This window comes from Musca autumnalis, unplaced genomic scaffold (assembly GCF_047663935.1).
Source record: "Musca autumnalis isolate F117 unplaced genomic scaffold, ASM4766393v1 scaffold_5, whole genome shotgun sequence".
Classification (NCBI taxonomy): domain Eukaryota; kingdom Metazoa; phylum Arthropoda; class Insecta; order Diptera; family Muscidae; genus Musca; species Musca autumnalis.
Window position 1 is genome coordinate 93,523,785 of NW_027412088.1, and position 72,089 is coordinate 93,595,873.

At 37.1% G+C, this 72,089-nt stretch overlaps 2 protein-coding genes across 2 annotated transcripts; both read right to left on the minus strand.

Moving 5' to 3' along the window:
* Positions 1-18,752: 18,752 nt before the first annotated feature.
* Positions 18,753-30,961, minus strand: LOC141406759 (uncharacterized). The gene is made up of 4 exons (XM_073992762.1): positions 30,841-30,961; positions 30,401-30,742; positions 19,357-19,477; positions 18,753-19,290 (listed from the first exon to the last, which is right to left on the minus strand). The coding sequence occupies exons 2-4, from the start codon at positions 30,620-30,622 to the stop codon at positions 19,049-19,051; spliced, it is 585 nt and encodes a 194-aa protein (XP_073848863.1). The 5' UTR covers positions 30,623-30,742; positions 30,841-30,961; the 3' UTR covers positions 18,753-19,048.
* Positions 30,962-31,306: 345 nt separating this feature from the next.
* LOC141386691 (uncharacterized) lies at positions 31,307-43,260 on the minus strand. Its single transcript, XM_073955611.1, has 4 exons — positions 43,046-43,260; positions 42,861-42,943; positions 31,694-31,814; positions 31,307-31,629 (listed from the first exon to the last, which is right to left on the minus strand). Exons 1-4 carry the CDS (start codon positions 43,203-43,205, stop codon positions 31,307-31,309), a joined length of 687 nt encoding a protein of 228 aa, XP_073811712.1. The 5' UTR covers positions 43,206-43,260.
* Between the last annotated feature and the right edge of the window lie 28,829 nt (positions 43,261-72,089).

The following is a 72,089-nucleotide window of genomic DNA, read 5'->3' on the forward strand; positions in this document are numbered from 1 at the left end:
AACCTACTATACATCGTCGAGAAGGTGATATTTTCTACTTTCATTAGCAGGTTTTGCTTTTGCTTTTGCTTTTTTTTGCCCCTTATAGATGCGGAGATATGCGCTTTGAAATAAAACGTTGACTTTTTCTCTAAATAAGTTTTTGCCCATTCCGACCCCTTAATTATCCGACCATCAAAATCAATAGGCTTCTTCCCCTCCGGGACCCTCATCAACACCCAAAATTTGGTGACATCCGATCAAAATTGCGACCTGTAGCGTGATTACAAGGTTTAGATGGACAGACGGGCGGACGGACGGACGGACGGACATAGCCAGATCTACTCAGCTCGTCGAGACATTCATTATACCCTCAGCATTTATGCTAATGAGGGTATATACACTTTCATACGGGTAAAATGTGCCTCATCGAAATAATGGTTTTAGACCCCAAGTATGTTTGGACGAAATGTGTTTCTGACAATTTGGAGTCGATTTAGCAATGTCCGTCCGTCTGTCTGTCTGTCTGGCTGGTGCGCACTATAACTCTCGAACGGATGAACCGATTTGGTCCAAAATTAGGCTTTCGCAATATTTTGTCCAAACTTAGTTTAAGTTCGAAGATGGGTTTTATCGGTCCACTCCTTCCGGTACCTCCCCCCCAAAAGTTCGAAAATGATCGGAAAATTTGTGCGCACGATAACTCTTCAAGAGAGTAACCGATTTGGTCCATACTTTGCACATCGTGAAATTTCTACCAGACTTAGATGAGGTTCCAATATGGACTCAATCGGTCTACTCCTTCGGGTACCTCCCACACAAAATTTCGGAAAAGTTCAGTTTAGCACAAGCTCACGAATCGGTTTGATTTTTGTTGCAACAACTTGCATTCACTGCCCTCCATACGACGATACAAATTTCATCAGGGGCAAGTCCATACTTCCTGAGAAAATAGCCTGAAAGGTGCAAAAAACCCCAATGACACCGTGTGTAGTGGTCAGAGCGCAAGATAACTCTAGAATGGATTTGCCGATTCGGTCCAAAATTTGGCCTTCGTAATACTTTGTCCAAACATAGCTTAAATTCGAAGATAAGCCATATCGGTCCACTCCTTCAGATACCTCCCCCACAGAAGTTCAAAAATGTTCGGAAAAATTGTGCCCACGATAACTCTTGAAGGGAGGGACAGATGAAATCGATCCTTTGCACATACTAATATATCTACCAGATATAGATCAGGTTTGAATATGTACTATATTTGCTTACTCCTTCTGGTACCTCTCACACAAAATATCGGATAAGTTTACTTTAAGACCTGCTCTCGAATCATTTTGATGTTTGTTGAAGCGATTTGCATTCTCTACTTCCAGTACGACGGTAAAAGTTTTTTCAGGGGCAAGTCCATATTCCTTGGGAAAACAGCACGAAAGGTGTCATAAAACCCTATGTCACCATATGTAGCGGGCGGAGAGCACGATAACTCTCGAACTGTTCAACCGATTTGGTCCAACATTGGGTCTTCGCCATAGTATATCCAAACTGAGTTTCATGGGGCACTACCGGTCCACAACTTCTGGTACTTCTCCCCAATATATAAAAAATGCTATGGCGACATCACTTGTATGGGGCAACCAATTTGGTCCAAACTTTGGATCTCCTTATATTTTGTCAAAATTTAGTTTAACTTCTAAAATGGCCCATATCGGTCCTCTCTACAAAAGTTCAACATTTGTGTCTTAGTGCAGTTAATTTCTAATCCAGGTCTTAAATACGTTCGATCTGTCCGTAGGTAAAAGTTTCACTTCACATTGGCTGAGGGTATATATCAGTCGGGAAAGCCAACTGACACTTTTTTACTTGTTTTGGTATATATATATGTATAAGTATGGGTCTACGACCATTATTTCGATGCGTTACAAACTTTTTGGCCAAAACCAATTTATAATATCCTCCCCACATAGTGGTGTAGGGTATAATTAAAGCATCACAACTCGTGTTTTTCCTTAAGGTTTTGTGGGTCCTTGAGTTGACCGTGGCAGCGACTGAACTTACTTCAGCCCTAGTTAAAACCCTCGTTATATAGGGTATGAAAATATAGCAAAAACTTCAAAATACCTGAAATCGGGCGGTTCCCCTATATGGGAGCTATACCAAAGTATGGACGTATGTCTAAAATTTTTGGAAATACGTTTTGACGTCATAACTAATTCGATCTGAAAATGTAGATACTAACGTCAAAATAGCGGAAATCATGCGATAACGTAATGGGTGCGATCTCCAAAAAAAATTTCTTGACGATGCGTTAAAAATTGCGACGTTTTAAGGCCTCGACACCTAAGAAGCATGGCATTCTTGCTGAAGTCATATCTGATAAAAGACCAAAGGACAAGTTCGACCTAATAAAACGATTTCAGAATCATATTTGAATTAGGTCGAACTTGTTCTTTAGTCATTTACCAGATATGACTTAAGAAAGAATGTCATGCTTCTTATGTGTCGAGGTAGACTAAAGACATAAAGGCAGCTTTGAGCTAGTGCTGGCAAACAATCGATATTCCCAACATTAGATATTTTCGATATTTCATTTCAAAAAATCTACAGCTATCGATTGGTCTGTTCCAGTCTTGCAAGAATCCACTAATTTTTACACCCTCAGCCTTTAGTCTAAAGAGGGTATATACACTTTGATACGATGAAAATGTGCCTCATCGAAATAATGGTTTTAGACCCCAAGTATGTTTGGACGAAATGTGTTTCAGACAATTTAGAGTCGATCTAGTCATGTCCGTCCGTCTGTCTGTCTGTCCTGCTGGCTGGAGCGCACGATAACCCTCGAACGGATCAACCGATTCGGTTAAAATTTTGGCTTTCGTAATATTTTGCCCAAACTTAGTTTAAGTTCGAAGATGAGCTACATCGGTCCACTCCTTCCGGTACCTCCCACACAAAAGTTCGAAAATGTTCGGAAAATTTGTGCGCACGATAACTTTTGAAGGGAGTAACTGATTTGGTTTATACTTTCCACATCCTGAAATGTGTACCAGACTTAGATAATGTTTCAATATGGACTCAATCGGTCCACTCCTTCGGGTACCTCCCACACAAAATTTCGGAAAAGTACAGTTTAGGACCTGTTCACGAATCGCTTTGATTTTTGTTGCAGTAACTTCTATTCACTGTCCTCTATACGACAGTACAAGTTTCATCAGGGGCAAGTCCATCCTTCATGAGAAAATAGCCTGAAAGTTACGAAAAACCCCCCCAAAAAACCCGATTCGTCTCAAAATTTGGCCTTCGTAATATTTTGTCCAAACTTAGTTTAAGTTCGAAGATAAGCCATATCAGTCTACTCCTTCAGGTAGCTAAAATAGTACACGCGATATTTGTCGGTTCATACGCTTAAAATTGTCAAACCCCCTTAAATATACACGTTTTTGAAAAAAAAGTGTTTCAATTCACACAGGCAGAGGGTATATCTCTGTCGGCAAAGCCGACTGATCCTTTTTTACTTGTTACTATTTTTTTCGATAACATAAAGGAAAAAATTTTATCGTAGTAAAAAATAGTAGCTTCTTGCAGGTTCTGGAACAGAGCAGATGTTATCGTTGATTTGCGGATCCGTTCGAGAGTTATCAGGCGCTCGAGCCAACGTCGTCCAAACAATTCTTGGAGCAGGGACGTTCGCAGGGTGCCCGAGGGGACCGCCAAAATGGTTTGGTCCGATAACATTTTTTGAGCTATTTTAACAAATTATTACGTTTTTCTCTAAAATAATGTTTATTTTTGGAAATTTCAAATGAAAACTTACATATATTCAAGGCACATTTATATAAGGTAAATGCATGAATTACAACAACTTACAAATTTACAAAAACAACATTGTTGTTATTGAAAATTTAATGTCAAAGAAAATATTGAATAATAGGGTCGTTCTAAAAAATTTCTGAGGAGAAACATAAATACATTTTGAATATCCTGTAAAATAGAACACATTTGAATTAAAATGTAAGTATAAAGCATTCAGAAGTGTCGTAGGTCATTTTTATTACACGTTTAGGATGAAAAGAAGTATTTTGTTGCAGCAAATTTCAAAGTTTCAAATTCTACTCATAAACTCTATTACATTTTGGAAACCAAATTTACAAAAAAGTAAAAATACAGCTGGTTGTCATTTCTACCTTATATAAATGTGCTTGCTTATGTTGTTTTGTAGGTTATGTATTGAAAATGTACATTATCATCAATTTGTCTAAGGAATATTTACAAATTTTGTGTCTCCTTTTGAGAAAAACTTCCAGTTAAATCTGAATTACTTCTTTATGCCGTGCCATTTCATTATCAAAAAATAATGAAGGTTAGCAATGTACTTATTCTGTTTTCCAAAAATTCCTAGTTCAGTGTTGTGCGGATCAGAAGCGCATGAAATGACATGTCTATTGGACAAAATGTACGACATATCAAGGATATTCAATGGAGTATATCTCGAAAACCAATTAAAAAATAGTTTTACATCCTTAATCAAAATTTTGTATCCATTTTTATTTAAATTTGTTGCTAAATAGTAGTAGAAAATAATGAAGAAAAATTGATTGCCGAACAAAACCGTAAACGTAATCAAGCCCTCGTAATCAAGCAGTTACCTGAACATAAAAATGGATTTAACGGTTAAATCGTTTATCATCAAACATTGTTGTGATGTTGAAATTACAGAGGGTTACTAAATTTGCATCGTTTGACAATTCCTTTGTTCCATCCTTATATTTGTATGTACATACATACATATATCTTTTTAGTGGTGAAGATAATAAAAATAAGAACTAAAAATGACAAAGTCTGAGTAATCTACTTCAAAGTAAACAAGCAGTTTAAAAATAAATCCACCTCTCGCTAATCAAATATTGCACTCAACGGACCCGAAGCATGAGGACTTCTACAAACAAGTTAATCAGAACTTGGTGCATTGAGAAACAATATTTCCGATTAGGGTAGGCTAAGAAATGCGAATTTTACGTTTTAAAACCGACTTAGATATTAATTAGGACTCTTACTCACTCCCATTTCAGACCAATGTCTAGCTAATTTCCGCGGCTGACTACAATCCCTTCAATACCACAATCACAATATACAGCCGAACCTCGATTATCCGGGAATCGGTTATCTGTAAACCTCCATTATCCGGGAACGAAAAACACAAAATTGTGTGTTCATTTTACACCGATTAACCGCGAAAATCTTTATGATCCGGTATTATTATTCATTCGACCAAATTTCAATGGACAAAAACAATTCAAAAATGAATTATTTTAGAAGATTTTTAGTCTTTTAAATTCCACATTAAATTCAAAATAGCTTTTATTTATAAATACTTGCAAGAATTCATATTTTTTGATTAAAAATACATGAGAAACAGTGTCACCCTATTGTCCGACCAATACGGATAATCGAGGTTCGACTGTAATTCAATGAATTCAGATTCAACTTACCATCGAAATACCGAGAGATAGAATGAAAGCAAATATAAACATGCTTGTAATGATGATCACCAGCATGGCGGTAAATAGCTTACATGCCGCTTCAGCTGTACAAAAAGAAAACACGATTGCTAATCATTTTGGCATTACAGGAACTACTGATCCGGAGTAAACTTACCACCTGGTACACATATCGGACAAGTAAAGGAACTGTAAGTGATGTGGCAATCGAGTATCAAAAGTAAAGCAAACAACAATATTTGTATATAGGCAATAAACTTTCCAACTCTATCAAAAATATCCTTTTCGCTGTGTTCCACCTCGTCCATAGTGAAAGCAAGTCTTTGCGCGCCCGGCAGCTATACTTACGAAATACGTGCCGCTTCGAAACAAATCGGAAATAATACTAAACTCTTTTGCCAAAATTAAAACAAACAAAATACAAGTTATCCCTCAGAATGTCTGAGCTGAGCGGGATTTAAGGCGATGTTGAGAGAATAAATGACTTAAACAATAATTGGCATTTAGTCAACGAGAATGCAGTAAAAATTCACAAGCATTTGTGGTTGTGCTAATTGAAGTGCTTAAATTAAGAAAAAATAATTATTATGTATATAAAATAAAAAATCGTATTTTATTATTAATGAGAACAATACTCATGAGTTATTAATTCTACATTTTATTAAACTTTTTTGGTAAACTTTTAAAATCATCCATTGTATTTATACCCTACACCACTATGTGGAAAGGGTATTATAAGTTTGTTTTGAAAAAAAAAAATCATGTAACACCGCGAAATATTCGTCGGAGACCCCCATTGTGGTATACCAATCTTCATATCTCGGCGAGATAAAGCGATTTTGAGATGTGTGTCCGTCCGTCCGTCCATCCGTGTGTCCGTATGTCCATTATAAATTGTAATCAAACTCTAGGCCGCAATTGTGGACCGATCGTCACGAAATTTTGTATGGAGGTCGGTTTCACATCAGAATAGATCGCTATTTTAATTGGTGATGATCGTGAAATATTTAGCGGGTGAAATGGACCAAAAACATAATTTTTATCCGATTTTGTAGCTGCTCTGTAGGTCGCTATAATAGATCGATGGCCTCGAAAATTCGAACAAGGTAAGGTATATGACAAAGAAGATGCTTGCAATTTGGGATGGTGATCGGATGATGTTTAGAGGGTTAAATGGACCATAAATTTTGTGTAAAAATTGTGACAATTTTTTATATACCGGTTATATCTTTTTTCCTGGAAGACACACTCCGCCACGTAAATAATATTGGGAAGACCAACTCTTACCCTTTCCATTGATGCCAATTATATTGATTTACGCGGTCACATAACAGAGTTACAGCCTAATATATCCAATTTTTTGCTTGAAGTGTAATCATAAGCACACTAGAAGTCGCAATTATAGCTCAATAGTCACGAAATTTTGCACGTGGTAAGGGTTTAGGTCGAAGAAGATGCCTACAATCTTAGATGATGATCCGATATTATTAAGCGGGTGAAATGGACCATTACTTTTGTATGAAAAATATACAAATTTTATTTTTGGTCCATATTTTTATTCCTAGATGGCATATTCGTATACCGGCAAAGTAGCCTACATATGGAAAAATAAATACTGATATTTTCCCTGATGCAATTTGCAATAATGTATCTGATAGATAACGGGCCTACTGTCTAATATATAATGGGGTTTGTGTAGAGAACCACAATTTCCTCTCATACTACAAATTGTTTCAATGATGACAGAGAAATTTTCAGTTCAGTTGTCCAATTGAACATTTATACAAATATTGCAGCATATTTTATACCCTCAGCCTTTATGTTAACACAAAATACGACCAAAGATGTGCCCATCTAAAAAATGGCTTTAGACCCCAAGTATTTTTTGCCCAAACTTAGTTTAATTTCGAATATGGGCTATATTGGTTCACTCCTTCCGGCACCCCCCCCCCCCCCCCACAAAAGTTCAAGCGCAAAATCGATACTACAAATTGTCTCAATCCGTTCATCCGTCTCTCTTACTGTCTAGCTGGTTGGTGCGCACGATAACTCCCTAACTGATCTACCGTTTCGAACCAAATTTTGCACTTTTTTTGACCAAACTTAGTTTAATTTCGAATATGGGCTATATCGGTTCACTCCCTCGGGCATCTCCCCCACAAAAGTTCAAAATTTTTCTGAAAAATTGTATGAACGATAACTGTCGAAGTGCGAAATCGATTTGGTCCAAACTTTCCATATATTATTATTCCTTCCAGATATAGATCGGGTAACCTTCGAGTACTTCCCACACAAAATTTGGAAAAGTGAAATTTAAGAGTCCTATCGAATCGTTGTCTTTGCGGCCCCCTTTAAGATGGTACAATTGCAATGGCAAGTCCATACCTCCAGAGATTATGGCCAAAAAGGTCCAAGAAAACCTGAAATACAAGCAAGAAATCTAACTTAAATGGCAAATCCGCAAGGGGATTTTCTGATTGGTCCAAACTTTGCACATCCTATTATTTACTCCAGTAATGGAATATGGACTATATCGGACCCGTCCTTTGAGTACCTCCTACACAAAATTTGGGGAAAGTGCAGTTTGAGAACCAGCCACGGATCTATTTGAATCTTTTGAAGAAGGTTCTTTTCACGGTACCTATTGCAACGGCAATTTTTTCCGGAGTAAGTCCATACTTCCTGAGATAATTTTCAAAAATCAGAAGTTAGCTTACTACAATCGATTTGGTATAGCCTTACATCCGATACCTACAAAATACAAAATATATACATTTTTATACGGCATAATTATTGTCTTTGTTTCTTTTTTGGTAAGATGCTGAGGGTATATCACCGTAAGCGGAGCTGACTTATACTATCTTACTTGATGTGTGATTGAATATTCTATTCATTATTAGTTATTTCTATCGACTATTTTCTATCAACTATTTTCGAAATGGCTTGAAAATCATAAAACTGCGTGCATTACCAAGCATATGTGAGGACGATGGGTCTTCAATAAACCCACAATCAATGCGAATTTTCCAATTTTGGCATATTGTTTAGAAATGTATTATTTATATAATTGTTCCACAAATATCTCAGTATGGACAAGGGATGCTTATCTTATACCAATGGATTCATGTAATGTCATTGATATGTGACGTATTTTTTATCGCCGAATCCGAAAAGCATTTTTTCATGGCTGAAATACTCAGAAAATATCGGCAGCATAAAATTTGATCTGGCCAGGCGTGGGAATCATACCCGGACATTCAGCGTGCAAAGTGGTTGCACATAGCTAATTCCTATCAATATAGAATAAACACAAAATATCAGCCATTTCGGTTTGTTGTTGTGGCCACAACCTTCAAAATAATGAAAATCGGGAGTGGCCGCTCTATGGAGGCTATTTGAAGGAGTGGATCTGTACCGACAAATTTCTGGTTGTAAGTTTTAAATCCTCAACGATGAATAAATACCAAATTTCAGCACTTTTGTTGTAATGAGACCACAACCTTCAAAATACCGAAAATCAGGAGGTACCGTTCTATGGGGGCTATTTGAAGACGACAAATTTCAGGTGGAAAGTTTTACACCTCCAACGAAGCCTAAATACAAAATTTCAACCTTTTCGGGGGATATTGAGGCCACAACATGCAAAATACCGAGAATCGGGAGGTTCCGTTCTATGGGGGCTACATCCAGGCGTGGACCTACATATACCGACAAATTTAGGGAACAAAATGTGAATACCTCCAATGAAGACTAAATACCAAGTTTCGGTCGGTTATTGTGGCCACAACCTTCAAAATACCGAAAATCGGGAGGCACCGTTCTATGGTGGCTATATGAAGGCGTAGACCTATACCAACAAAATTCTGGGAGAAAGTTTTATACAACCAACGAAGACTAAGTACCAAATTTCAGACATTTCGGTTTGATTTTAGCTTCAATTAAACTTTCAAAATACCGAAAACCGGGTGGTACCGTTCTACGGGCGCTATATAAAAACGTGTACCGGCACACAATGTCGCGAGTTCATATTAACTGTGGCCAAAAATAGAAGGAGTTGTCGTAGGTGCATCAATTTTGGTACAAGTACCTATTATTGAATTAGAATCTTCAGGACAAAAAATTGGGTAGGTCGGTTCACGTTTTGATATAGCCCCCATAGAACCGTACCTCCCGATTTTCGGTATTTTGAATGTTTTAGACACAATGACCAACCGAAAGTATTCAAATTTTGTGGTTAGTCTTCGGCAGAGGTATCAAACATTCTAACAGAGAATTGTGTGCTTAGGTCCACGTTTTGATATAGCCCCATACAACGATACCTCCCGATTATCCGTATTTTGAAGATTTTAGCATCATTATTACACTGAAGTAGCTAAAACTTGGTATTTAGTCTTCGTAGGGGGCATTATACCTTCACATTGAAATTTTTCTGCATAGGTCCAGGCCTTCATATAGCCCCCATAGGACGGTAGCTCCCGATTTTCGGTATTTTGGAGGTTTTAGCCTGATTATCACACCGAAATGGCTGAAAATTGGTATTAAGTCTCCGTTGGGGGACATATAACCTTCCACCAGAAATATTTCGGTATAAGTCTTCGTCTTCCTATAGCCCCCATAGAACCGTGTTTCCTCATTTTCGGTATTTTGAGTGTTGTGGCCTCAATATCCACCCGATATGACTGAAATTTGGTGTGTAGTCTTCATATTGTTTGTGAGCATATTGAATATATCAAACTCTTGTCTTTATAAATGAGAATTTTCCTTTAAAAAAATTTTTGACCGATTAGTGGTCAAAAAACTGTCAATTTTTTGTAAAAAATCGAATTTTGATTTTCGCTGTTCACAATTTTTTTAAAAATTGATATTTTTAAATTTCTCTCGTTTTAAAGTAAGATTATTAGGTACTTAATAAGCCCACAAAAATATATTATGATCGGTTCATTCGTTTTCGCGCTATAGCCAACACCGCAAAACTGTTTGTTAAAAAAGGGGGTATCCTCTCAGTGAGGTGATCGCTGAAAAAGAGAAATGACACATTCGTCTGCAAACCTCTGCAGCTGGGACCTTTATACATTTGAAGTACTCACTTTTTACTACTCATACAGCAAAAAATATCGATATACACTTTTATACAATTTTTTTCCCACTCCACTCAATTTAAAATTTGCTTCAGAAAATTAATAAACTTAGTAATAAATGTTTGGTTTGGTAAATGTAAACACCATATGATTAATATTTACATACAAACAAAAGTATAGCCAAGTTTATTACATCCCAGGAGAACTTAGCAACCATTTTTGCAGCGACCGTTACTTTTAAATTTTAAATATTAACGCATAATATAATTTATTAATTTTAGAAAAAAACACAAAAATACGTATTAACTAAAATTGTCGGATTTAAATCCTCATATAGCAAAAACTACTTCATGTATTAGTACCAAAATTCAGATTCTTCTTAATTAATATGTTTTCTATCACTCCCCATCAATAAATTTGTTCAACGAAGTATTTAGTTTTTACCATTTTTGGCCGCGGTCGTGACACTGTGGGGCACTATTTGCAATACCAAACATCCTAGGAGTAATGGAAACTTCTATAACAATTTTCAAGGCTCTACCTTTAATATTGCGAGCTGTATCTTGATTTCAACAGACGGACGGATGGACAGACGGACATGATTATATCGACTTAGAATTTTACCCTTATCTAGAATTTATATGGGGATTTCTGAGTGATGATGAGGTTTTAGATTTCCTTTATTATACCCTACACCACCCTGTGGTAAGGGGTATTATGTCTTTGTGCATTAGTTTGTAACATGCAAAAGGAAACGAGATAGACCCATAGTTCCTTTTAGGAATATACATAGAATCACTTTCTGAGTCGATTTACGCATGTACATCTGTCTGTCCGTCTGACCGTCTGTCCATGTATTTTTGTAAACAAAGTACAGGTCGCATTTATTGTCCGATTCGCATGGAAGTTGGAGAAGATAGTTAGGACGAACGCTATTTATTTTGGTAAAAATCGGTTCAGCTTTGGATATATGCCCCATTTATATATCTTTGCCCGATTTAAGGCATTTGGTGCACGAAACACGCTATATATGTCCGATTTTAATTAAATTTAGAATGTGCGACTGTATTTAGTCTAGAAATAAGTGTGCCAAATTATATAGAAATCGGTTCAGATTTGGATATAGCTCTTATATATATTTTAGGCAGATTTGAGGTATTTGATGCATGAAACACGCTATATTTGTCCGATTTCAATGAAATTTGGAATGTGTGACGGTGGTTAGTCTAGAAATAACTGTAGCAAATCATAACGAAATCGGTTCAGATTTGGACATAGCTCCCATATATATTTTCGACCGATTTGAGGTATTTGATGCACGAAACACACTATATACGTCCAATTTTGATGAAATTTGGACTATGTGACGGAATTTGGCCTACAAATAATTGTGAAAAATTATATAAAAATTTGTTCTGATTTGGATTTAGCTCCCATATATATTTTACATATTCACAGTGGTGTAGGGTATTATATAGTCGGCCCGCCCGACTTTGATCCTTTCCTTACTGGTTTTTTGCTGTGGTGATGTTGCTCATCAGCAAACCATTTTAGAATATTTTTAGAAATTTTTTAACTAACGGTTCGAGAGATATCGCGCCTTGAAAAAGTCAGATTCTGTAAAAACTATGTGCACAGAAATACTTATAACTTTTTCAATTTTTTTTGTATTTTTGTTGTTTTGTCACCTATCTAATAAAAAATAGAAAAAATTTTGCATTCATGGAATTTTCGCGATTTAAAATTTAAAATCAATTTTTATCAATGATTGTACTCTTCGATTTTCTTGAATTTTGCTTGTATTAAACTACAATTAATTACTAAAATTTTAAGAACTATTTGGTAGTGGTATCCAAATAATTTTTATACCCTATACCACAATGTGGAAAAGGGTATAATAAGTTTGTTTTCCCAAAAATTCATGTAACGCCGCGAAATATTCGTCGTAGACCCCTCATGTGGTATACCAAACTTCATATCTCGACGAGATAAAGCGATGTGTGTCCGTCCGTCCGTCCGTCCGTCTGTCCGTCCATTAAAAATTGTAATCAAGCTAGAGGCCGCAATTATGGACCGATTGTCACGAAATTTAGTATGGAGGTCGGGTTTGGACCAGAATAGAACTGATTAGTTTTTGGCGATGATCGTGAAATGTTAAAGGGATGAAATGGACCAAAAACAAAATTTTTGCTCGATTTTGTAGCCGCTCTGTAGGTCGCAATAATAGTCCGATCGGCGCGAAATTTTAAACGTAGTTTTGGTTTGAGATGAAGAAGTAGCGTGCAAGTCAACGGTATGATCGGATAATATTTAGCGGGTTAAATTGATCAAAACTTTTGTGTGAAAATTGGTAAAATTTCTAATGCACATCTTATAACAGCTAGCCCGGAAAGCTAGTGCACAGGGATAGTGGTATAGGGTATCACATGGTCGGCCCCGTCCGACTATAGTCTGTTCTTACTTGTTTTTTTTTTAATTTTTTTTTTAAATTTGTCAGTACAATTTTTCCTTTATTCGCTCTGTTATAAAGGAAAAATTGTACTGACAAATTTAAAAAAAAAATTATTTTATATACTAAAATATACTAAATGTTATTTTAATATACCAAAATGTTTTGCTGATGAGCAGCTTCATCACAGCAAAAAATAAAGGAAATCAAAAACCTCATCTTGAAAAAAATGTCCGATTTCACTCAGAAATCCCCATATACTTTATACGGTATCCAATGAATATTTCGATGTATTACCAACGGAATGACAAATTTAATTATACCCTCCATATTTTGGTGGAGGGTATAAAAATACATACCTGACTTCGAAAGCGGAACAATTCAATGTTTTTTTTATCTCCAGACTCATATTCAATTAAGGAAATTTGGAACTAGTTTTAACTCTCGACCATTCACAAATCTGCGCCCTAAATCATTATGAAAACGGGTTTGTAACCAATTAATTTGTGGTTTGTCTTCTTTTTCCTCTCAATGCCCAATTATTATGTAAGAACGCGACAGCAATAACACAGGTATTTATTTTTACTTTGAGTAGGTCATTAGAATGATTGTGGACGTCACAGATGTTTATAAAATTTGTTATTATTTAAGTTCAGTTTAAAATAACCTACAAAGACAACTGCAGCTAAACTTTGCGTCCAAAAGAAATCAGGTTTATTTATATATGTTAAATCTATTTTATTCAGTGAATAAGTCATCACAATGGGATTGTTTGGACGATCTCGTTTGTATTTCCGATACATACCAATAATATTAAATGTCAACTATGCCGAAGGGTATAAATGAAAGCATTATGAACATGAGAAAATATTCTTCTTGGACTATCTTGGGTTATTTATTGATTTGCGCCATGTGGATTAATGGCTCTATAGATCTGCACAAGTTACATTGTCAGCAACGTGACAAAATGTTCACGCACATAAATCTGCCATAGACACATCCCAGTTGTTCTGGTAACTAGGGAATAACTAGCAATTTTGCTGGCTACTGGTAAACACCCCTAGTTACCACCCAATCTACTCGCAATGTTATAGACAGGTGAATTTAACATGGGGATGTCATAGGAAGGGGTCTATTGCCTCCTCACTGCATTACCAGTAAGGCAATTGTCTCTTCATTGCATTACCAGTAACCGCTCAATTCGATAGTCTTCGGAAAGCACTTGTACCTTCAATGCATTACCAGTAACCAGTCAATTCGGTAGTCAGAAATTATAGCCAAAATTACTAGTAATTTGAAGTCAGATAAATGGGTAAATGCGTATATGTATACATTAGCCACACTTTATTTTATTGCATGGTGTACACAAATTTTACAAATAACAATATAATCTTGTATACTTAAGGGTATTACAGGTCCATCTTGATCCTCGATACTGGAACTAGAGCGTCACTACTTGATACAGCGATTATGTTTATTTGGTCCTTGAATGTTTTTCTCGTGTGTCCTTCAGATCATTCAAAAGTTCCTGAAATAAAATGTATACACGTTTAATGAAATGACGCGATAATGTATTCCGTCAAGATAGATATCAATAATTACCACAGATATATTATAAATATTCTTCTTAAATTGTTCATCGTTTCTATGATTTAGCTCGTAAAACGTTTTTTTTGTTGCATCATAAATTTTGGCACAACAAACGTAGCAAAATACGTTTTTTAATTATGAATAAGCAATATGACAGAACATTTTTTTATATTTTGTTAAAAAAAGAAATAATGTCGAAGAGAGAATACAAGAGAGAAACATTGTCGATTACACTATCCATAGGTAGTCTATAAAATAGTCAATATATTACACGCCGCATTACCTGTAACTAGTGAATTTACATGATAGGCAGGAAAGCCCATTTCCAGTGGCAAAAGCAGGCTATAGGCTATTTTGTGTGCCATTTTTGGGTGTAAAGTAACTAGGATCAATGAGTAACTAGTTACATAACTATGCCAAAGTAGACAATTGCTATTTATTGAACAACTGGGATTATATTGCCAAGACTACACACTACCATACACCGACTATCTAATACACCACATTCAAATTAATACAGGTATATATATGGTTTTGGAAAATAAATAATTCTCATTCACCTTGTGTCACTGGTCACATAACTATTACTGCTCTTGATAACGACGCACAGTGTTGCCGCTTTCATACAAAAGTGGACAAAAACAGAAGGCGTTGACCTAGGTTGATGAATTTTTTCCAAGTACTTATGAGAGCACAGGAATAAAAAATATCATCTTTGGTCCATATCGGTTCAGATTTGGATATAGACCCCATATGTATCTTTTCCCGATTTTGCTACAACTCGTTCAATTTTGATCAAATAGCTTTCAAATTTAATATGCGTTATTTTCTTAGGCCCCTAAGTAGTTTCACCGATTTTTGTAAAAATCGGTTCTGATTTGAATATAGCTCCCATGTATGTCTTTCCCCGATTTTGCTATAAATCCCTCAATTTTTAATGAATAGCCTTCAAATTTAACATAGGATGCCCCGCCAAAAAATTTAAAATATAGAACCATATGTTGGTATGGCCCCCATATAACGATACCCATCGATTTTAGGTGTTCTGAGGAGCTTAGCTACATAAATTTGTTGACCGAACTATCTGCAATTTGAGATTTAAGCTTCCTAGCTGTCACAAAACTTCTCTATCAAAAATTGTCAACATAGGTCCATGTTTTGGTATAGCCCCTATACAACGGTACCTCCGATTTTCTAAACTTTCAGAATTCTACCTTAATTTTTTACCGAACTTCCTTTAATTTGATATTAATGTAATAAAATTTTTAATTTGAGAGTCCTGGTGGTCGCAAATATTCTACAACAACAAACATTTCCAACATAGGGCTATGATTTCGTGTAGCCCCCATATAACGGTATCTCTGAATTTTAGAACTGTACTCTAATTGTCAGCATAGGCCCATGTTCTGGTTTACCCACCATAAAACGTTATATATCTACCTATACCTGTTGGTATAGCCCCCATATATCGGTACCTCCTGATTTTACTTATTTTGAGGATTTTTGCTAATTTAACATTTGAGGTTTCCGGTGGTCAAAAAATTTCTCCAACAAAGGATAATGTCTTAACCCAGTGAGTAGTCGACGCCGTCAGAGTACGCGACTCCCCCGTAGTACCTCCAACAGCTGCATTATACGCAGCACTTAACACCAGCCCCATGTTATTCCAATCCATGAAAATGCATCATTTCTGCAGCTGTACAGGAAACCAAGCTCAACAATGAGGACGTCCCTAACAGAATTAGCGGAGAGTGCCAGTTCGCCAGACATAACCATCGTGTCACCTGGTCTGACAAATGACGTCAGCTGGCGTCATCTCCCCCTAATTTTCTGCTAATGTACCGACCGATTTCATCACCTCTGAACGTCACACTTTCATCAATAATGGGAAAGCTAATTGGCCTAGAGAGTCCACTAATCACTGCTTCAGAAATCTATCGCGGGCAGCAAAAACGAAGTTCCGAGACATCATCACTGCTGCAGCCGCTCACCATATACCTGGTGGTCGAATATCCGAAGTGAGACCAAACATCACTGCAGAGGCGACGAGATTAGCAAATGAGCGTGATGAACTTTGTCGTGCCAACATCAGTGACCCCAGAGTGAAGGAGCTGACACTGGAAGTTAATATGTTGGTAAATCGTCTAAAGAGTTGCAACATTGGAGCTGGAATAAGTAAATTGTAGGCAACGGTTAAGTCACTGTGGAACCATAGAAAGAAGGAAGATAGGACCTCAGTCGCGTTTGGCAACGTTACGCTGACTCTTCCAAAGAGGTTTGCATGCTATTTCAGTCGACAGTTTGTGTAGCACCCCGGGCGAAGAGAAGAGTACTACGCCACATTAGATCTCTTCCTGTCGAGGATGAACCACAACAATTTATGATGTTGCAAATGTCATCAAGAACGATAAACCATGCAAAGCGTTTGACCCTGATGGAATCTCCATGGTTGAAGTTGAAGCAGCAGGATGCGCCGGGAGTTGAGTATCTTACTAAAGTTCTCAACCTGTAGCTAGCAACCCACATCGTTCCCGAATTATGGAATATGGGCAGGGTGGTCCTGCAACTGAAGCCAGGCAAGGACTCCAGCAAAGGTGTCACTTTTGTCGCCCGTAGCACAGACCCTTGAGGTCTTAGTCCTCCCCAGCGTCAGAAATAGCTATCCAGTTGCCGATCATCAGCATGGCACAGACCCTTTAGGTCTTAGTCCTCCCCAGCGTCAGAAATAGCTATCCAATCATCAGCGTGGATTTCGTAAGGAGCACAGCACGACAACAGCTCTGCACGCCATCTCCACACATATTTGTCGAGGACTCAATCAGGAAAGCCGTGTGATAAAACAGTGATGGTGGCGCTTGACTCATCACAAGCAAGCATTCCACGCTGTTTAAGCACATTGAGCAGACAACCCTCCGGCTATGTCTGAAACGTTGGATAATCAGTTATATATGTGGAATCCAGTCGTACGTAGAATTCAGAAAAAGAAGTCCAAACAGAGAATTCCCCAAGGTGGGGTGATATCTACTGTACTGTTTAACATCTACCTCTCCTATATTCCGCCCCCTCCATATGGCATAGAAATCGTAACGTATATGGATAATTATACAATCCTCGCTTTAATTACCTTCCATCATGACATTATTTGACCGATCTGACCACATTTTGCCACGCGAGGAATATGCAGATATCCGCCACTAAATCTTCGGCCACCAAATGAACGGCAGAGATGACAATTGAATTAAATCTCAAGGTCGATGGTAGCAGAATTCCGAACACAAACTACCCCAAAATCCTAGGGGTCACATTTGATACACGTTTATGTAGTCCGCGCATGCCACAGCTATCTGCAATAAGCTGAGATGTAGAAACCAGGGTTTCGGAGTCGATTTGTTTTTTCGACTCAGACTCCGACTCCAGCAAAATTGCTCGACTCCCACTCGTAGACTCCGAAACCCTGGTAGAAACAATGTTCTCAAGTCCCTAGCCGGCAGCACTTGGGGTGAAGATAAAGAAACCTTGTTGACCACATCTAAGTCGATAAATCGGTCTATAGTAAAGGAGATGGAAAAATATTAAAATCTGTCAGAAAGCCGCCCTGAGAACTCCAACAGGGTGCCTCCACATGTCTTTAGTGGACCATCTACATGAGGAGAAATGTTTTCATTGCAGTACTTGCTCGGGTGTTACTGTGAGAACCATCCTAATCACAATATGGTGGAGAGAATCCACCCACCCAGGCATGTCAGGAGGTCCAACGATACAAGAGAAACCCCTATATTAACAAGCCTATCAAGCAGGTTCGACAAACCAGAGGTTGAATTCCTTTTCCTAGAGGGCAAGAATCAATGACACCGTGCAAAACATCTGTCCAGCCTGCGACACAGATTAAGCAGAAAAATGAACTTACAAACATTAAGTACAAACACTGTTACAACAACAACGGAGACGGATGTTAGGGATTGCTGTAATTTTGTCCGACTCCGCCATGAGGTATAAATTACGACTTAGACTTCACAGGCGGTCACCATTGTAAGAAGCCAAGATTGCAAAAAGAAACCCATTATTTTCTAATACCAAAAAACCAAACAAGGGTTTCTTTTAAACATTTATTTATTCACAAAAAAAAAATAAGAAACCAAATACATTAACAAAAAATACATTCAAAAAACATTATTGGTAACGAAATTAAAATCACCAGTCTTCACTTTTTCATTTCAAAAGGAATAAAATGATGTCAATTCAACAAAATTACAACACCCTTTATACGCCTAACAAAGAAATGTTTTATGGCAATAGCGGTACTGTTACCAGGGGTCTAATGTAGTCTTAACATGACAACAAATCAAATGACTTTGATTAAAACACGATCTGTGTGTGACAACAAAGACAACATAAGCCATTAAATGAAACTCTGTAATCCACAAAATTTCAATTGAAATCTTCCAAAAACGCCGGCGATATCAAATATCCAGGGTGTTTAAAGGTCTCATCTTCATGGTAATTACTTCGTCATATGATGGCGGATCCATGTTCATCATTTGCAAAGGATCGCGTATAACTTCACTGTACAGTGGCAGGGATGGTGAGGCGGTTAAGTGATACAACGGTCGAGCCTCTTCTGGTGGTTGCATTTCCAGTTCATGTTCCGAACGAAATTTTTGATAAAGCTTCAGCGAGGGATACCAGGAGAGAATAACAAGAACTGTAAGGAAGGATAAAGAAAGATAATTTTAGAAATGTTATAAAGATTTTTGAGCTTTGTACTTACACAACACCAAACTTCCCATAACCGTTAGAAATATGTTTCCGTAAATTATCAAATACATTATGATGACCATAACCGTAACTGTAGACATAATAAGCCAGGGTAGTATATATTTTGATTGACGCTGTAAGAAGAAGTATTCAATTGGTATTAATTATATACATAAATATTGTGTATTTGCCTATTTTTGTACAAAAATAATCATGAAAGAGAGGGAGGTGTTTATAGGAATAAGTCAAAAAGGCTTAAGTTCGTCCGGGCTGAAGTTTTTATACTCCACCATGAAATGTTCTGAACTTATATGGAATAATTAACTTTCCTTCTGTTACTTTAGATGGAAAATTTTTTTGACTACTAGGAACTCTAAATACCAAATACAAGCTAATTCGGTCGACTAAATACCACTGGATACCATAAATGCCAAAGGACATCCAATCTTGCCAGAAAATGTAGATAAAAACTAAAAAACAAGTAAAAAAGTGTCAGTCGGCTTTGCCGACAGAGGTATACCCTCATCCAATGTGAATTGAAACTTTCATCTACGGACAGATAGAATGTATTTAGCGTCTCTTCAGAATTTTGTGGCCCATTTTCAACATTTGAACTTGCCGACAAAAATGTAGATTAGGAATTAACACAAATGTAGAACTTTTGTGGGGGAGGACCGTTATGGGCCATTTTAGAATTTAAACTAAATTTTGACAAAATTTGACAAGTTTGGACGAAATTGGTTGCACAATTCAAGTGATATCGTCCTAACATTTTAGTGACATTTTTTTAAATATTGGGGAGAAGTATCGAAAGTTGGGGACCGGTATTGCCCATGAAATTAAGTTTGGATAAAATATGACGAAAATATGCACCAAATCGGTAGAACAGTTCGAGAGCCACATATGGTGACATAGGACTTTTTACACCTTTCGGGATGTTTTCCCAAGAAATATGGACTTGCTCCTGAAAAAATTTTAACCGTCGTAATGGAGGTAGCGAATGCAAATCGCTTCAACAAAAATCAAAGTTTTTTCAAAATAGTCTGGCTTAATCCCATTGTTGTTGTTTTATTATTTTAAAACAACTAATTTATTAGTGGAAAAAGGTTTGGCATTGTTCGCCAAGCGGTAATGCAGGGAATACTAGTTTCGATCCACGCCACCGGATCTCATCAGTTCCCTTGTTTCTTGTTTGTGGATATTCTCCACAGAAATTATTTTTCAATAACTTCTTCAACAAGAAACTTTTTATACCCAAACATCAATCGTCAGCTTGAAGTTTAAAGGTTAACAAAGAAAAAACTTTAATGAGAAGTTTTTCTTTGGCAACCTAACACAACTCCGACGAAAGTGTCTACGAAACAAACTACACCTTTTCCCACTGCTATGTGTCGTAGAATTTCTACGAATGCACATAACAAAATGTTGCTGGTAGCTAGTCGCTGCCAACCATACAAACGGTGCCAGTGTTTCTCAACACTGTTGTTTTGTTATGAGCATTCGTAGAAATTCTACGACACATAGCAGTGGGAAAAGGTTTAGTTTGTTTCGTAGACACTTTCGTCGGAGTTGTGTTAGGTTGCCAAAGAAAAACTTCTCATTGAAGTTTTTTCTTTGTTAACCTTTATACTTCGAGCTGACGATTGATGTTTGGGTATAAAAAGTTTCTTGTTGAAGAAGTTATTGAAAAATTACTTCGGTGGAGAATATCCACAAACAAGAAACAAGGGAAATGATGAGATCCAGTGGCGTGGATCGAAACTAGTATTCCCTGCCATACCCCTTGGCGAAAAATGCCAAACCTTTTTCCACTAATAAATTAGTTGTTGTAAAATAATAAAACAACAACGATGGGATTAAGCCAGACTATTTTGAAAAAACAAAATTGTATTAGCTAACCCAATAAAAACGACGCCACCAATGTTCGATAAATCAAAGTGATTCGAGAGCAGGTCTTAAAGTGATCTTATCCAAAATTGTGTGTGGGAGGTACCCAAAGGAGTGCACAAATATAGTCCATATTCGAACCTGATCTATATCTGGTAGATATATTAGCATGTGCAGAGTATGGATTACATATATCAGTCACTCCCTTCAAGAGCTATCGTGCGCATATTTTTTCCGAAGATTTTTGAATTTTTGTGAGGGAGGTACCTGGAGGAGTGGACCAACATGGTTTATCTTCGCACCTAAAATATGTTTGGACAAAATATTACTAAGGCCAAATTTTGGACCGAATTGGCAGAGCCGTTCGAGATTTATCTTGCGCTCCAACCACCACACGTGGTGTCATAGGGGTTTTTTACACCTTTCAGGCTATTTTCTCAGGAAGTATGGACTTGCCCCTTATGAAACTTGTACCGTCGTATGGGGGACAGCGAATACAAGTTGCTACAACTGAAATTTTGTGTGGGAGGTACTCGAAGGAGTGGACCGATTGATTCCATATTTAAACTTCTTCTAAGCCTGGTAGAACTTTCACGATGTACAAAGTGTGGGCGAAATCGGTTACTCCCTTCAAGTGTTATCGTGCGCACAAATTTTCCGAACATTTTCGAACTTTTGTGGGGGAGGTACCGGAAGGAGTGGACCGATATAACCCATCTTCGAACTTAAACTAAATTTGGGCAAAATATTACGAAAGCCAAATTTTGAACCGAATCGGTTGCTCCGTTCGAGAGTTGTCGTGCGCGCCAGCCAGACAGACAGACGGACAGACAGACGAACGGACATGGGTAAATCAACTCCAAATTGTCTGAAAGACATTGCGTCCAAACATACTTGGGGTCTAAAACCATTATTTCGATGAGGCACATTTTGCCCGTATGAAAGTGTATATACCCTCTTTAGCATAAATGCTGAGGCCATAAAAATAAAAAAGTATCAGTCGGCTTTGCCGACAGAGATATATAGCATTTCCAGATTAAATGAAACCTTTTCCAGCAGAAATGAAACCTTTTCCAGCAGGAAAGAAACCTTTTCCAACGGAAATTAAACCTTATCCAATTAAAATGAAACTTTTTCCAAATTATAAGAAGCCTTTACTTTTTATTAAAAGAAACATGAAACGGAAGATGTTGCGGGTTCCATTTAAACAGCTTTTGAAATATTTGTGGTGAATATATATTAGAAAAATATAGAAAACCAAGATCGGACTTTGTAAAATTGCGTATTTTTAGTAATTTTAACTTAAATTATGTAGTTAAGATAAGCCATTGGTTGCTTATATTGTATGTGAAAATACGTGAGAGGTTTACGGCTATGGTCCAGTGAAAATATAGGTGTCATATGGGCTCTCACATACACGATATGGCGTGGTCCAAAAAAAATTAACCCTATAAATTTAGATAAATGGCTATATCCTAACTGCACTTGTTATGGTCATTCAGGCTATTTATGTATATTTCTAGGGTTAATTCCGTAAATGTCACCAAAGCAGGAGTTACTCCAATCATTGTATTTTTTTTTTTTTTTTTTTTGGACCACGCCACATCGTATATGTGAGAGCCCATATGACACCTATATTTTCACTGGGCCATGGCCGTAAACCTCTCACGTATTTTCACATACAATATAAGCAACCAATTTCTTATCCTAACTACATAATTTAACTTAAAATTACTAAAAATACGCAATTTTACAAAATCCGATATGGGTTTTCTATATTTTTTTTTTTTCAAATACATATATATTAACCACAAATATTTCAAAAGCCGTTTATGTGGAACCCGCAACACCTTCCGTATGAATTCATAACGAAAAACCATCACTAAGATATTTATAGTGTCCAATCACAACGACAATCTGGATAAAATTTGTAAAATATGGCCCTAAACCCTATATCAAGAACAAGAGCTGATATGAATGTTATACTCGTATGTTATGGTTATAAATTTATTTTATTCAGAGTCTCATAGTGTAATTTGATTTGGAACATTTCTTCTTTTTTTACCATATCCCCAAAAAGTGAAGGATTTTGTTAGATTTTGATCCAGTAATTATGTAAAATTAACAGTCCAAAATTAAAACAAATAATTTCATTCTAAATTATATAAATTTGTTATCTAATTTTCTTAAAAAAATAGATATACCTAGATATATGAATTCTTCTGAAACTCATAGTGAAATTTTGTGTAGAATTTTTCTTCTTTTGACACTTTTCACCTAGAACCATATTCATATTACTTTAATGTATCAATTCGAAAAAGAAGAAAAAAATTGCCATAAAAAAAATTGGGAAATATTTTCCTGTTTTTCAGCAAAATTGATACTGAAATTTGATATATAATGTAAATAGATATTTTATTTCTTTGGTGACTCATAGTGAAATTTGACGAAGAATATTTTTGTCTTTGACTTTATCTCTCTAAAATTATGTTTTGAGGGACAATTTTCAATAAACTCAGATAAAGTCCAACTTTAACCCTAAAACGTGTTTTTCATTTTAAGTGATTCCTGGCGATTAGATAAGATTTACAGATTTGGTGTATTTTGAGACATATAGGAAAAATTTTATGGCGAACAATTTTGTAGAATATTTTTATTTGATGTGATCACATTTTGATGAACCGCATGAGGGTTACATTTTTTGACAAAAATATTCCCCACATCCTCCTCTGTAAAGTTGCCAAAGACACTGTATACATAAAATGCAAGGATTCCAATATATCTTAACTCGATTATTTCGAAAAAATTAGAAATGGGCGGAACTTGCCCCGCCTATTTTGCTTACTTTCCGATGTAAACTTTAAAAACACCGATACACGTGTCTCATATTTTTAGCTCTACTTTTATATTCTACTCAGTTTTCCTTGTCATTTTTTGTTGTCGCACATTGTTATTAATACGAAGACAAGTTGACTGCTCCTTCTATATCTTCCCCTCCTAATACATCTAAAATTTTGTAATAACCCAATCTGTTTCCTTGTCTTGAATTCCTTGGTTTGAAAGATACTGTTGCTTCCCCAACAGCAGTACTGGAAGTGTTCATGATTCATCTTCTTGATTTTAACCAGAATTAAAATGGTACATTTTTTAGACTTTTGTTTCAAAAAATTACTTCTGGATGATCTCTGCATTATGGGGTACATAAAGAAACAGTTGTAACAAAGTCTGCCTATCAAAATAGAGGTTTTTAGGCAGAATAAAATTCAAACTTATTTGTACATTATAATAGGCAAAAATCAAAATAATATGTCTGTTCCAGAACTGTCCCAGAACCCAAAGATAAATATAAAGTTTATTCACAGATACATACCAATATACGCATACTTGCTACAATTACATTACGTAGTGTTAATGTATTAATTTAAAACAACCAAAAATCAATATTTGTTTCATGCTTCTCTTAATAAATAAAAATAGGTAAAAAAACTTTTTAAGTTAAACGGTTTTATGTTAAACATACATTGCAATGTTTAAGATAAAGGTACTAAAAACCAAAAAATAATAAAATAGATACAGTCGTGGGAATTATAAACATATGCATAGACTAGACTAAAATAAAACCGTGGGGCACGTCAATTGTCTACAATCGTTGATTAAAATGTTTGTTTTGTAATGTTACACTATAATTAGGCAGTTGTTCAACCGACAACGATGGAAGTGTGATAAGTAGGGCTAGAATGTAGAAACAAGCTAGCAAGCTCGATTATAAGCGAGTTTTAGGGTTTCATAGTGGTTAGCGAGTAGTACTTTGTCGATTAAAGGCAAACTACGAGCAGTGAAACGCTTCCTCGCCAGGCAGCAGTGTGAATGTCCAACGATAAACTAGTTGAAACATCTCTTTTATTTACATGGAGTGTATAACTATTGGAATTTCCATGAGCAAGAAATAGTAAGTAATTTCCTCACCGTCTGCGGGCCAACTGCCTAACGACGAATTAAACGATTCTTCTATCGCACATTAAGTCGATAATTTGTAGACAATTGACGTGCCCCACGGTTTTATTTTAGTCTAGTCTATGCATATGTTTATAATTCCCACGACTGTATCTATTTTATTATTTTTTTGGTTTTTAGTACCTTTATCTTAAACATTGCAATGTATGTTTAACATAAAACCGTTTAACTTAAAACGTTTTTTACCTATTTTTATTTTCTAGTTTTTAGTTTTTATTTCGCATTCTGTTTAATTCGTTTAGTGCTTCATTATTGCAAGGTTTCTTGTCCGTTAGTTTATTGCAGTCCAACTCCTCTATACGTAGTCCCTGCAAAGATCTTACTCTACTAAGAGCCACGTAGGCTTGACCTTCTTCAAACAGTTTCGCACCTAAGTATACGACTGCGTGATCTACAGTGCTGCCCTGCATTTTATGTATAGTAGAAGCCCATGATAGTATTAAAGGCAACATTCTTCTTTCAGCCGTCCCGTAATTGTACTTAGCTGGAAACTGTATGGCTTTCGGGTGTATAAGATGTCCTGTATAGTGCACTGTATTATTCTTGTCAAGCTCTTTTATTTGATACCCATATTGGTGGGATTGATAAAAAATTGTTATCAGCCATTTGGTAGCGGCGGCCATCTTAGATTTCAATTTTGCATAGTAAATTGTATTCTACTTGTTGAGACCTTTCATTTGATACCCATTTTGAGGGGATTGATAAAACATAAGTTATCCGCCATTTTGTAGAGCCCGTCATCTTAGATTTTAATTTTATATAGTACATTGTATTCTACTCGTTGAGCACTTTCATTTGACACCCATATTGATGGGATTGATAAAACCTATGTTATCCGCCATTTTGTAGCTGCCGCCATCTTGGATTTAAATTTGTTATAGTATAATGTATTCTGCTTGTTGAGCCCTTTCATTTGATACCCATATTGATGGGTTTGATAAAACCTACGTTATCCGCAATTTTGTAGCGGCCGCCATCTTGGATTTAAATTTTTTATAGTATAATGTATTCTGCTTGTTGAGCCCTTTCATTTGATACCCATATTGATGGGATTGATAAAACCTACGTTATCCGCCATTTTGTAGCGGCCGCCATCTTGAATTTATAATGATAATGAATAAATATAATTGTATTGTCACCAAAATCCAAAATGTATGCAAAATTTTAGATTAATCGGTTGACAGGAAGAGGGTGAAATTTGAATTACTGAATTTGACCCAAGAATAAATAATAAATAAAACAAACGGGGTGAGCTAAATAAAACCATTTAAAAATAAAGGTTTCCTTTAATTTGGAAAAAGTTTCATTTCAATTGGAAAAGGTTTCATTTGGAATTTGGGAAAGGTTTCATTTCCGCTGGAAAAGTTTTCATTTAATCCAAAAATGTTATACCTTCAGCCTGTGAATTGAAATGTTCATCTATTGACAATATCAAATCTAATAGCGGCAATACATTTCTAAAGGATCTTCGAACAGATCCTAAACTGTACTTAAAAAAAATGTTGTGAAAGAACACCGATATGTACCATTTCTGAAGTAAAACTACATTTGGACAAAATATTAGGAGGTCAAAAGTTTGGAAGGTTGCTCCGTTCAACAGAACTACGCACTATAGTTTGATGGTGGAATTTTATAACTTTTGGGGGGGAAGGTACGGAAAGTGGCGCACCGATAGTGTGCATCTTCGCAATTAAACAAAGCTTGGGAAAATATTACGAAAGCCATATTTTGGACCGAATCGGCTGATCCGCTTGAGAGTTATCGTGCGCTTAATTCAGCCACTTAACATGGTTCCATAGGGGTTTTTATAGCTTTGGGGCTATTTTCTTCAATTTAAAAAAATGGCCTCAATAAAAAAAGGACCCAAACTATGAAATTTGGCCCCAAAAAAAATTACATTATATCCCAAACTCAGCGTCATTATAAAACCGAAACACATAAAATTTGGTAATTGGTCTTTGATGTGGTTATCAAATATTTCAAAAGAAATTAAACAGTAAAGGTCTTCGTTTTCATATAGCCACCATATAAGGGTACATCCGGTTTTCGGTATTGTGAAGGTTGTGGCCTCTATATCCAACCGAAATGAATGAAATTTAACATTGTGTCTTCGAGGGGGGTATAAAATATTCAAAAGATAATTATTATAGAATGGGTTTGGTTTCAATATCCCACCGAAATGGCTGAACTTGGGCATTTAGTTTTCGTTGGGGATAAAAAACTTTCCAAACAAAATATGTCGGTATATTCCCCGTCTTCATACCATCTGATTTATTTTGAAGGTTTCGACTTCAATATCGATGGGGGTAAATAACTTTCCACCTGAAATTTTGAAACATTCCAGAAGAGAATTAACAGTTTATGTCCCCGTTTTCATATAGCCCCCATATAAGGGTACCTCCAGATTTTGGGTATTTCTAAGATTGTGGTCTCAATATCTCACCGAAAAGGCTCAAATTTGATATTTGTTTTATTTCGTCCTCTGCTGGATTTAAACACACGAACTTCTGCGTTGTAGCCTAACACTCTACACACTCGGCCACGCTTAAGAATATTAGGGGATGTTTGAATGCGTACATGTGCACCACCAACTGTTCTTTGTTTTCTAAAAAAAGTACCCGGCCGACTGTGAGCGTTGAACACACAAACCTCGGATTTGTAGTCGGACACATAAGCTCTTTGCCACCGTACTCATTACTTACTAAGGGGTAATATAAGTAGTTATTTTTGTATACATTACTTTGTAATGGGTTACATAATGACTAACGGATAAGAATTTTTGCTGAGACGGTACGTCCCGATTTTCGGTATTTTGAAGATTGTGGGTATAAAATATTCCATAAGAGAATTATCAGTACAGGTCCACGGTTTCACATAGCCCTTTCGGTGGGGGTAAAAAAACTTTCCACCTGAAATTGTAAAACATTCCAGAAGAGAATTTACAGTGACCTCAATAGGATATTCAACTGGCTGAAATTTACTATTTAATCTTCGTTGGAAGTAAAAAACTTTCCACCCGAAATTTGTTGGTATAGGTCCACGCCTTTATATAGCCTCCACAGAACGGTCCCTACCGACTTTTGGTATTTTGAAAGTTGTAGCCAACCGAAATGACTGAAATTTGGTATTAAGTCTTCGTTAGGGGTATATAACTCCCGAACTGCCGGTATAGGTCCACGTCTTCATGCAGCGCCATAGAACTGTATTCCCCGATTTGTGGTATTTTTAAAGTTTTAGCCACTTTATTCAAGTGAAATGACTGAATTTTGGCATTAAGTCTTCGTTGGAATGACGAAACTTCCCCCCAAAATTTCTCGGTACAGGTCCTCCACTAGACTGATTTTAACTCAAAGGGAAAAAATAAGATTTTTTTATGCGGCATCCCCATAAAGTTTTTAATTTTGTTAGATTTTAAGATTGCAAAAGTTTGAACACAATCGGAATATATTAACACGTGCCACTGGGTCCTTAAAGTTTCCATAGTAATTTTTATTGAGCCAAAGGCGAATTTTTACGAAATCGGTCTACAGACCACATTTATAGTCCAATCGATGAACAAATTTTACCAGTTCATTTCAGTGGCTAAACAAGTAATCCTACAATAAATTTTGAAAACCGGTTCAGATTTTAATATTAGCTATAAACTGGTACTGGCACTGGTAACAGTGGCAATCTTAAAATCTAACAAATCTAAAATCCGACATCGATTTTATAAAACCACCTTAGGTCCACGTTTTCATAACCGAATGGAAACGATTTGTTATACCCTCAGCATTTATGCTAACGAGGGTATATACACTTTCATACAGGCAAAATGTGCATCATCGAAATAATGGTGTTAGACCCCAAGTATGTTTGGAAGAAATGTGTTTCAGACAATTTGGAGTTGATTTAGCCATGTCCGTCTGTCTGTCTGGCTGGCTGGCTGGAGCGCACGATAACTCTCGAACGGATCAACCGATTCGGTCGAAAATTTGGCTTTCGTAATATTTTGTCCAAACTTAATTTAAGTTCGAAGATGGGTTATATCGGTCCACTCCTTCCGGTACCTCCCCCACAAAAGTTCGGAAATTTTCGGAAAATTTGTGCGCTCTATAACTCATGAAGGGAGTAACCGATTCGGTCCATACCTTGCACATCGTGAAATTTCTACCAGACTTAGATGAGGTTCTAATATGGACTCAATCGGTCCACTCCTTCGGGTACCTCCCACACAAATTTTCGGAAAAGTTCAGTTTGGGATATGCTTTCGATTCGCTTTGATTTTTGTTGTAGCAACTTGTATTCACTGCCACCCATACGACGGTACAGGGCCAAGTCCATACTTCCTGAAAAATTGGCGTGAAAGATCGCAAGATAACTCTCGAACGGATCTGCCGATTCGGTCCAAAATGTGGCATTCGAAATATTTTGTGCAAACTTCGTTTAAGTTCGAAGATAAGCCATATCTGCCCACTCCTTCCGGTACCTCAAAACCAAATACTTCGTTCGTCCACACTTGGATATTGTAATATGTCTTCGAATACTCCTTCCGGTACCTCCCCCACAAAAGTTCGAAAATATTCGCTAAAATGGTACGCGATTTCTCATAGACGTTGCAACCGATTTGGTCCAAACTTTTGATCTCTAAATATTGTCGAAACTTAGTTTAATTCAACAATTACGTTGGCTGGGTTATGGTATGGTGATGACTCCGCAAACAATGGAATTTGAACCCTATGCGTTTGAACCCTTGACGTTTTACGCAGATGCGATGGACCAATCCTTCGTGGCCACATGAAACATGATATCTCTAAACATGGTATTCCAAATTGGAGAAGCAGCGTTTTTAGCTCATTTTCTGGAGTATTTCAGTATGTCGCGGCCTCAATTCTGATAACTTCAATACTTTGATAAGTAATACTTTTTTAAATACAAAATTTCAATGGACGCAAACCTGTTTGAATACTGAGTACACATCTCGATAATTCTTTTTTAGCACATTCTGTGGTTACAACAAATTGTCTTAGCAACAAGTTATGTCGCCTATGACCCATTTAAGTCCATTTTTTAAAGAAACTATTGCTACCGTTGCTACACACACACAGAGTTCTCCACAACTAATTAAGACTTAAAGAGTGACATTTATAACAAAAAAAATATTCCATCTTACCTACCAATGAAATACCAACAGCCAGTGTAATGGACAATGCCAACATTATCAACGTTAAGGCCACAGTCCCCAGGCAGACATTAGACTGTGAATCGCTGGGCAGTGCGCAGGCTGACATTCGAAATGTATAACAGATATACATTAGCAGGATCGTAAAAAGATACACTTGGGTATAGCCAATAATTTTACCCATTCTATCCAGGACGTCATCTTGAAAGGTGAGCATTTTTGTTTTTGTTGTTGCTGCTGTTGTTGTGGGTTTTTGTTAACTCTAACCTAAGTAGCTAAGCGAGCGGTTAAAATTGTTCAAAGGTGTGTTGTTGAGCCAATGAATACGGAAACTAAACTAAAAGTAGACAGAAATGAAACCACCAACCAAAGATACACGCCGCCAAAGCCAAGAAGTATAACAGCACAACAACAACTGGGCGTAATGTTACCTACCGGCTGGTCAGATATAAAACTTGTTGTGGGACTCTGTGAAATTCGTGAAATGCATGAATTAAACAAGAATTTAAAATTTAAAGCAGCAGCTTATGTATTGATGACAACGATGACGATAATGGCGAAGATGTGGGAAAGAAATTACAACAAAAATAAACAAAACAAACAAAAAATCTGATTAGCATCGAAATCAAACAAAGAAGACTTAAGATACCTAAACAGCAAATGAAGCTGAACCGTGAAAAGAGAGAAAGAGAGTGAGAATATATGGCTTGAATGGAATCATGAGATACAATATACACGTTTGCGCTGATGCGCATCATGCAAAAACAAATTGACTAGTTAGCTGTTGACAAGGGATTGTGGCTAAGCTTCCGTCATATGAATTGGGCCAGCAACAGTCTTCGTTCTAATAAAAACTTATAGGCCATGGAAACTCGCAATAACCTTTTTTGTGTTTCTTATTCTAAACATATTCTTTATTAGACATTTTCGGATATAAACCAATACGCCAGCCCGGCGCCGGTGTACCAGAAATATATGCAAAATTTGGATCAACCGGCATGCTTGCATCATATGCCGCACTATCTGGCCTTCGATCCAATGATCGATAATACTGGACCACTTCATTTGGATATAATGTCGATGGAGGTGTGGTTAGCTGGGCTGCCCTATTCAAGGTGTGCGTTTCATCCAGGGCATCTGAGAGTCGTTGTTCTTCTCTCGTCTTATCTTTATTATATTTGCCATATAATTTATAAAGAGGATACCACGAAAGGAGTAGGGGACCTGTAAGATTGGAGATGTATCAATAAGAGCATAATAAATTTGTTTTGAGTTGGGATTTACTTACATATCACCAAAGAACTAAATATAGCGAGTATAATATTTGGAAATATTGAAAGATAGGTTATGTCACCTATTATCACAACTACTGACATTATCAGCCAGGGCAGCATACAGGCCGATTGACGCTGAAACGAAAAGAGAAAACGAAGAGTTTAATTTTAGGTATTACAAAATAAACAATTAAAAAAGTATAAGTCGGCTTTGCCGACAGAGATATAACCTCAGCATATGTGAATTGAAACTTTCATCTACAGACAGATAGAATGGATTTAGGGTCGTTTTAGAATTTTGTGGCCCTTTACCCCTTGCCGACAAAAATGTGGACTAGGATTGAAGGAATGGACCAACATAGTCCATTATGGAAGTGGACCTTATTTTGGGAATCATATCTTTTCGATAGATATGGCGCCAGCCACTATATATGGTGCCGTAGGAGATTTTAGCAACTTTTGGGCTGTTTTCAAACGAAGTATGGACTTGCTTCTAAAAAATGTTTACCATCGTAATTGAGGCAGTGAATACAAGTTGCTGCAACAAAAATCAAAGTAATTCGAAAGAAGGTCTTACAGTGAAACTATCCGAAATTTTGTGTGTGAGGTACCCGAAGGAGTCAATAAATATAGTCCATATTCGAAACTGATCTATATCAGGTAGATATATTAGGATGTGTAAAGTATAGACCAAATCGGTCACTCCCATCAAGAGTTATCGTGGGCACAATTTTACCGAACATTTTTGAACTTTTGTGGGGGTGGTACCTGAAGGAGTGGGCCAATATGGCTTCTCTCCGAACTTAAACTAAGTTTGCACAAAATATTACGAAAGCCAATTGTTGGACCGAATCGGCAGATCCGTTCGAGAGTTATCGTGCGCTCCAACCAGCCAGACAGGCGGACGGACATGGCTAAATCTACTCTAAATTGTCTGAAAAGGATTTCGTCCAAACAAACTTGGGGTCTAAAACCATTATTTCGATGAGGCACATTTTGCCCGTATGAAAGTGTATATACCCTTGTAGCATAAATGCTGAGGGTAAAAAATCGTTAAGTTCGGTTAACCTACATATGTTTTCAATTGTTGGAGGATATGTTGTGTGACTACTGGGAACCTCAAATGTCAAATTACATGTAGTTTCGTCGAAAAATGTAGCTAAAATCCTCGAAATGCCGAAAATCCTAAAAATCCCGAAAATCGGGAGGTACTGCACGGTGCTCTTGAAACAATTTTAAATGGAAGGTGCTTACACCTCGGAAATTTTTGCGGATTCTGAAACTACAATGTTTATTAATGAGAACAATCAAAAAACAAAAAAAATCGCCGGAGCGCTTTTTAAATAAATCGCGATTTAAGTTGACATTTTTAGGGGTTGTTTAGGTTTTCGCGATTTTGCTTAGAAACCGCATTTCCTATCAATATGGGATTAAAACAAATATTGTAGCTATGAAAATTCTCTACATGATTGATTTTTATGATATTCTCGTCTGTTTTACCGTTTTTGAGATATAGAAGTTCAAATTGGGACAATTCAAATTCAATTCAATTCTGTATCGCCCCCTTATAAAACAATGTCATGACTGCAAATTCCCAACTTAAACTTATATATCTAAAAAATGTTACAACTAAGGATAAGTTAATTAAGCAAGTCTTGTAGAGAATTTTCACAGCTTTAAGATTTTCTCAGGTCACATGTCGATACGACTTACCGTATTCAAGCAAATTCGCGAAACCCTAACAAAAAAAACTAAAAATGTAAACTGAGCTTCCTTATCTCAAAAATGGTACAAGCTGAGAACAAATGATAAAGTCAATCCTCTAGAGAATTTTGACAGCTACAACATTTTCTTTAGCTCCATTTCGATTGGACTTGCGGTTTTCAAGCAAAATCGTAAAACCCAAAAAAACACCTAAAAATGTGAATTTTGACCGCGATTTATTTAAAAATCCCTACAGCGATTTTTTCTTGTTTTTGGATTTTTCTCATCTATGAACACTGCTGATTCAGAATTCACAAAAACTTTCCCTGTGTAAGCGGTTTTCATCAAAAGTTAGTTAAGGCGCACCCTACATGACATTGTTTTATAAGGGGGCGATACAATCAGTGCATTGTCCCAAGTTGAACTTCTATATCTCAAAAATGGTAAAAACTACGAAAATACCATAAAGGTCGATCTTATAGAGAATTTTCATAGCTACAATATTTGTTTTAATCCCATTTTGATAGGAAATGCGGTTTCTAAGCAAAATCGCGAAAACCTAAACAGCCCCTAAAAATGTCAACTTAAATTGCGATTTATTTAAAAAGCGCTCCGGCGATTTTTTTTGTTTTTTCATTGTTCTCATCTATGAACATTGTAGTTTCATAATCCGCAAAAACTTCCGAGGTGTAAGCACCTTCCATTTAAAATTGTTTCAAGAGCACCGTGACTGTTTTATGGGAGCTATATAAAAACATGAACCTATATTGACAATTTTTGGTGGTGAAGTTTCGTGACTGTAGGGAACCATAAATGACAAATTACAGCTAGTTTGGTTTACGTTTGTAGCTAAAATTCTCAAAATACAGAAAATCGGGAGGCAACGTTATATTGGGGCTATAACAAACCATGAACCTATGTTGAAGATTTTTAGTGGAGAAGTTTCGTGGCCACTTGGAACCTCAAATGTCAAATTAAAGTTAGTTCGGTTAAAAATTGTAGCCAAAATACAGAAAATCGGGAGGTATCGTTTTATGGGGACTATACCAGAACATGGACTTATGTTGAAAATTTTTGGTGAAGATATTTTGTGACCCTTGGGAACAACAATCGTCAAATTACAAGTACTTCGGTCAAAAAAAGCTAAAATCATCAAAATACCGAAAATCGGGAGGTGCCGAAACATGGACCAATGTTAAAAATTGTTGCTGGAGATATTTTGTGACCTCTGGGAACCTAAAACGTCAAATTACAAGTAGTTCAGTCAAAAAATTTTGCTAAAACCCTAAAAATACGAAAATCTCGATGTACCGTTATATGTGGGCTATACTAAAACATGGACCTATGTTCACAAATGTCGGTGGAGAAGTTTTGTGAGCAATGGGAATCTCAAATGTAAAATTACAGGTATGTAGTTCGGTTAAAAATTGTAACTAAAATCGGGAGGTACCATTATATGGGGGCTATAACAAAACGTGGGACGATATATGCCTATTGAAAAAATATACTAGGGGGTGAATACACAGGGTCTACGATTAAATATAGCTCCCATAAATCGCTACGACACGATTTTATATTTTTCCAAGCTTATATGTCACATTTTTCGATCAAAATTGCGGCAATTTTATTGCGGGTCTCAGTGGGTACAAAAGTAAAATTCGGAAAATTGAAAATATAGGTGTATGTTTTGGTAGGGTAGGCCTCTGAAGTGGGAGTTAACTTTGTATTTTGGATACGCAGAACTTCCACACAGAAACGATCAACAATCAACGATCCATGTTTTGGTATATGCACCATTTGGCGGTATCTCCCTATCTAATGTATGTTGAAGATTTTACACTGAAATGCCTGCAATTTGGTGTTTCCGATTCTCACACCTTTATATTAAATATTTTATCAGTTAACATATTCTACTCATTATACACATAAGCCTTGACGTGACAAAGGAGCTTCATACTTTCAAGGACAGCAGAACAAAGTCAACAAAACAGAAAAAGAGCTCTACACAGCATCTAAAACTTCGCAAATTAGACTGTTCCAAGATTCCTTTCAGCATCTAGGACTGGTGTCGGACATGTGTTGGGTATTGTGGCATCAATTCGATTCGGCCCGATACGAATTGAGGCAGCTGCATCGTCCCAATCTTAATTGGGCTAAAACCACTAGTGTTTGCCTTGTCAGTTGGCGTGCTTCTGCTGCGATGAATGGGGATGGCCTCCAAGTACGGCATTCACACTCTATCTCTGCACTGCCTGTGCGACTGCGTCAGTGTGAATGCTATCCAAGCCTGCGTGATAGGCTCGTTGATCTGGAGGTTATCTTTTGTACCTTTGGACCTCTCTCTCTAGATCATGAAGATCTCTCCTAATGTGTCTGGATGGGGGAAGCTGGTCCATTAAGCACCCGAGTGTTGCCGTTCAGCGACTAGAGGACCTTGTTCCTACTTCTGATCGCAAATATCTGTGCTTTCCGCAGTGGTCCGCGCAGACAAACATGCTATCGAACGTTACATCCAAAATTGGGTAGTTAGTAGTCGGAATCAGTGCGCCATCGACCACTATGTTCAGTGGGAGCCTAGTTTCAGCGGTCGTGGGCGGATATTTTTATATTTCTGGGATGAAAGAACTGTACTAGGTCAGCTATGTAAACATTTAACCTATCACAAATGTCATCGACGATAGGACCCGACGCCAAGATCGTACAATCATCCACATACATTACGATCTCAATGTCGTCGGGAGGGTGTGGAATCTCAAACAGGTAGAAGTTTAGCTGTTTGGAGATATCACCCAGTCTTGGTCCAGGGAGTTCTGTTTCACTCTACGGGTTCTGGACTTCTTGTTTCTGAATTTCACAAATGAATGACGTCCGCACATATAGTTGATTATCGAACGTTTCAAACACGGCTGGAAAGTGGTCTTCTCTATATCCTCGAATAGCTTGGCATGGTTGACGGTATCGAAGACCTTCGATAGGTCTAGTGCCACCATGACTGTTCGATCGCACGACCTGTTCTGGTTCACTCCTCTTATGATATATGTGGATATGGCGTGTAATGCTGTTGTATTACTATGCAAAACAAGCAGATAAGGAAGTACCCTGCAAGCTAAAACTATCGCAGAAGTGACTAAGGCGTTCCGCCTAGGCGATAGTGGCGGAAGTCACCCTCAAGTGACCTTAGTTGTGAAGAAATGAACCACGCCCGCTTGTCGTCTTGGAAGTCACTCCAGCGACACTTCCTGAAGATTATTTCCCCGATAGTTCTTGGAATTTAAAAAAAATATATTTTTTTTCAATTAATTTTTTATATTTTTATTTTTTTAATTACGCTTTTTTAGAGAATTTATTCTTTGGAATTTCCGCCTACATTAATTTTGTCATTTTAAAAATGTGATGGTTTTTTGTTGCCTCACTTGGGAAGCGAACCCGGACCTTCAGAGTACAAAGCGAGTATGCTTACCACTGCACCACCGTCTCATATAAACATCAGATAGAAAAGTGTTCCATATTTGTTCAAATGTTTTGAATATTAAATAAATGTAAACAATCGCCTTGGAAGTCACTCAGAAGTCACTGCGAAGTGTCGACATACGCGAAAAAATGTAAACATAATAATGCTATAGAAATTGTTTGTGTAATTCATCAACGATCTTCCTTGGCGTGTCTCCGGAGCGACGTCTTAGGCGAGAGAGTGAGAAACTCACTTCAAATTATGGCAGGGTACTACCAGGTAGCGATGCTAGACTAAAAAAACTTTCATCCATTTCGATTTGATAATGGCGCTGAAAATTTCTAAATACCGAAAATCGGGAGGGAGCCTCTTACGACGTAAATCTATATACGTAAATTTCTGATGGAAAGTTTTCTACTGAGGGAATGTGACTGCCCAATAAAAGATAAAAGATCTATTGTACAGCAAAAGTGAATCGTACAGGCCGATTTCACATTTGTGGCCCGCAGTAAAGACTCTTGAGGCCTTAGTCCTCCTCAGTATCATCAGCATGGATTCCGTAAGCAGCAAAGCACGACAACAGCGCTGCACGCCATCTCCATATATATTTGTCAAGGACTCAACCAAAGACCGCCGTGTGATAGAACAGTGGTGGTGCCGATTGACTTATCAAAAGCCTTCTCTACCGTCAACCATGCCAAGCTGTTCGAGAAGACCACTTTTCAGCCGTGTTTGAAACGTTTGATAATCAACTATATGAGCGGATGAACAGTCAGGCACTCCACGCTGTTTGAGGACATTGACCAGACAACCCTCCAACCAAGCTTGAAACGGTGGATAGTCAAGTATATGTGTGCACGCCAGTCAGGAACAAGAAGTCCAAACCCCGTAGAGTGAAACAGGGAGTTCCCACAGGTGGGGTGATATCTCCGAAACTGTATAATTTCTACCTCTCCTGTATTCCGCCTCCTCCAGACGGCATCGAGATCGTAAAGTACGCGGATAATTGCTTGATCCAGGCCTCACGTACCTTCCCTGATGACATCTGTGAACGGCTGAACTCCTATTTAACTGATCTTACCACCTTTTTCCACGAGAGGAATATGCAGATTTCAGAAACAAAATCTACAGCCACTCTGTTCAGTTTGGAAGAGAATTTAAAGTCGTGGTCGACGATAGCAGAATTCCGACCACAAACTGCCCCAAAATGTTATATTCGGCACTACTTTCAAGTCGCCACAGCTATCTGCGGCAAACTGAAAATCAGGAACAAGGTCCTCAAGTCCCTAGCCGCAGCACTTGGGGTGCAGATAAAGAATCCTTGTTGATGACAGCTTTGGCTCAAGTACGTTCGGAACATTTCAGTCGCCTAAATTCTTATTAGGCGGAAATCGACCGCGCCATGCAAGACCCAGTATGCGGCATGGGCCGCAACTGCCCCGCCAAACCTACTCATCTAACTCCAGTGGATCTGTGGTTACATCCCACTTTCTTTGAACTGGAGATAGATCCAGATTGAACAGAAGAACGACCATTCAAACATAGTAATAAACACTGTTATAACAACAACAATAAAATATTTATTTACCCTTCGACTAATTAAATTTAATGCAACAAAGTTGAAAGAGCTAGGCAAATAAGTACCTCATTACCCAGTTATGCTAATATCGCTTCGCTCCTGACTACCGAAGCCTAAATACATCGAACTGCAGCAGGAGAGGTTGGATAAAACCCCAGGATAAAGTTCAAAGTTATCTGTAGTGGAATTCTGTAACACATTTTTGGAGTTGCCGACAAAAATCGGTAAAATTAAAATGCTTATAATTTCGGTAATTACCTAGATTTTCGGTAAGTTAAAAACCAAAATAATTCCTACCGTCATCGACAGTGCTGACAACTTTTCATTCATAATAACTCATACCTACCTGGGGGGCTATCAACCCAGAGCTCAGAATTTAGACAGTTCTTTGCACATTTTATAGCTTGGAAAAGAGTGCTTGGGAATATCCAAGTGCTTGGCGTCACACAAGAGCCCCCATAGATTAGCAGGCTCAAAGTTACCTTAATATAGAGGAAAACTATCACCAACCGATTGTTGAGATTTGCTAATATTTTATAAAGTCTCGCTGTGTTGTAATTTCTAGGTCCTGTAAGCTTTGCAATGTTTTCAATAGAAAGAATGCAAGACTAATCGGCGGGTTTCTGAACTTTGGGAATGTGACCTACATTATCACCTCTTTCCATTGGGCGAAAATCGCAAACAAGCTTAAAAGAATTCATTCATCCCCGAAATGGTAGTTTTTTAGTGTTTTTTACCACCAAATGTACAAATTTTGTCTTCCCGATGTTGTGCAGTCCCCACCCCTGACGTAAGGTCTCTGGTTGGTATCCGGTTCCGTTGATGTGTACGGTTGAATTGATTAAATCGCCCATAATACAAGTCTTGAGTGGCTTATCATCCTTGTTATCAGTGTTTTATCCTCTTCAGTACATACCTGACCATGAGCTGAGGCTTACAGTAATGAACTCCCGATAGAAGGTCTATAGTTAGTCCACCAGCTGTCAAACTCTTGAATACTACCGATTAACTTATTGTCTTTAGATAGTATTTTCTGAAGCCTGTCCGTTTTGTATAGATTGAAGCAAACCAAAACCTTCCGCTTAGTTTTATTAAGTCTATTCCAGGATCTGGAACAATCTGTTATTTTCAATTTTTTACTATTTTCTCCTTTATATTTTTTTGCAGACATACCTCACCAGTTCTGATTTTTCCACGATAGATTTCATTTACAACTCTTTCGACTTCTTCAATTGTCTATAGACCATGGTGGTGGTGCTCTGTTTTCATCAGTGCTTTTATATGCCCCATTATCCCGGGATTCCAATTCGGTTTTTGCTCTTTTCCGGTAAAACGCACTGATACTATTTGTGGTACTGCACTTTATCCGAAGCCCAAGCGGTTAATGATGGCTGTAATTTGTGAGTTTGGGATGGCCCAAACAAACGATTATCAGGGTGGTATGAATCACGAGCTATATCAAAGTAACAACGATTATGTTGACAAGGTAATACCATGAGATTGAATAAGAATAGAATAGAAAGGCCTCCTTGACATTATACGCACCCTTGGTAGGACACGGAATGTTAATTAACCCGAAGTCTAGTGAAGACTTAACATCAAATTTCAACTATATCTGTTGAATAATGTGACCAAAAAACTTCAAAATACCGTAAATCGGGAGGTATCGTTCCATGGGAGCTATATGAAAACGTAATATATATAATAATTGTTCCACAAACATCCCATGAGGGACAAGGGAGACTTCTCTCATATTATGAGTGCACCCCGATTCATATTAGCCCAATGATATGGGACCTACAGTTTATCGCCGAGTCCGAACGGCGTGTCTAAGACACCACTTATGTAGAGAAATTTTACATGGCTGAAATACTCAGAAAATGTCGCCAACATTACAGAGGGGTATTTTGCCACCGTTGAAAAGTGTTTGATGTTACCTGGCCGGGCAGTCGAACCCACGGCCTTCTGTGTACAAGGCGGGTGTGCATACCATTGCACCACGGTGGCACCCAAAACGAAAACGTGGACATGCATATTTCAGCCTTGAAAATATAGGAAATTATGAGGTACTGTTCCAGTGGGTGCTATATAAAAACCTGGACTTGTTTTGACAAATTACTGGGAGAACATTTTATATCCCCAATGGATTATGTGATTAAAAGTCGCAAAATACCTCGAAAATCGGGCGGTGCGGTTCTATGAGGGATATATAAAAACCTAGATCCCCAAATGAAAGCAAATACCAAATTTCAGCCATTTCGGTGGGATAATGCGGTTAACTCCTCAAAATACAAAAAATCGAGGGTACCTTTCTAAGGGAGTTATATCAAACTGTGGACCAAGTCGTAACATAGCTCCCTCCCGATTTCGGTATTTTGAAAAATGTAGCCAAATTATTCCACTGGAATTCCTGAAATTTGGTATATCGTCTTCGCTAGAGCTACAAAACAGTATAATATGTAGAAAACATCCCAACCGTACTCTTTAGAGTATAGAGTTCAGGCCTTATATTGTCTATAGAAGATCTACAAAAGTCATCTTGTTCTCCTCCAGACACCCAAAGGTCTTCAGTTGCCTTTAGAAGACCACCAGAGGTCTTCTGATGTCTTTAGAAGACGTCCAGACGTTTTTTGTTTTCTTTAGAAGACCTCCAAAGGTATTATGTTGTTTGTAGTAGACCACAAGAGGTCTTCTGATATCTTTAAAAGATCCCCAAAAGTCTTATGTTGGCTTTAGAAGACCTCCAGAGGCCTTCGTTGTCTAAAGAAAACATCCAAAAATCCTCTGTTGTTTTTAGAAGATCTCAAGAGGCCTTCTGTTGTATAAAAAAGACCTCAAGAGATCATCTGTTGTCTATAAAAGACCTCCAAAGGCCTTATGTTGTCTATAGAAGACCTACAAAAGTCCTCTTGTTGTCCTCCAGATACCCAAAGATCTTCAGTTGCCTTTAGAATACCACCAGAGGTCTTCTGATGCCCTTAGAAGACCCCCAGAGGTTTGATGTTTTCTTAGAAGACCTCCAAAGGTATTATGTTGTCTGTAGTAGAACACAAGAAGATCTCCAAAAATCTTATGCTGGCTTTAGAACACCTCCAGATGCCTTCGGTTGTCTAAATAAAACCTCCAAAGGTCTTATATTGTCTATAGAAGACCTCCAGAGGTTTTCTGTTATCTATAGAAGACCTACAAAGGTCTTATGTTGTATTTATAAGACCTCCAGAATTCTTCTGATGTCTTTAGAAGACCTCCAGAAGTTTTCTGATGTCTTTAGAAGACATCCAAAGGTTTTATGTTGTCTGTAGAAGACCACCCGAGGTCTTCTGATGTCTTTAAAAGATCCCCAAAAGTCTTATGTTGGCTTTAGTAGACCTCCAGAGGCCTTCGGTTGTCTAAAGAAAACATCCAAAGATCCTCTGTTGGTTTTTGAGGACCTCAAAAGATCTTCTGTTGTATAAAAAGACCTCAAGAGATCATCTCCAAAGATGCTCTGTTTTCTAGAAGACCTCAGAAAACAAAAGAAGACCTCCAAAGGTCTTCAGTTGCCTTTGAAAGTGCTCCAAGTGTCTTCTGTTGTCTGCAGGTGACCCCCAAAGGTTTTCTGATATCTCTAGAATAATTCAAAAGGTCTTCTGTTGCCTATAAAAGACCTCCAAATGTCATCAGTTGCCTTTAGAAGAGCTCCAAATGTCTTCTGTTGGTTTTAGAAGACCTCCAAAGGTCTTCTGCTGTCTTTGGAAGACCTCCAAAGGGCTGTGTGTTCAAACTTTTTACACATTTGTTTATGTACGCTATTTTCATTCCAAAATCTTGGTCACCGTTGGTATAGGTCCACGTTTTGGTATAGCCCCATATATGGGTAACGTCCGATTTTAAGATTTTTTGAAGAAAATTCAGTAACATTTCTCTACCGAATTGGATGTTAATAGGAATTTTGTGTTACCAGAAGATAGAAAACTTACTCGGAAAAAAACTATCCGTATTTATCCTCCAGGACCTCAGAAAACAATTTTAGAACCGAGATTGCTGTAAGCCGTCGTGTTGTCAGCAGATACAAATATAAACCGATTTTCAAATTCTACTCCTCCATGGAATAATCATTAACGAAAGGAAACTAAAGTACGGCCCGGCCGAACTTAACGCCGTTCATACTTGTTGTTAGTACCAGTAAATTTGAGGCATTTTCAATATTTATAGTTCGGTAAAATTTTTTATATGTGTCAACTTAACACCATTCATACTTGTTTTGCACCATATTTGGCCTTGCCAAATTTAACGCAGTTTCAATTTATTCCATCTTCACGTCTCTTTGCGCTTTTGTAATCATCATAAAAATCTAGAAAACACCCAGATATGAATCACGCGTCTCCTAACTGTCTTGTTTTCTCGTTTTGCTTTTAAAATCATTAACACTTTCAATTGACACACAGAAACACTTATTAACACCTACCATTGTTATGGCCACCGCCAATATAAATGACAACAGAAACATGGCCAACATCACACAAAACACTCCCAGGCAAACATAAGCGGCTGCATTTTCAAGAACGAAACGAAACGAGAAACGGTTAAGATCAGATCACCTGGAAACAATGATATTTGTTTGCCACACACAATCACTCACACTAAACTTACAACTGTCAAAGGGGCAGGTGTCAACATTGAACGCGAAATGACCCGAACATATTAGAAGTATGGCAAATGTGATAATTTGCATATAACCGATAATATTGCCAATGATGTGAAGGATACTCGAGCGACGTGATGTTGTCGAATGAGAAGTGGATTTTGCCATTGCTGCCGTGCCAAATGGAAAACAGGAACACAGCGGCGCTCTGTGTGTCTTACAAACCCGCCGAAAACCGAATTGATACTAAAGAAAAATTGGCGAAAAAATAATAAAATGGAAATCCAAAAGCAGAAGAATTTTTGATAGTAACACTAAAAACAACAACAACAATAGCAAAAACACATGAAAACAGCAACAACACAAATGGCAACATTATAAAAATGGGAATTTCGTGTGCGAGACATAGTGTCAGCCAGCTCAGGCAGCCAGCAGCTATGTAGTATGTGGTGCGCCAACCAATAAAGGCGCCCTTTTGGCGGACGCACATCAAATAGTGTTTTTGTCTGTGTCGATGTCGGGTTGTGGGTGAGGGAGGGAGGTTGAGAGGGAGGAGGTGTCGTGTGTTGGTCTTCAACAACATATTCCATGCCAGCATAGCTTCCTAAAACAACAAAACAAAGGCGAACCGCCAACAAATCACTTATGGGCCATCGTTTCCAATATGGAAAACTATTTGAGGCAATTATGGAAAGTGTTGACCATAATTTTGTAGACAAGTATCATCATCGGCGGCAGCAGCACCACACGAATTTTTCTTCTTTTTTTTCAAATTCAAGTTCATACCAACTGTTGATTTAAAAATGGCTAAATTTGATTGTTGATTATTTTGAAAATTTTGTTTATTTATTTTTTTGTTCGATTTTGATATCAAACAGGGGGCCGAAGTAATTTGAATTAGTTTAATTTGTTTGTTAGCACCCGCAAATTGGGCAATTTCCAGCCAAATCTTTCTTAGTCAAATTTTACAATGAAAAAATATTGTAAACAATATTCGGAGGGAGGAGGAGGGGGAAATGACTGTTTTTTGTTTACCTGAAGTGGTGATGACTTCTACACCGCTATTTAAAAGTGTGTGTGATTTGTTGTATCAGTGGGTCAAGTACTTCTAAAGCGTTCATAGATTTTGGTGCAGGGTCAATGAAGACGTAACACGTCACTTGGGGTAAGATCATCGGCACCATTATGATGAGCTTGTTGATGGAATAACAGATATAGACAATATTGATGGCAATGATCTTCTATGTTTTCACTGACCTCACGTCCTTATTATATAAAGATAGAATAGAAGATATTCTATTCAAAGAATTAGTATTTAAAGGGCTATCAAAGATCTTCAATCTTGTAGAAGGATTTAACAATTTACAAAAATTATCAAAAGCGTTGGTCTAGCACGGAATCTCAATGGCAATGCTTAAGAAGAAGGTCTGTCGAATGTGTTGAATGGAGAAGACTTACCTTCCCCAACACTGGAATTTCCTCTATCCTGGTGGAATGGATTGATGAGATGCTGAAAAGTAGAATCATAAATTCATGCATAGGAGAGAGTTCCTTGAGGAAAACTGTTAACAGAGGCACACCGCAGGAGGGAGTTATCTCAACTCTGCCATGGCTTCTGGTGATTATGAAATATTTGTGTGTTTCGACCGGCTGAAGACTAAGGTGGTGGCCTACGCTGATGATGTGGTTGTGCTGATAAGTGACAAATTCTTACCAACCCTGTTTAGTACAAGTTGCAAGCTGGTGACAATGACAATGGTCTTAGTGTAAACCCAGAGAAAACGGAGATTGTACTAATTACGTAGGGGATGGAAGATACCAAGGAACGGTCCTGACCGGCTTTAACACGCCAAAGCCCAGGATTTATCTTGGTACCTGCCTTTAACACCCGTTAAAGGTAGTGAGCTAACATGTGCCACGCGATCACCCATAAGAACGTTAAAAACTTGAGTTTGGGCGTCAGATTAGTAACCCTCCCCTAGAAAAAAAGCAGCCTACTATGAAAAAACGAAAGAAAAGAATAACAACCCCCTCTAAGTTGACGACCCCCGCACACGTTTTAAGGACCATGATCTGCGAATATGCACCCGGAATGTTCGCACTCTTTATAGAGAGGTGCAGTTTACGCATTGGTAGATGTACTTGAATGAAAGGCGTCATAACCGCCATGGTTAGTCCCAAAGAAGACCAACTACCGAATTGCAGACATTTCGACAAAAGATAATGTGTCTGTTGGGTGACGTAGGGGATGAAAGATACCAAGGAACGGTGCTGACCGGATTTAACTTATCTTGGTCCCTCTTTCATATCAAGTGGACACTGACCTCCCCGTGATGTCACCTGGGCAGCTGCCCTTAACAATCGTTAAAGGGTAGTGAGCTAACATGTTTGGGCGTCGCATTGGTAACCCTCCCCTTATCGGATTAGTTACTGCCATACAGGAAATACGATGGATTGGGAAAGGCGTCACAACAGCACCTAAAGGTGACGCACTGTATTATAGCTGCGATGACACAAAGCATGAGTTTGTTTGCGGATTTGTAGTTGGTCGGAGGGTAAAACATCTGGTGTCCAGCTTCACCCCAGTGAATGAAAGACTCGCTGCAATTCGAATAAAAGCAAAATTCTTCAACATCAGCTTTATTTGCGCTCATGCTCCCACTGAAGGAAAGGACGAACAGACCCAAGATATAAGAAGAAAACGTATGACCTCTGCTCATGACATTAAAATTATTCTAGGCGATTTTAATGCCCCAAAATTGGAAAGGAGAATATCTTTGGCCCAACAGTCGGGAAATTCAGTCTCCACAGTGAAACATCAGACAATGGTATGAGGCTAATAGACTTTGCAGCTGCAAAAACATAGTAGTTAGCAGTACCAGATTTAAGCATCTCGATATTCATAAGGGCACCTGGCTGTCTCCAGATCAAAGAACAAATAAACAAATTGATCATGTTGTGATAGATGGAAGACATTCATTGAGCGTGTTGGATGTACGATCGTTCCGAGGAGCAAACATAGATTAGGACCACAACCTTGTTGCAACAAAGGTCCCGTCTAAACGTTGCAAATAAAGCACGAGCAGATGCAACACGGAAGTTGGACATCGGTAAGCTGCAAACACAACAGATAGCCACAGCATATTCCGCTCAACTAGCCCAACTGCTTAATGAAATGACTCCTCGTCCCGATAACATATCAGCACAATGGCAAAATATTGCCCACTCCATGCAAACAGCCGCAAAATCCATACTTGGATACCAGAGTCCTCCATCAAGGAATCCATGGTATGGCCAGGAGTGCCGTGCTGCTACCGAAGAGAAAAATGCGGCATATAGGGCTACTCCACAATCAGTAGCAACGCGTAGCGCACGACAGAGGTATCGGGAGAAAAGGAGAGAGGAGAAACGTCTATTCCGCAGGAAAAAGAGATATATATTGAAAATCGGGAGTGTGAAAAAATCGAGATGTACAGGAGCCAGAATGAAGTCCGAAAGTTTTACCAAAGAGTGAAACATCAAACTGATGGCTTTGGTACAGGCACATCCTCCTGTAGAGACCAGCAAGGTAATTTGATAAATGATACAGATTGTGTGCTCCGGATATGGATAGAACATTTCTCCAAACTGTTGGTATCCGATAGTAGCGAAGACAGCGAAGATACCACAGATCCAATTCCAGAAGACAGCAATAAGTCGGCTGAAGAATAATAAGGCAGCAGGAGACGATGGCTCACCAGCCGAGCTGTTCAAAACCGGAGGCGACCCGCTGATAAGGTGTATTCATCAGCTAGTTAGCACCATCTGGCAGGAAGAACGAGTACCCGACGATTGGAACCTGAGCACCATGTGCCCGGTCCACAAGAAAGGAGCAGTCTTCTCCCTATTGCATACAAGATAGTGTCAGGGGTAATGTGCAAACGACTAAAGCCTATGGTCAATGAAATAATTGGGCCATATCAATGCGGCTTTAGACCTGGCAAATTCACCATTGACCAGATATTTACCCTGCGGCAAATCCTGGGGAAGAACCAAGAGATGCAGATCGACATTTACCACCTTTTTGTTGATTACAAAGTAGCCTTCGACAGCACCCTACGTTCAAAGGTATTCCAAGCCATGTCTGAATTTGGTATCCCTGCAAAGCCTATCCGCCTTTGTAGAATGACATTAACTGATACTCGATCGTCAGTTAAAATAGGAAAGAACCTCTCCGAAGAGTTTGATACCAAAAGAGGTTTCAGACAAGGTGAGGGCCTTTCGTGTGATCTTTTCAACATTCGGTAATTAAGGAAATTTTTCGGTAAGTTAACAACCAAAATAAAGCTGTTGCTAAATTCTACTTAATTCTGTCGGTAACTCAAAAATGAGTTACAGAATTCCATACTGGTGCACTTCTTCCATCTGAGGAATATGAAAATATCAACCGCTAAATCCACTGTCACACTGTTCACCACTTGGACTGCTGATATCAGATCCCCAAAGGGCATAGTGGTTGATGTTGTACTGATTCCGACGACTAACTACCCCAACATAAAGCTGTTGCGTTCGATAGACGTTTTACTCATCCGTGCATGCTACGGCTATTTGCGATAAGATCAGAAAAACGCCAAGGCAAACACGAGTGATTTTAGCCCAGCTAAGATCCGGACTATGCAGCCGCATTAATTCGTAATGGACCCGAGTTGATGCCACAATAACCAACACATGCCTGCATGTGGATTGAAACCACACGAAACGCTGCATATGTTTGGCTATCCAGATAAACCCCACACAACAGTTTCTTGAATCTTTATGGATTCAACTAGTCCAAGTTGCAGAATTTTGAGTCTGGACACGGAGGAACCAGAACCTGATAACCGATCTGGGAAGAATATCTAAACTGCAGCTGTGCAAAAAATGTTGAAAATTTGTGTGGTAGGTACTTAAAGGAGTGGACTAGCACATATTCTAAGTTGACCTATGTCTAAAGGAAATATTACGACGTGCAAAGTTTGGACCCATTCGGTTACTCCGTTTGAGAGTTATCGTGCGTACCATTTTGGCGAAAATTTTTGAACTTTTGTGAGGAAGGTTATCCGAAGCTGTGGGGCGATATGTCCATTTTCGAAGTTGATCAAAGTTTTGAAAAACATATTACGAAGGCCAAATTTTGGACTGAATGGATTGATCCGGTCGAGAGTTATCTTACGATCTAACCAGCCAGACCGACGGACGGACATCGCTAAATCGTCCCCAATTTGTCTGAAACGGATTTCGTTCAAACATACTTGGAGTATAAAACCATTATTTGATCGTGTCAAAGTATACATACCCAGCAAAATGTTCGATGCCAAAGATGCCATTCAATCATGGGTGCAAGTGATCTGGCATGTCATCTTTTTAGCACCTTCATCGATGAATTTTATATGAGCGTGGATCCAAAGCATGTAATTTACACCAATGCTTTGACATGTCATTTCCACCAATGCTTTGGAATGTCATTTTCACCAACCCTTTGCAACACATTATCATTACGACGAGAGCTTTAACAACTTTGGTTGTGATTTCGAGTCTCCGACAACATCAAGCCTGTTGTAAATAATTAATCTTATATATTTAGAAAAAATTTTATAAATAAAAACACACAATTCATCTCATTGGATCGATGGAATGGGTTCAAATGCTGATGAAAAGATCGGATCTTTAACGACTTCCTTTGCATGGGTTCAAATGCTGATGAAAAGATCGGATATTTCACGACTTCCTTTGCATTGGTTCAAATGCTAATGAAAACATCGGATCTTTCACGACTTCGTTTGAATCAATGCAAAAGATGCCATGAAATCACGTCATCGCATGGAACCCCTTCCTTCAAATTTTGCTGGGTATGTACATCAGGGTTATAATTTTTTTTTTTTTTGCATTTTTTTCAAATATCACAAATACCACCACATAGCCGAGTAGAGCATGGAAAAAAGCTATGATACAAAAATATTTGTACGAAAAATTTAAAATCAAAAGTTTTACAAAGAACAAGCAAAAAGGTATCAGTCGGCTTGGCCGACAGAGCCTCGGACCACGAAATAACGTGTACCGTCGTAATTGGGAAAGCAATTCGAAGTCCAAATTTTGGACAGATTCGGCTGATCCGTTCGAGAGTTATCGTGCGCTCCAGCCACTAAACATGGTACCAAAGGGGTATTTTAATCCTTTCAGTCAATTTTCTCAGGAAATAAGAACTTTCCCCTGAAAACTGGGGAGGCAGCAAATACGAGTTGTTACAAAAAGAAGAAAACGATTTGCGAGCAGGTCTTAAACTGCACTCTTCACAAATTTTGTGTGGGGAGTACTCGAAGGAGTGGACCTATATAGTCCATATTCGAACTTGATTTATGTCCCGTTCAGATATAACGATACGAAAATCGGTTATTACCTTCAAGAATTGTCGGGCGCACAATTTTTCCGAACATTTTAAAACTTTTGTGGGGGAGATACCTGAAGGACCGTTATGGTCTATCTTCGAACTTAAGCTAAAATTGCACAATATATTGTAAACGCCAAATTGTAGACCGAATCGGCTGATCTGTTCGAGAGTTATCGTTTACTCCAACCACTTTTTTAAAACTTTCGGACTATTTTTTTAATGGAACTGCCTCTGATAATACTTGTACCGTCGTAATAGCGGCAGCGAATATAAGTTGTTACATCAAAACTCAAAGCAATAGGTCCTAAATCAAATCAAAAGGTCCTAAACTGAACTTTTCCGAAATTTTGTGTAGGAAGTACCCGAAGGGATTGACCGATAGTGTCCATATTGGAATCTCATCTATCAAGAGTTATCGTGCGCACAGTTTTCCCGAACATTTTCGAACTTTTGTGGGGAAGTAATCTGAAGAAGTGGTCCGATATGGCTCATTTTCGAACTTAAAATAAGTTTAGATAAAATATTACTAATTTGGACCAAATCGCTTCATCCATTCGAGAGTTATCGTGCGCACCAGCCAGGCAGACAGACGGACGCATATGGATAAATCGACTCCAAGTTAACTGAAACGGATTTCGTCCAAACATACTTGGGGTCTAAAACCATGATTTTGACGAGGCTCATTTTGCACGTATGAAAGTGTATTCAAAAATGTTTTACAATCGTTGAAGTTGAGGTTCACCATTTAATAAGTCGCGAACTGTTAATATATTTTATAAAATATGAATATATTTATATTAACTGAAGTGTTTTAGCCACGATCTCATAATATGGACAATAACAAATAATTTTCGTGGAAGCTGCGTTGGTGGTAATATAAAAAATGGGTAAAAATGTGTTGAAGTTAGCAAGCTTTTTTGTGTTTTTTTCTTGATTTCTGGTCAAACCAGGGAAAATTCAGACCTGAGCTCAAAGGAAGAATTGAAGAATACCCATTGGGTAACATGATTCTAATGTGTGACTTCTCGATATATACAGTGCATCCCCCTTAAATCGATGCTGACATTTTGAAGTTTTGAAATTGGGGTTTTTTGAATTTTTCTTATAATTGGAGGGCGCAACCAGATAATGACCTAATCTATTTATTGGATTGTAGAACTCGTGATTCCACGTCGTTTGATGTATATCTCATGAGTGTGCTCCGCACAGCTCCCTAGTAATAGGAGTCCGAAGTCGAATTTTTGGTGCGTAATTTTTCTTTAAAACCCTATTTTTTGGCTTCAAAATTTACAACTGTGACTCAGGTACCCTTGAACCCCGCGTGATTTTAGTTTTTTTCCGCGCCGGATTCAATGAGCCCTACCGCGATCGAATCCATCCACTAAAACCGCTGATATAGATACCCTGAAAATAGGAAAATAAGCAAAATTTTATTTTGACTAATCCGCATACATAACCGCGATTGCCCTTAAATTTTTTTACATAAATGGAATCCTTTATACACGATTATAATATTTGTCAAAAAAGTGTGTCATGAATTTCAGAGATTCGGGAGTAGTATTCGTATTTAACCAAAAATAGAATCAGGTAGCACATCCGCGGTTCTTGACGAATCTGTATAAAATTTGTCTTATTGACGTATTTTTAACAGGGGGTCACTGAAAACGGATGCGCCTTATAATCATATGAACATCGCGTTATTTTTACCCACATGAAGCATTTTGGTGTAGTAAGATGCAACTGATGGCACACTTTTGCGGTTAAATGAAACATGGAAAAATGCAAACATATTGACAGAGATGCACTCTCTCTATGCGAAAAGCACATGCGCCTCAACTGATTTTAACTATTTCGCGCGTTATACGGTTTTTAACTTTTATGTTTTTTCTTTGATTGTAATATCAATATCACTCTTTATTTCCTAATTCTATTGCTTATCACACTATGCAAATATACTTTCACGATGATAAACTATTTTCCTTGCAGAGGTTTTAGCAAAATAATTCAGGTTTTGTTAGGAAATTTAGCGAAATAGTAGAATAACTCCAAAAAATGTTCTCAAATTTTTCGTATTAAACCAAAATATATATTCTTGAAATAATGTTCCAACAATAAACTTTTGTCTTTTGTTGTAGCTGCAATATGCAATTTAAAATCCTAATCAATAAAATTTTGGTCTCACATTTTTCTGGACATTGTCTAGATTCTGTACGTATTTTTAATTTATTTTTTAGAGATTTTTATGGACTCTGAGTAAGAATAAATAAAATTTACTCCAAGATTCCTTCATTATTTTTTGATTTTCCGCGAAAATGAAAATAAATTTAGCTAATATTTAGGCGTCTACGGATAGATATTAAATGTTGTTACCGATTTATATATACATTTTGGTATTACAACACAAAGGGAATTTTTAAATATTTTTTCTTTATAAGGGAATAAAACCCCCCATAACTTTTGGGCGCAGCATCCAATTTTGTGAACGCGAACATATTTGAAACCACGATTTTTTTCTTAACCCATGTAACAAAAATCGTGAATGTGCTTGTCAAAATTTTTTTTAATTTTTTCTCGATGGAATTGTAAAGGAAATTTGAATTTTACCATATACCCTCGTTAGCATAAATGCTAAGGCTATACAAATTATCAAAAGTCCTTTAGAAATCGCTGTCGGTGTGGGAACTTTTTTGAACAAACCCCACACGGTAGTGCCGTGAATCTTTTTTTTTTTTTTGGTTATAGCCCTAATGTGCATAATGTATAAGGTATAATGAATGTCTCCACGAGCTGAGTGGATCTGGGTATGTGTGCCCGTCTGTCTATCTAAACCTTGTAGTCCCGATACAGGTTGCAACTTACGAAATTTATACGAAAGTACCAATGCTCACAACTTTAGGTGGATACATTTTTTGACCACTGGACAATCCAAATACCTAATTTTAGTTAATTCGGTCCGCAAAAAAAACTTGAAAATAACTGAAATCGGTCGTACCCTTATATGGGGCCATACCAAAACAGGGACCTATGTCCGTAAATTTTTGTATATAAGTTTCTTGACAGCGAATAGCAAATTGTAGCTGATACGATCTAAATACCCGATCTTAGACCAAATTTCCCACCAGAGGCTGCGGGATAAGCAAATGAGTGCGATGAGATTCGTCGAGCTCACTCCAGAGTCAGGCAGCTAACACATGGAATTAACAGGTTGGTCGGTGATTATAGGTGTAACAAGTGGCTAATGGTCTGAAGAGTTGCAACATTAGATCCGAAATACGTGAATTGTGATAAACAGATTACTCGCGAACCCTGGAAAGAAGGAGAATAGGACCTCAGTCACGTTTTACGACGTTACGCTGACGGATCCGAAGAGGATAAGACAGCAGTGGAGTATCTCACCAAGTTCTCAACCTGTTGCTAGCCGCCCACATTCTTCCCGATGTCTGGAAAATGTGTAGAGTGGTCCCGCTATTGAAGGTCCAGCTAGTGCGATTTCGCTTTTGTCGCCCGTATCAAAGACTTTTGATGTTTTACTCATCCGCAGCGTCAGAAATAGGTATCCAGTTGCCTATCAGACCAGACCAGAGCAAGCCGACTAAAAAGACCTTAATAAGTCTTTGATACTGTTTGAAGACGTGGAGCAAGTTAGAAACGTTGGATTATCAATTATTTGTGTGAACGCCAGTCGTATGTGAATTTCAGGTCAAGAAATTCAAGACCCGTAGAGTGAAACAGTGAGTTCTCCAAGGTAAGGTGATATCTCCGAAACTGTATATTTTACCTCTCCTGTATTCCGTCCCTGCAGACGGCATTGAGATCGTATGTATGCGGATGATTGTACGATCTTGGCGTCAGGTACCTTCCCTGGTGTCATATGTAAAATTTTGAACTATTAGTTAGTTGACTGATATTAATACCTTTTTGCACGCGAGGAATATACAAATATTCGCAACTAAATCTAAGGCTAATCTGTTCACCACATGGACTGCAGAGGTGAGTACTGATTTGAATGTCATGATCGATGATAGCGGAATTCCGACCACCATTTTTACCGATATTTGTCATTTAATTTTACCGATATTTGTCATTTAATTTTACCGATATTTGTCGGTAACTCGAAAAATGAGTTACAGAATTCCACTACAGGTCAGCTATGTAGACATTTAACCTATCACATATGTCATCGAGACATACGTTACGATCTGTATGCCGTCTTGAGGGTGTGGAATTTCAGAAAGATAGAGGTTAAACAGTTCTTGAGATATCACCCCGCCTGAGATATATTGTTTACTGCGATATATTGATTTTCGTGGGCAAGTCCATGCTTCTTGATATAGTGACCACCTAAGTTGCTTGATGAAAACGACAATTATAATTGTACAACACATAAAAAAATTACAAGATAATTCGGCCAGATTATGAAAGAGGACCAAAAAAAAGAAAACACGTGTATCGGCGTTTTGAAAGTTTACGTCGGGAAGTAACCTAAATAGGCGTGGTAAGTTCCGCCCATTTCTTCAGGTTTTGAAATATTCGACATCAGATTCCTTGGAATCCATGCATTTTAGGTATAAAGTGTCTTTGACAATATTACTGACAACAATACGGGGTATCTTTTTGTGGAAAAAATTAACCCTCATGCGAGTCACTAAAGGGGTCTTTTTGGCCCCTTTTTTCAAAAACGTTTAAAAACTCCTTTGAAATGTGATCGTATCAGATCAAAATATTCTACAAAATTATTTGTCATAAAATTTTACTTTGGGTCCCTGAATACACCAAAACTCTAAATCGTACCTAAGCGCCAGGAATCTGCCAAAAGTAAAATCACGTTTTAGGGTTAATGTTGTACTTTATCTGAGTTTATTAAGTTTTGTTCCGCAAAACTTCATTCTAGATAGAAGACGTCAAAGACAAAAATAATCTTCATCAAATTTCAATATAAGTCGCCGAATAAATGAAATATGTATTTGCAATATATATCAAGAAAATATATACATCAAGTTTGCCAACAAAACACCCAAATATTTTTTGAATAAATTTGTTTTGTTCTTTTTTCGAATTGATGCATGAAAGTAACATGAAATTTAGTTATAGACGAAAGGTGTTAAAAGAAGAAATATTCTACACAAAATTCCATTGTAGGTCCCAGAACAAACTATGTATCTAAGTAAAATACTTTGTTAAGAAGATGACGTTACAAAATTAGATATTATAAGTAAAAATTATTTGTTAAACTTTTAGACTCTTAATTAAAATTTATTCAATACTGAGTCAAAATCTCCTATAATACCTCACTTTTTGGGGGTTGTGTCAAAAGAAGAAATGTTCCAAATCAAATTTCATTAATTCAGTCAATTTTATCAGAGCAGGAGTAGCTGCCATCATTATAGTATTTAGGACCATACCAAAATCATGGATGTTAGGACTCGTATGTTAGATATATATTCACTGGACAATAGCCGTAGACTATCCCCGCATTTTTACATACAATATCAGGAACCTATGACTTATCCTGATGACGTTATTTTAGTTTATAGTACTAAAATACGAAATTTTTCAAAGTCCGATCTGAGTTATCAATATTTTCCCTATATATATTCACCATAGATATTTCAAAAGCAGTTTGGATCAAGCACACATAATCTTCTAAAAGAATTTATTATCAAAAAACATCAATAAAATAGATTTTGTGACCGCAGATAACGAAAATGTGAATAAAAATGGTAGAATATTGTCCTAAATCATATATAAAAAGCGGAATCTTTTGGAGATGTTAAATATTGTAGCTACAAATTTCTTTTGTTCAGAGACTCATAATGAAATTTGATTTGGAACATTTCTTCTTTTGACATAACCCCCAAAAAGTGAGGTATTTTAGGAGATTTTGACTCAGTATGGAATAAATTTTAATTAAGAGTCTAAAAGTTTAACAAATAATTTTTACCTATAATATCTACTTTTGTAACGTCATCTTCTTAACAAAGTATTTTACTTAGATACATAGTTTGTTCTGGGACCTACAATGGAATTTTGTGTAGAATATTTCTTCTTTTAACACCTTTCGTCTAGAACTAAATTTCATGTTACTTTCATGCATCAATTCGAAAAAAGAACAAAACAAATTTATTCAAAAACAAGTAAGAACAGACTATAGTCGGACGGGGCCGACCATGTGATACCCTATACCACTATCCCTGTGCACTAGCTTTCCGGGCTAGCTGTTATAAGATGTGCATTAGAAATTTTACCAATTTTCACACAAAAGTTTTGATCAATTTAACCCGCTAAATATTATCCGATCATACCGTTGACTTGCACGCTACTTCTTCATCTCAAACCAAAACTACGTTTAAAATTTCGCGCCGATCGGACTATTATTGCGACCTACAGAGCGGCTACAAAATCGAGCAAAAATTTTGTTTTTGGTCCATTTCATCCCTTTAACATTTCACGATCATCGCCAAAAACTAATCAGTTCTATTCTGGTCCAAACCCGACCTCCATACTAAATTTCGTGACAATCGGTCCATAATTGCGGCCTCTAGCTTGATTACAATTTTTAATGGACGGACAGACGGACGGACGGACACACATCGCTAAATCGCTTTATCTCGTCGAGATATGAAGTTTGGTATACCACATGAGGGGTCTACGACGAATATTTCGCGGCGTTACATGAATTTTTGGGAAAACAAACTTATTATACCCTTTTCCACATTGTGGTATAGGGTATAAATATTTGGGTGTTTTGTTGGCAAACTTGATGTATATATTTTCTTGATATATATTGCAAATACATATTTCATTTATTCGGCGACTTATATTGAAATTTGATGAAGATTATTTTTGTCTTTGACGTCTTCTATCTAGAATGAAGTTTTGCGGAACAAAACTTAATAAACTCAGATAAAGTACAACATTAACCCTAAAACGTGATTTTACTGTCAGTTCGTTTTGAAAAACATTACTCTCTGTAATAGAGGGTAATAAATGAAGTTGAGCCAATGGGGGAATACTCCACTCAAACAATCGAAAATGAGATTGAACTTCAACAATAAACAAAACAAACAAAAAACAGCCAAGGCACGGGCGAATGAATGGAGCATTGTTAAAAACAAAATTCCAATAACAACCTCACAGGCAACTGTGTTGGTGTTCTTTTCAACTCACAGAATTCGAAGAATTCTTAGTTGATACGTGCTGACATGTTGCAAAATATTTTGATTTTGGTGTTTCTTTGGAAAAGCCGAAAAGTGAGTGTGATTCTCATTCATATGAGAATACTAGACACTTAAAGAGTTCGGTTTTTCGCTAAAAAGGCATCATTTCAAAAACTGAGAAGCCAATTGATAATTCCCTTCGCCGGGATGAAATCATGATATTGGTAGCGATCAGTAAATTTTGCAACACTGTCAGTTCGTTTTGAAAAACATTACTCTCTGTAATAGAGGGTAATAAATGAAGTTGAGCCAATGGGGGAATACTCCACTCAAACAATCGAAAAAAAAAAAAAAAAAAAAAAAAAAAAAAAAAAAGTACAACATTAACCCTAAAACGTGATTTTACTTTTGGCAGATTCCTGGCGCTTAGGTACGATTTAGAGTTTTGGTGTATTCAGGGACCCATAGTAAAATTTTATGACAAATAATTTTGTAGAATATTTTGATCTGATACGATCACATTTCAAAGGAGTTTTTAAACGTTTTTGAAAAAAGGGGCCAAAAAGACCCCTTTAGTGACTCGCATGAGGGTTAATTTTTTCCACAAAAAGATACCCCGTATTGTTGTCAGTAATATTGTCAAAGACACTTTATACCTAAAATGCATGGATTCCAAGGAATCTGATGTCGAATATTTCAAAACCTGTAGAAATGGGCGGAACTTACCACGCCTATTTAGGTTACTTCCCGACGTAAACTTTCAAAACGCCGATACACGTGTCTTCTCTTTTTCGGTCCTCTTTCATAATCTGTGCGGGGTTTCTTGTAATTTTAAAAAAAGTTCGATTTTGTTGTACAGTGTTATCGAAAGCAGTCATTGACATTGGTCCAATATTTGCACGTCGCACAGTGTTGCCGCTTCCATACAAAGTGGACAAAAATAGAAGGAGTTGACCTAGGTTGATGAATTTTTGCGCAAGTACTTATAAGGGCATAGGAACTAAAAAATTTCAACTTTGGTCCATATCGGTTCAGATTTGGGTATAGCCCCCATATATATCTTTCCCCGATCTTGCTATAACTCAGTCAATTTTAATCGAATAGCCTTCAAATTTTATATGTGTTTTTTCGTAGGCCTCTGAGTAGTTTCACCGATCTTCGTAAAAATCGATTCAGATTTGGATATAGCTCCCATATATATCTTTCCCCGATTTTGCTATAACTCGGTCAATTTTAATCGAATACCCTTCAAGTTTTATGTGTGCGTTTTTTCGTAGGCCTCTGAGTAGTTTCACCGATTATCGTAAAAATCGGTTCAGATTTCGATATAGCTCTCATATATATCATTCCCCGATTTTGCTATTAATCGCCCAATTTTTGATGAATATCCTTCAAAATTAACATAGGATGTTTCCTCAGGCCACTGTTCAGTTTTACCGATTTTGATTTGTTTTCGCAAAAATCGGTACAGATTTGGATATAGCCTCCATATATATCTTTCACCGATTTTGCTATAAATCGATCAAATTTTGAAAAAAAATTAACATGGGCCCTTTTCAATTCCACCAAATTTGACGAAAATCGGTTTAGATTTGGATATAACTCTCATATATAAGCACTACTAAACACGCAATATATGTGAGATATTGATTAAATTAGGAAAATATGACGCAATTATCCGTAATTGAGTGACATCGGGCAAATTATATATGGAAACCATATTCAAACCTGAACCGATATGGACCAAAGTTGATATTTTCATTCCCGTGCTTTCATAAGTGCTTTTGCAAACATTTATCAACCTAGGTCAACGGTAAAACTGAACAGGGACCTCAGGAACATCCCATGTTAAATTTGAGCGAATTATAGCAAAATCGGGGAAGATATATATGGGGGCTATATCCATATCTGAACCGATTTTTACGAAAGTTGGTGAATCTATTCAGGGGCCTAAGAAAATATCACAAATAAAATTTGAAGGAAATTCTTTCAGATTCATTGTATCGGATGTGTTTCCTGTAAGCAAAAAACATATGTAAAAGTTAACATCAAATTTTTGATTTTTGTCCACGCGGCAACACTGTGCGTGTAATATTATGGTACGCACACCCGCCTTGCACTCAGAAGGTCTGCTGTTGGATTCCCAGACCAAATTTTCAACCGTGGCAAAATACACCTCAGTACAATGTTGGCGACATTTTCTGAGTATTTCATCCATGTAAAACTTCTCTATATGAGTGGTGTCGCAAGACACGCCGTTCGGACTCGGCGATAACCAGTAGGCCCCATATAAGTGAGCTAATATGAATCAGGGTACACTCATTGATGTGAGAGAAGTCCCCCTTGTCCCTTTCTGGAATGTTTGTGGAACACTATTATTATTATTATCTATCATACCCTTATAGTTCCTGTTTCCAAAGCAACCCCTTTATCCCAGCCCAACACACCAACAGTGATACTACTAGCAACTTTCAGACTTCCAGCTCTATAACTACACCATATTTTTGTAAAGGTGGGTCTACATCCGCCATGAAAAGTAAAATTTTTGCACGTAACAGCTTTTTAGTTCCTATATATTTATATACATATACATATATATTTTTTTAATTTTGCGCAATATCCAAATTATTCTCTATTCAACATTACTTCAAAAAAACTGGTTTTCATAAGTATTCCCGCTTTTCGACAACTTACCTTTCTACCAACAACCAAAATAGTAATGTTTACTTTTTTGGGTAATTTGTTTATATTTTATTAACTAAATTAATTGTTAATTTATGCATGACATGCCACAATCACATTTATAGTTGTCGCTGTATATGGAGAATATGCCGGTAGATCAAGATAAATTATCGACGTCAAGAAATGCCATTCTAAATATTTAATTGGAAATTAAATTCTCAAATAAAAATTTCTACAAAAGAGAGAGGCAAATATTATTCTCAATAAAGTTATAATATGTGGGAGAGAGTTTTCATTACAGTTTCATACAGAGCGGGAGAGTGTGTGCGCGAAGAGGCCGAATATGCTGTTGACAATATTTTTTAATGTTGTTGTTGTGGGCTACCCAGAATAAATGTCATGGACGATCTTCTAGTAACCAAGAACTAAGTGGTCAGTGTTAGCTGGTGGCCGTTACATTCTTTAAATATTTGTTTGTCCAAAAATAATACACACCCACACATATGTGTATTGAACAAATATTCATTCGCGTTTGAAGCAAACATTTCAAAACTGTATACAGACGACTCTGCTTCTATGTAATGTGGGTATAACAACAATGATTGTTATACGCTACACCACTATGTGTGGAATGAATTATAAGTGTTTTGCTCACAAATTTTTGATACATCAAATTAATTTATATTTCTTTACATATACCATCATTAATGTCACGACAAGCTGAGTCGATCTGGATATGTGTATCCGTCCGTCCGTCAGTCTGTCCATCTGATAATAGGTTTTCCAGGGAGTAAAATGCCTATTGATCGTCGTTCTTTCCAAAACATGAACCAAAATGTATGTGGTGTGCCGTTATGTGGTGACTATATGAAGACGTGGACCTATACCGACAAATTTCAGGTGGAAGACTCATACTAAATTTCAGCAATTTCGCTGCTATATTGAAATCACAACCTTCAAAATACTGAAAATCGGGAGGTATCTTTCGACTTTATATATATACTGTATAGGGTCTCCTCAGAAGTTTGACCTATGACAATACTGTCCTTCCGGGTTCATCGTATTATCTTCATCAACATTCATCGCCAAAAACAATTCTTTCACCCACAACCTTTGATCTCCGTATTTGCGCGTACTGATATTTTTCCTTAAAAACGGTTTAAGAAAACGGGGTTTTTGTTCTAGAACGGCAACTAGCAAAGTTTTTATAAAGGAATTAATTTAATTTGGTTGACAACTCCATAGGTTTTTTAATTGTATACATATAAGTTCAATCGGTTACTTAAAACCGGTTCACAAATCAGTTTTCATGTCGGAATATCCGTTTCAAAAACTGATATAACCGGATATATCCTCCAAGAAGATTTGTTATTAACGTGTTCAGCACTACTAGAGCTATTTGTGTTAAATATTTCAGAAGCATCCCAGATGTCTACATAAGCAATAACCAATTGTTATGTCTACATACCTATACATAACCAATAACGAATATATAGAAAAACAAAACATGATTTAATTCTGAACCAAGTCCGAAAAAATGTCAAAAATGACAATGAAAACGGGACGGAATCGATTAGTTGTCAAAGAGAACCGTACCTTAAATCTTCTGAGCAACATTTTTGTAGAATATTTGGATGCTGAAAAATCTCATCTTGTGGTACTTTCACTACGGTTCAAGAAGTAAAGGACGAAAAGGACATGAAAGGCATTGAGTTAGAAGAATGAAATGTTCTACAAAATGATTCGCCAATCGATTTGACTGAAGACGTGTCACCTCAAAATGATGCTACAACAACGGCAAACGGTGATATGGAGCTATTTTCTCAAGTACTATGCCCATTGGTGATGTAAAAAAAAAATTTTAAAAAAATTGCTCCACAGCCGATATTTCTGAAGAGCCTCTACCAAAGGCGAAACATGCATGTCACATAGTGGTGGTTGTGTGGGTTCGAATCTTCGGCGTTCCTATTTCACTTGCATCGTTGGTCATTAAGCTCGATTCCAACAAGAAATTAATTAAAAAATGAAACTTATAATTGTTCGATGGCTACTCGAATAGTTTTTGGCCTAATAAACATTGAAAATACAAACAACTTCTAGTATGCATTTTTATACCCTCAGCATGTATGCTGACGAGGGTATACTCACTTTCATACGGGCAAAATGTGCCTCATTGAAATAATGGTTTTAAACCCCATGAATGTTTGGACAAAATCCGTTTCAGACAATTTGGAGCTGATTTAGCCATGTCCGTCTGTCTGTCTGGCTGGCTGGTTGGAGCGCACGATAACTTTCGAACCGATCAACCGATTCGGTCGAAAATTTGGCTTTCGTAATATTTTATCGGTCCACTCCTTCCGGTACTTCCCCCACAAAAGTTCGAAAATGTTCAGAAATTTCTACCAATCTTAGATGAGGTTCCAATATGGACTTAATGGGTCGACTCCACTCCAAGTTCAGTTCAAAAAATTTCGGAAAAAATTTGCACATTATAACTCTTGAAGGATGTGACCGATGTGGTCCATACTTTACACATCCTAATATATCTATCAGGTATAGATCAAGTTGGAATATGGACTATATTTGCTCACTCCTTTGGGTACCTCCCACACAAAATTTTGGATAAGTTCACTTTAAGACATGCGCCCGAATTACATTGATATTTCGTCGGTGTCATGCTTAAGTGTTCCATACGCCATTTGCCTGATTCGAGAAAAACTCAAGTTAATGTTTAAGGCCATACAGGATAAAAATGGTGCAATAATACAACACTTTAAGATATCATTTCTACTTAATTAAACTCATAGAATATATCAGTATTTTATTTTAGCCAGATATCTGTGATAGTCTAGAAGTTATGACCAATTTTTACAATTGCAAAAAGTTTCTGAATTGTTCCATGGAATCTTTTTTTCATGTTTTGGGCAGTTTGTGTCACATGGAACACGTTTTGTCACATTTCAACCAAAACACTTTTTATCAATCGTGTTCCACCTCCCTTATATGAAGTGCTACTGTGGAGTTGAAAAATCGGGACTTTAAATGAAACATTTATTTTTCTCACATAAAAACAATAAGGTCCATTATTATAGGTTTTCTTAACATTTGTTTAAGGTATTGCCTTCACTTATCACTATTTGTTTGTGGTAAAAATTTCGATCGGACAAAACGGATTGATTTTTTGCATTTCTAAGGTAACATAAAACATTTAAACGCGTTTTTCTTATAATACCATTTTTTGTAGTCGGTGTCCACACTAGCTTCAAGTCGCATGAATGTTTTTACGTATATTTTTGTGGACTTACATCAAAATATTGTCTTTAAACTAGGGATTTTATGTTTAACCGATTGATAAATTTTCGTTTTCATATAACAATACAATATTCAACAAGTAAAAAAGTGTCAGTCGGCTTTGCCAACAGAGGTATACCCTCAGCCAATGTGAATAGAAACTACGGACAGATAGAATGTATTTAGCGTTTTCAGAATTTTGTGGCCCTTTTTCAACAATTGAACTTGCCGACAAAAAGGTGGATTAGGAATTAACAGAAATGTTGAACTTTTGTGGGGGAGGTACCCTTAGAGAGGACCGATATGGGCCATTTTAGAAGGTAAACTAAATTTTGACAAAATATTAGGAGATCCAAAGTTTGGTCCAAATTGCTTTCACCATTCAAGTGATATCATTTTAGTGACATTTTTTAAATATTAGGGAGAAGTACCGGAAGATGGGGACCGGTATTGCCCCATGAAACTAAGTTTGGATAAAATATGACGAAGACCAAATGTTGCACCAAATCGGTAGAACAGTTCGAGAGCCACTTATGGTGACATAGGGCATTTTAAACCTTTCGGGATGTTTTCCCAAGAAATATAGACCTGCTCCTGAAAAAACTTTTACCGTCGTAATGGAAGTAGCGAATGCAAATCGCTTCAACAAAAATCAAAGTGATTCGAGAGCAGGTCTTAAAGTGAACTTATCCGAAATTTTGTGTGGGAGGTAACCGAAGGAGTGCACAAATATCGTCCATATTCGAACCTGATCTATATCTGGTAGATATATTAGGATGTGCATACTATGGATTACTTTAGTCGCTCCCTTCAAGAGTTATCCGAAGATTTTTGAATTTTTGTGAGGGTGGTACCTGAAGGAGTGGACCGACCGAAATATTACGAAGGCCAAATTTCGGACCGACTTGATAGATCCGTTCGAGATTTATCTTGCGCTCCAACCACTACACACGGTGTCATAGGGGTTTTTTGCACCTTTCAGGCTATTTTCTCAGGAAGTATGGACTTGCCCCTTATGAAACTTGTACCGTCGTATGGGGGCCAGCGAATACAAGTTGCTACAACAAAAATCAAAGCGATTCGAGAGCAGGTCCTAAACTGAACTTTTCCGGAATTTTGTGTGAGAGGTACCCGAAGGAGTGGACCGATTGAGTCCATATTTAAACTTCATCTAAGTCTGGTAGAACTTTCACGATGTACAAAGTGTGTGCCAAATCGGTTACTCCCTTCAAGAGTTATCGTGCGCACAAATTTTCCGAACATTTTCGAACTTTTGTGGGGGAGGTACCGGAAGGAGTGGACCGATATAACCCATCTTCGAACTTAAACTAAGTTTGGGCAAAATATTACGAAAGCCAATTTTTGAACCGAATCGGTTGCTCCGTTCGAGAGTTATCGTGCGCACCAGCCAGCCAGACGGACAGACAGACGGACGGACATGGCCAAATCAACTCCAAATTGTCTGAAACACATTTCGTCCAAACATACTTGGGGTCTAAAACCATTATTTCGATGAGGCACATTTTGCCCGTATGAAAGTGTATATACCCTCGTTAGCATAAATGCTGAGGGTATAAAAATATTTGGATTTAGAAACTATTATTCTTCAGTTTTATTATTATTACTAGAGAACCCGGCGAACTTCGTCTCGCAGTCTGTTAGGTATTGAACTTGATGACTTTTGTTCAGACATATAATACAGTTATTGCTATCACGTTGCAGGGTATCCGAGACCAAGTGCAAATAATTTTTTGCTTTGAACAATTTAGGTTGATTTAGAATCTTTACACTGAGCAATTTTACTTGTGTGAATTGTCAGTGTGTCGGAGAGAAAGGGTATTAAGAGGTAAAGTGTTTCCGTTTTCCTCGACTCTCTCTTGTAAACTTACAATTACCTCTAGGGAAGGTGCCTAATGTAAATTAAGATTAAGATGCATTTTTTGAGTAAATAATGCATTTCCAGGTGTAAATTAAAAATGTTGAAGCAAAGTTATATCATCACGGGCATGTTCGTTTCACAATCGATGGTTTTCAGAAAGGTTCGGAAGATGGGATCCTTTTTCGTTGAGATACAATTGTGACAACTTTTAGCGTTTTCAATGCTATAATAATTAACTGAATTTCAACGCGGTATGAGCGATTATTGAATATGAGCGATTATTAAATGCAGGTAATGCAGGTTTGCAGGTTTGGAACTTTTCAGAAAAGTAAGTCCGATTTGAAGAGATAAGTCCGATCGTTTTGTGGTGACCACATTCATTATTCGTCTAAATTTCTTCCTGACTTTGTGGTGTACAAATTCCCTGTTATATGCGATCTGCCGAATTCTACATGCAATTGGTGATATAAAATCAAACATTATTAAGATTACTATCACGCTGGGTTGAAAGACGATTTAGAATCTTTGACGTTGGACTTGTATTTAATTTTTGCCCAATTATGCGAAGTTATTATTCATCAGATTTTAATTAATGTACTTAATTGAGCCACATGAACTAAATAGTTTTTATTAAAAAAATGGTATCTAGCTAAGAGATGTGTATCACACATCAGTCTCTAAGAGACGATCGTTTTGGTAACTGGTTAGGTTTATCGCATCATAGATGTGGTTAGACAATTTTCTACATTCGGAAACTCATATTTATACGGACAGTCTTGCTATTTATTTGCATGTACGATTTAAATTTGTTAAAATTAGTTGCACAGTTGATGCAAATTATTATTCCCGTTCGATGGAGTTCATTTATCCGCTTAAAGCAAACTCAAGCAGTTGTTGCTAATATGGGTAGCTATTGGGTCCGGGATTTCATAAAAGGATGGGTCCCTTTTCGTTAGGATTAAATTATGAATATTTTTCGGAAACTTAATGAATCCATTTGCAATATCGAAATAAATAAACGCTGAGATTTAGTATGGTTTAATTTTATATCGAACATGTGTTTTAATTTTAATAACGCGTGAGTGAATTGGTAATATTCAAGATGGGTGGGCGCTATTTTAGATGAAGCAACTTCTACGGTCATCTCTATTTTGGACGTATGTCACCCAAGTGCCGTTTAGAATCAAAGATTTTGTATAATGGAACATGAGAATTTAAAGTCAAGCTTATGCCTGTAGTGCGATTCTCTAACTCATTTTTTGAGTTAACGACAAATGTCGGTAAAAAATTATGAATGAAAAGTTAAAATAAAAGTTGACTACACTGTTGCTATAGATAGAACTTTACCACTACTTTCTCTTGGTCGCTAACTTACCGAAAAATATCGTTAATTACCGAATTTATAAGCATTTTAATTTTGACGATTTTTGTCGGTAACTCAAAAAATGTGTTAGAGAATCGCATTACTGATGTCTATGATAGGGAATGTTATGACTCTTATTTTTTATTGGTATAGGCAAATGTCATAATTAATTAAGTTGTCCACTGAAGCGGTATAATCCAGTAGTTGTCCCAATAAACTGGCAGAATTCAAACAGAAGAGTGTGAGCAGTAAGTAGTCAGGTATGCAAACGTAATAAATCTCCATTCAAACCGCCATTTGGAGCATTTCTTCCAGAGCTTTGGTGTAGATTTGAACGTTGAAGTTCTGACTCCCGGCATTGTGATTGCGACAGGAAAGTTAACGACATAAGTAAATTATAGTTAAATATGTATGTCATATAAAAATATTCGTGGTTACTTACTTGTGGTACAAAATATTTCGCATAAGCTGCACTAAGAATAGAATTCCAACCCCTTCTGTTTCTTGATTTCATTCATTCCAATTTTAAATATTACGCTTTTCGATATCGTTGATAACTTACTCATTCCAATGGAGTCTTGGCCTTCCCGCTCTGCGTTCTGCCAAGACATTCATTTTACAAACACATGAGATCCTGCCTAATTTTCATTGCGTACGGTTAAAAACTATTTCACGACAAAACAATAAGGAGCGAAATCTCTTTGCTTTTTGAAATCGATTAGATAATGTTTACACCGCTGAAACAACTAATATCCTTTTTGGACTAAAGTCACCTTTAATTTTCGCTGTTAACTTGCATAAAGAATAGTTTGGATACAGCGGAAAGCAAATTGTTTTTTAATTAATTTATTCAAAAAGATTTTAAATAAAAGTATATCCAGAACTTTCAAAAATTGACATAATAGAAACACAAAAATGTCATTCGCTGTTGGTGCATGTAAAATTTTCGCCAAAATCTGTCCAAAAATGTGTCACTCCAAACGCAAAAGCTCGATAAAAATGTGTAGAAAATTTGACTTTTTTCAAAAAATATTTTTGCACATTTTTCGCAGATTTTCGCGGTTTTTTTAGGTTTTATCCTTTTCTGCCATGAGTCGATTCCGAATTGGTACGAATTGTCAAAATCTTTTCAGCCGTTCTTGAGTTATAAGCGTAGTAACTAACATCATCCTTTTTTATATATATAGATTATTCGTAACTTGGCAAAAATGGGCAATTTTTTGTTCCAAACGCCATCATTTTTAGTGCGGAACAATTCGTTTTTGTCTCTATTTGTTCCATACGCCAAACGAAATGGATATGGAACTAAAAAGTTCAAAGTTGTTTTGTTCCATGCGCCATGCTTTATGGATATGGAACAAAACGATAAGATTTTTTGGGTCACAAAGCGGATATGGAACAAATTGACATCTGAATATCTCAGAAACTATAAGAGATAGAGAAAAACCGACCAAAAAATATGAAAAAGCATGGTTCAAAACCTTGTAATGTACCTTTATCTCAAAATGTCAAAAATGGCGTATGGAACACTTAAGCATGACACCGACGATTTGTTGCAGCAACTTGCATTCGCTGCCTCAATTATGACGATAACAGTTTTTGCAGTGGCAAGTCCATACTTCCGAAACAGCCATAAAGGTGTAAAAACCCGTATGTCACCATATCGTCGGTGTCATGCTTAAGTGTTCCATACGCCATTTTTCACTTTTTGAGTCGGTTTTTTCCTATCTGCTCTAGTTTCCGAGATATCCACTTTTCGGCTCGAAAGCTTAAGTTCATTGTCTTAAAGTCTCTTGTTTATGATAAGTTATTCCCCTTATACCACGCCTGCAAAATCGTTAAAAATCGGGAGATACTTTTGTATGGGAGCTATACCTAAGCTTGTACCCATATACAACACCTTTTGCAAGGAAGTATTTAATGTACTGAAACTCAAAACCCAAAATTACAGCCAAATCGGTTGGAAAATTTGGCAAAAATAGTTCAAAATTCCGAAAATCGAGAGGTATGTTTATATATATTCCAAGGAGGTAGTTTGTTCACTTAAAACTCAAAATGAAAATTTACAACTAAATCGGTTGGAAAATTTGCCTAAAATCACCAAAATACCGAAAATCGGGTTGTACTTTTATGTGGAGGCTATACCTAAACGTTGACCTATATTGAACATTTTTTGCTAGGATGTATTTTGTTAACTCAGAACTCAAAATGGAAAATTTCAACCAACTCGGTTGGAAATTTTTTCTAAATTTGTCAAAATACCGAAAATCGGGCGGTACCTTTATGTGGGGCCTATACATAAATCCTACATCCACTAGATTGTTTTTTCTATCTCTATGCCTCTTTATAAACATATGTTTAAAATTTCGAGGCGGTAGTTCGATTAGAACTCTTTTTGGCACTCCCTTCCAAACAAGTGGGAGCACCGTGCATCCCTAAAACACCAATATAAATCAAATAAATCAATTTGATGTTTCTTTTGTTATTGTTGAAGTTTCAATCTCATATGATTGTTTAAGTCTTGAATATTACCCCAATGGCTTAACTTCATATTACACTCTATTAAAGATACTCTATTGGAAATCCAAAAAGTGATTGTCATTGTCATTAACATGATATTGGTAGCGATCAGTAAATATTTGCAAGGCTGTCAGTGCGTTTTTTAAACATTACTCTCTATAATAGAGTGTAATATGAAGTAAGGCTATTGGGATAATACTCCAGACTTAAACAAAATCAATCTGGTTTATTACATTTTATACGGTTCTTACAGCGACTTCGACATATTTTTGACAGTTCAAAACTTTAAAAAATCTGGATGCAAATATGCATCCAGACACAAATTCGTTGACTTGCCTTCATATTCATCGAATGAGTAGCACCGTTACGCATACGTCATGTGTACCTGGTTAGTAAGATGTGTCTTACTTTCATACTGTACCACATTGGGCCCAATGACAGGTTTTCGAGGCAACAAGTCACTGGAAGCAGCTAGAGCTACCAAATTTCGTTCCAATGTTTTTAATGGGCATAAAAGTACTTCTGCAAAATTTGGTAAGAATCGGTTCAGATATAGATATAGTTTTCATGTATATGTTTCATCCGATTTAATCCGATTTTATTTTTAAGCCCCACAAAGGTCACAATTTGCATCCGATCGCCTTAAAATTTGATATGGTAAATCCTGTTCAGGTTAGAATCAGGTCCTGAAAATTTGGCTCTGATCGGTTCAGATATATATCTACATATATATAGAAACCTTTTCAGGTATACCATGATGTTCGAAATATAAATCTTCTGAAATGGCTGGACCGAATTTGATAAAATTTTGTTTGTAGATTCATAAGGTCTGAGAATAGATCGTAAGGTACTTTTTATACCGAAAAATGGAGGGGGTGGGGGACCTCCCCCACAACAAGTTTTAGCCAAACGCGAAATCTCTTACAGGTTAAGATCTTGAAATTTAGTAGGTGTTTGTAGTACCAGTTATTAAATTTAAAGATCTAGAATATTGAAGATTTCAATGCTTGGTGTAACTCGGATAAGATTACTATAAAATTTGGCGACTTGTGTCATATTGAGCATCGTCCGGTCCCAACCCAGTCTAATAAATTAAAATATCCACATTTTTAAGTGTCACGCTATCTGTAAGTAATTTTCTATAAGTATTCGGATCCATACGGACATGAAATTGTTTTACACATATAGTACTCACTATTACCTTCTATCAGATATATATAGTTTCGACAATACGTCGCAATACCGCGAGTTTTATTCCAAAAACTATTTAAACTACAATACGAACTACACAAAAAATACACCACAAGTCTACTTCAAATATTCCTTACCAAATCTAACTTCTTTTATTTCTTAATCAGAATATTAATTTATATACCTTTACACGTTTTATCCATTAAAAAAACTGTTTATTAAATCAGCGGTTTTTAATTGCCGAGCGAAACAAATTTGTTCTTCGTTGGATAAATTTTTATAAAATTTTACAAAGTAACATTCAATATCTTTGACAGCTCGGTATGTGACCACGAAGCGTTGCCAGGTTGAAATGATTTTGTTTCTAAGTGGCTCAAAGTGTTAAGAATCTAATCCCGTTACTAATTTATACAAATATATGACTTCAAAACTAGACTTTTTGCCTCAGAAACCTGCCATTGGGCCCAATGTGTGTACGAATAAGTGATATCATAACGTATACGTCATATGCATCTTACCTTAGTTGAATGAATAATTAATTTCACCTGCAATGACAGGACAATGACCCAAACAACAAACAAGCAAAACCACACATTTGTATTCGCTCTTTGTTCGGTAGCATTGCTCTTTTAAACGATGCTATTACCATCGTTTTGGAATGTGCGCAGTACAAAGCACATAAAAACTTAACAAAGGCCACCACCCTCAATTGATGACAACAATTGGCGCCACCTCAACTACAACGAACAGTAAGTACAATATTCAAGGAAATCGAATTTTTTTTAACTTACATTTCAAGTATGATGATGTTCTTTGTTTGAAATAGTAGCCGAAGATACAGAACGTTAAATTAAGATACACCTATTTAGAAATTACTACTAATAATAGCATAAAATGTTAAGGCCAAATTTGTGGTTGGATTTTAAGAAAAAAAACTCTTACTTGTGTTAGAAAATCTCTTTACAAGCTTGAGGCTTCTAGTTCTTGGGGGTATTGCACAAAAACAAGTAAGCACAGACTATAGTCAGGACGACACCAATACCTTACTCCACTACCCCCTACAGAAGCTTTTTTCGCATCAATAACTCTATTAGGGATGTGCTAAAGCTATTCGACCTCCTGGCTTTTAATACCAGATGAATTACAGTCGCACTATCAACACCAACGCATTTTCATGTTTTGTTTTGTGTCCCGGACTCCTTAAAACACCCTGCATATGTCCTGCAGCTTGAAATGAGCACCGCTAACTAAAATGACGGATGACCAAGATTTCCTTTTGCGACTTGAGTACCCCATTTAGCCGAAATCTTACACATCGTAAATTTTCTTCTTGACTTTTCATGAAAATCTATAGCGGACAACACATTCGGTTACCTCCCTCACAAATTTTCAACATTTTCACTTTGGCTTGAAATTTTAAAAAAGGGACTCCTTGTGGTTCTTTTAATAGCGAAATAATATGTTTCGTTGGCAAGCCCATGCTTTCAGACTTTATGGTATAGAAGATCTACCTTTGCATATCGAACTTCAAAAAATCTTAAATAGAACTCAAACAATCGTATATGAGGGCTATACGAAAACGTGGTCCTATACCGTCGGAGACTAAAATCAAATTTCAGTTGTCTCGGTTGAATAATGTGGCCACAACCTTCAAAATACCGAAAATAGACGTGGGCCTATACCGACAAATTTCTGGTGAAAAGTTTTATACCCTTCGAAATACCGGAAAAAGGGAGGTACCGTTCTATTTGGGCTATACTAAGGCGCGAACATTTACCAACAAATTACATATGGAACCTTTAATACCTCAAATGAAGGCCAAATACCAAACTTCAGTCATTTCGCCGGAATATTGAGGACACAACCTTTTTTTTAAAAAAATTGCGAGCTGTATCTTGATTTCAACGGACGGACGGACAGACGGACATGGTTATATCGACTTAGAATTTTACCCTGATCAAGAATATATATACTTAATGGGGTCTCCGATGAATATTTCAATGTGTTACAAACGGAATGACAAATTTCAACTCTTTAGAATATATGAAATTTCTAGGAATTGTTGTCCAATCTTTCCTGTTCAGTTCCGCAAATACAAAATTTTGAACAGTTTCTTATTTACAGAACGGAGGAAAAAGTCAACAATAACACTGGTCAACAGGACTTTTGTTTCAACCGAAGTTGCAGTTGTTTCTAGATGAAATCGGCGAGTTATTTTCAAATCCGGTCCCGGTTTTTCTCCATCAGCTCTTGTTTTTGAGATATAGCTCAAAATCGGTTTTTACGAGTTTAACCCAGACTTTCCTTATTTTCGGATACAAACAAATATTTTTTGTGGGTTTTTCGACATTAATATATTAAGGAGATGTTGTACGCTCGATACAAATCGTTTTTGAAATTGTTATGGTGAGTATATATCAAAAAAATATAGAAAATATACGACGGACCTTGTAAAAATTGCATATTTTGAGTACTTTAAGCTGTAATTACGTCATCGGGAGAAGTCATAGGATCTTCATATGGTACTCCGGATATGCTTAGGATGTCTACTATATAATCCAGT

Coding starts and splice junctions, on each gene's coding strand:
- LOC141386691 (XM_073955611.1), bottom strand. CDS start 43,205: ATGGCAAAATCCACTTCTCATTCGACAACATCACGTCGCTCGAGTATC. Junction 31,815..42,860: donor TGGCGGTGGCCATAACAATG/GTAGGTGTTAAT, acceptor TTTTCGTTTCAG/CGTCAATCGGCCTGTATGCT. Junction 31,630..31,693: donor ATTTAGTTCTTTGGTGATAT/GTAAGTAAATCC, acceptor CCAATCTTACAG/GTCCCCTACTCCTTTCGTGG.
- LOC141406759 (XM_073992762.1), bottom strand. CDS start 30,622: ATGCTCACCTTTCAAGATGACGTCCTGGATAGAATGGGTAAAATTATT. Junction 19,478..30,400: donor TGGCTGTTGGTATTTCATTG/GTAGGTAAGATG, acceptor TTCTTCTTACAG/CGTCAATCAAAATATATACT. Junction 19,291..19,356: donor TATGGGAAGTTTGGTGTTGT/GTAAGTACAAAG, acceptor CCTTCCTTACAG/TTCTTGTTATTCTCTCCTGG.